Below are 70,862 nucleotides of genomic sequence, written 5' to 3'. Positions count from 1 at the left end.
AAAGCAAGTCAGAGAGAGATTTGGCAACACAACAAGGGTGACACAGCAAGTGAGCAGCTGGGATAAACCCTGGGAGTCCTCTTTCCAACCCTCAGCTCAGAACTGCATCTTCTGAGTTAAGCAGAATGTGTTAACAAGTAGCAGAATAAATATAACAACAGCAAAAATCACCCTTTACTCCACAGTGACTTTGACTTTTTCCATGTTTTCCCCACAGGTGTGATAATCATGATAATCTATTGCATTCCTAAAATATGTTACAGTCTGCAGGGCCTCTATATAGACCTTTTCTCACCTGACCATCCCAAGAGGTAAGAAAATGTAATGTAAATCAATGAGATGAGAAGAGTAGGGAATCGCCCTCTCTTCACAGGTGAGGAAACTGAGGCTTGGAGGGAGGAGGGGTTTGTGTAAGATCAAATAGCAGACAAGCTCATTCTGTCAGTGCACAGTAGAGCCTAAGCTACTAGGGCAATACAGACTCAAGGGGAACCCTAGGTTCAGAATTCCTCGTCTCCAGTTAACTCAGCTCAGCAGCCAGAGTCCTGGCAGAGGAAGAAGCCTAGAATTGGGCGGCTTGTACAAAGCTTCAGTTTTGTCTTACTGTCCTGAGATGAAAGGACCGATAGTGGCTATCTAATCTCAGATTCAAGATCCCATATCCCCATGGCTCTGTTTCGGGGCGGGGGGTGGGGGGGGCGCTGCAGAGACACTGGGGAAGTCCTAGGAGGCAGAGGAGCTAGACACCTTCTCAGCTAGGTCCACCACAACCTTTCCTAAAAGTCCAAAAAGTTTGGCGAGATATTCATTTAGCTGCCTCGAATTCTGTTTCTCCTGGGAGGTTGGGAATGGACTGCAATTCCGAACTGAGAATCTTTGAGAGCAGAGAGGGACTTCTGAGATCTTTCCTAAGCCCAGGCTCAGGCTCAGCACTCAGGCAGAGAGGAGTGGGACAGGGCTGGATGGAGCCCCCAGGGCCCTGTTCCAACCTTCACATTCATCTCCATCGGCCCTGGGCCCTCCTCATTCACACACCCCTGAGGATCTCTTTCTCTTTCTTGTTGCCCCATTCCCTCTTCCCTCAATAGCCAGATCATAGAGGATGGTAGAGAGGTTGATCAGAGTTAGAGGGCAGAGGTCAGGAAGGAGCTGGCAGAGGAGGAATCAGAGCTGCAATAGGGTGGGGCGGGGCGGAGGTCAGGACAGGAGCGGGCGTGGAGGGTCAGAGAAAGGCTGGGGCGGCAGGCAGCCCCTTACCACCTCCCACTCCTCCAACTCAGTTCTCTCCACCTGAGCTTCTCCTACCTCCAGACCTGGCCGAGCTGCAGGAGGTGGACGAGGGTCTGCAGTAGCCAGACGCAGAGGCGGCGGCAGCGGTGGCGGTAGGCGCTGGCCGAGGAGGGCTCAGGTCGGGGGCCCAGATCGGGGCTGCCTTCTTTGGTACGGAAGGTGACGGCGCTGTCCTTGGTGCTGATGACCGGTCCGCCGGTGCCGCTGTCCTTGGTGCTGATTGCGGGTCCCGGGGCCCCAGCGGTCTCCGTGTAGTCGTAGACGAACCAGCGGAAGCTGAGCAGTTGTACGACAAGCGAGGGCAGGATCACAAACAGCAACGTGAGGCCGAAGTAGGTGCGGTGACCCTGCAGGTAGTAGGAGGCCGCCAGCCACAGGTCCGTGGCGCCGTCGGAGAAGAACACGAGCAGCGCGCACAGCACCCAGCAGCAGTCCCGCAGCTCGTAGCGCGGCCCCGGGCCTCCCGCCCCGGTTACCCCGGGGTCCCCGGCTGCCGCCGCCGCCTCCCCGCGCCCACCCGCACCGCCCCGAGCTCCTCCGGCCGCCCCCTCCGGCCCCGGGCCGGCCGCGGCCACCGCTCCATCCGACTTCGCGGCCATGTTGGCGGAGCAGGAGGCGGGGAGCGACTTCCGGGCGGCGGAGGGGGGTGGGGTGCGGAGTGGGAAGGACCCTGTGCGGGCGGCTCCCGCCTCCTCCTCTTCCTCCTCTTCTTCTTTCTCCTCCCCTACACTTCAATTATTCATTCCCCTCGGCGCCGCCCCCGCCCCCGCCCTTCCCCCACCCCTCCTGGGCTGTAACCGGATGCGGGCAGCCCTCCAGGGAATGGAGAGGGGGAGGGGAGGGGAGAGCATCCCAGGTCACCCTCCTCTTCCTTCCTCAGAGGCGTGGGGCTCCAGCCACATGCTTTCTGCCTCCAAGCCCCCCACCTCACTCCACTTCCTTCTTTCCTCTTTTCTTCACCATCCCTCTCTCCATCCTCTCCTCTTCCATTTATCTCCTCTGTTTGCCTTCAGTGGTCTGGGTCTGAGGAGAGTAGGGGACCAGGGACTTGAAAGTAAGGGGCTTCTTAGGCAGGCACCCCAGTAGTCCATCACTCCATGCTAACACCCCACTTCCTAGTTTCCATCCCTTTCTTTGATCTTGAGAGGTCTCTTTCCTTATTGTGTTTTTCTTATTTAGGCTGAGTAAACTGCAGCTCTGAGAGTTGCTGTCTCTTCCCACTCTCCCCTTCCCCTCCCTCAGGGAGGGGGCTTCATCAGGCCACAGCCCTAGTCGAACAGAGGCTGGGAAGGGGGCAACATCGGAGGGAAAGGGATGAGAGGAAACACCAAGTGGAGGAAAGAGCAAGTGCAAAGGCCTGGAGGCCTGAGACTGGAGGGCATGTTTTCAAGGAAGTCTGGATCACAGATCCAAGGAGGTGGAAAGCTAGGAAAGCTGGGGCTGGAGAGTTCCAAGGGATGCGATCCTAAAGAGCCCGAAGCAATGGGGAAACACTCAGAATTTGATCAGGGAAGTAATGTGATCAAATCAGGATTTGGAAAAAAGACCCTGCAGCCAGAGGAGAGAAGTGCTTACAGGGAAGCAGTGTAGAGATGGAGAGACCAGAGAGAGAGTGATAACAGTAATCCATGAGAGGGGTAGGGTCCCTCATATGTCCTGGGTATCCCTAGTTCACCACCCCACTTCACCCTGCTTTGCTCAGATTGGATGTACCAGGGCATTTATGATACAAGCACTCATGTAGCACTTTCTCTTTGCTCAGAATCATTCTAAGCACTGTACATTTACTAACTCTTTATCCTTACAATTTGTGAGGTAGTTTATGTTTCCCTCCCATTTTACAGATGAAGAAACTGAGTCACAGAGAAGTTTATTTATGTGTTTGGAATCACACAGTAAGTGCTAGAGTCAAATTCAAACCCATCATCTGGTTCCAGAGTAAGCTTTTCTACCTTCCAAAGGGAGGATGGGAATTAGGTGAGAAAGGGAGGAGAGAAGAGGGGAGGAAGGGAGGTTTGAGGACCACCCTGCTTCAGAGTGGCAAGGAAGGGAAGATGAAGGGAGACAGCTGCCCTGGATCAGGAAGGAGCAGCCATTTGCAGTCCTTCAGCCCAACATCCCTTTCATGTCCAGGGACTGTTTTGGTCCCAGCAATGCTCAGGAGTTGGAGTGCCAGCTGTTGTCCAAGGCTGAAAATGGAGGACGAAGAGTTAGGGATTAAGGGAGTTTTCCAAGCTGGATACAAAGCTGGCAGTCTTTATCTGCAGGCATGTGTAGACTGGTGGGAGTTTTTGTGGGTTGGGTAGGAGGGGAGTCCAAATCCCAATGTGATTAAGCAGGAGAAGTGTCTCTTCCTTTCTTTCTCCTCTACAACCCTAGGCAGGGAGACTCATGTAGTGCATGGAGCCCTGAGCAGAGGGAAGATCTGACCTCAGATCCCCTTATGGCCCTGGGCCAGTTCTGCATGTGTATGGATAGGGCCTGACAGAGTTAAGTTCTCACCTCCCGGGCCCCACCCAACGGAGGCAGCCCCTCTACCTCCCATGCCTCTCCACATCCCAGGATCAGCCTGTTCAAACAGGCAGTAGAAGTCACACTTTTATGTATGAGACTCTACAGCCAGGAAACCTGGGTTCAAAACCTACTCACTCCTTCCTGGCTCTATGACCTTAGGCAAGTCACTCAATTTCTCTTAGCTTCAGAAAAGAAAGTAAAATGGTGGGCTTGGGGGATAGCCTGTGCCTTCCTCCTAGGGTTGTGGTGAAAATTAATGCTAATCATTAGCTGGGGTGATGCCTCCCTCAGACAGCCCTCTTGGATCTCCTACCCAGCTGTGCCCTGTTCCCTATCCCTCAGAGAAATCTCCCTGACCCTCCCCTATTATGAGCTTCCATGACACTTTAGTCTTTTCCTTCTTAACATCAATACACTGGCAATTTATCTTTTACGTTTGCCTGTTTGGAATTGTCTGGGAGCTCCATGAGAGTAGGGACAATTCATCCATTTTCTTCACTGACAAATCGCCGAGTGCCCAGTGCTGTGCCTGGCACTCAATAGATATTCTATAAAAATCACTGAATGAATGAATGAATGAATGAACAAGTGATCAGCCCTATGAAATAGGTTCTGCTACTCTCCTCATTTTATAAACAAAGTAACTTATTCGGAAAAGGGCAGCGACTTGTGTAACTATGAAGCCCTTCTGTGTGTCAGGAGCTGTGCTAAAAAATTTACTGATATTACCACGTTATCCTCAAACTAGCCTTTTTTTGGGGGGGTGAGGAAACTGGGACTCAGGGAGGTGCTGTCATTTACCCGAGACCATTAGTTAGGAAGTAGCAGAGTTGGCATTCGAGAGCTCTAGTTCAGGCAACTGGAGGAGTGACACTGAGGAAGGAACTGATGGGGTGCCTGAGTGGGTCAGGTGGGAGGGACCCACTTGTCACTGGTGCTATAGAGGGGACTCTGCCCTGAGCAAGTTTGGACCAGTGTGTTCTGAGTGGTCTGAGATCAGAGATCATGGATTCAGACTAAGACCAAAGAGGAAGTACAGGGGTGGTGTTCCACCGGGGCCGGGGGCAGAATAACTTGGGCAAAGGCTCTGCAGTGGGACTGAGCCAGGCTCATTCAAGGGCTAAGATGAGGCTGGGTCTGGCTGATGTGGAGGCAGAAGGTGAACCACAGCTGGTCAGAAGTGGGTAGGTCCTTTGACATCTCATCTACTTCCCTGAGCTCTTCTTTCATTTTACAAACAGGGACACTGAGGTCCAGAGAGAAGTATATCTAGCAAGTGGCAGAAGCAAATCTGGGAGCTTTTCCTTAGTGCCCAAGGATATGGCCTCTGGGCTTTGTTGCGAATCACTCTTGGGAACAGCCTTCATCACATTTCCTCAATTAGCTAAGAGCTTAATCCATGCCTACCACAGCTTCTGCTTGGACCAGTTTCTGATACACAGGACCAGTTTCCCTCTGCTTGGACCAGTTTCTAATACACAGGACTAATTCCTTTAGTCCTGTGCAAACTGTGCACAAGATAATTGACACTGCATTGTTTATAACAAGAAAAATTGGGAACGATCCACATGCCCATCAGTAGGGGACTGGCTAAATAAATCATGGGCTTCCTGACAACGGAATGGCATGTAGCAGTAAAGGAGGTGACGAAGCACTCTGTCTCCTAATACAGAGAGGCAGCCGTATGGAGAAGCAAGGGACAGAACAGGTGAGAAGTGGGACTAATAATCTATATGTGTATTTGTTTGCATATGCATAAAGAAACTTTGGAAGTCTACATAAGGAAATGAGATTACTGGGGAGCACTGGGCAGAAGGGAAACAGGTTGGGAGGGAGACTTTATAATATGCCTATTTATAATTTTTTGAATCATGTGAATGTATTTACCTATTAATAAATTGAAATAATAATGGGGACAGCTGCTACTCGGCTACTGCTGAGTGTTGTCCTATGGGAATAGGCAGTCAGTATGGTCAGATTTTCCAATTACTCAAGAGAAGCCAGAAATCCAGATTTTATTGTAAAATCTCTTGATTTTTAAACCTTGGCTCCATTTTCTCTCAAATACTTTTCAGGCCAAATAAATAGGTCAGTGGGTCAGATGTGGCCTGAGGGCCACCAGGTTTCAGCCTCGGCTCTAACGGCCTTCTGCTTCCAGGCTGGAGTTCTCAGCAGCCCGGGTCTCTGCCCCACTGTGGGCAGCTGGAGACAGAAGCAGAAAAGTGTCTTGTCTTGCCCCTTTCCTGGCACCCTCCAACCCTTGCCCCTTGGGGCTGTGGTATTTGGGGCTTTTAACTCAAGACCTGCAAGGCGGAGAGAGGTTATGAACGCTCAGATAAATCCTTCCCCCGGGGCCCTGCAGGCATCAAGGCACAGCTGTCTCCTGCTGCCCACCCATCTGTCCCTGGGAAGTGGGGACAGAAGTGGGGGTGGGCAGGAGTCTCCACTCTGAGCTTCAGATCAGTGGGCTCTGTCCAGACTCAGCATCCAAGAGATTGTGAGGAAAGAAAAACAGGGGCTTGGACGTACCTAGTTGGTGTGTGCTGAGGTCATTCAAGCAAATTACAAAATGCCAGAGCTGGAAAGGCCCTAAGGGACCATCTCATCAAACCCCTCGTTGTGAAGCTGGGAAGACTGACCTCTGCTCCCCAGCACCCCGCCCCAGACCATAGCTTTGTCGCTACTCTCCTGGACAACTGGACTGCGCCAGCCTCTTCACTGGGCGCCCTGCAGCCTTTCTTCCCCTCCTATTGTTCAGTCTCCACCATTACCCAGAGGGGCTTTTTTAGAAGCGAAATCTGGGGCTTCCCTGGTGGCGCAGTGGTTGAGAGTCTGCCTGCCGATGCAGGGGACACGGGTTCATGCACCGGTCTGGGAAGATCCCACATGCTGCGGAGCGGCTAGGCCCGTGAGCCGTGGCCACTGAGCCTGCGCATCCGGAGCCTGTGCTCCACAAGGCGAGAGGACACAACAGTGAAAGGCCCGCGTATCGCAAAAAAAAAAAAAGATATCTGATCAGATCCCATTCTGCTCAGAATCTTCTGATTACTTCCTATTCACTTTGAGCCTGACTCCTCAGCCCTGCCTACAATCTCTCTCCTGCTCTCCTCTCCAACCTCTCATCCTTCGGTCTTGCCCTCGCACATTCTGTTCCAGCCACACTCTTTGCTATTCCTTTAACATGCCAGCCTTCTCCCTCTCACCCAGCCTTTGTTCCTTCTGCTCCCCCAGGTGTTCACAAGGCTCCATCTCTCTCTTCTCTAAAATGTTGCCTCTTCAGAGGGGTTTTCCTCATCATTTCTCCCCTATGCTCTGTCGCCTCACCTGCCTTATTTTTCATCCACAGCATTTATCACTACATGATGTTATAATACGTATGTTTTGTTTCTTGTCTAGAGTACAAGATCTGTGGAGGCAGCAGTCTTGCCTACATTGTTCACCACTGTGTCCTCAGCACTTAGCAGATTTTGGCACATAGATGCTTAGTGATCCTGAACCAGCTGTGATGTGAAAGGGCACAGTCTACAATTCAGGTAACAGCCAGTCCTCATTCTGCCATTACCTGCTTAGGTGACCTTAAGCAAGTCACGTCGCCTCTCTGGGCCTCAGTTTCCTCATTTGTAAAACAAGGGAATCACAGAGACACCTTCAATTCAACAATCCTGGGATGTCTTCTCTATTCCAACGTCACTTTCTCCTCCATGGAATCTGAAAGTCCTTTAAACAAACGTCATTGTGTTTATTTATTGAATAGTTAATACATTCACAGTATTCAAAATTCAAAGGTACAAAGGCAACACATATGTCTTTCCTATCTCGTTCTCCAAGGTTCTCCTTCACTTAGGTACACAAGTTTCCCCTCCCTCCCTTCCTCCCTTCCTTCTTCATTTCTCCCCTGCCCCCCACTGCTTATCTTTATACTGTCCTTTACCATTCTGAAACAAATCATAGCTTAATTATACACAGTTCTGTGTTTTGCTTTTTTTTCACATAACAGCATTTCTGGAGGTTGCTTTATATCAGTGCATAGAGAGCACTCCTGTTCTTTTTTGTGGCATCCCAGTGTTCCATTGCATCGATGTACCATAATCTACTTCACCAAGCCCCTAGGTGGTGGGCAATTAGCTTGTCACCAGCCTGTAGCAATACTTCAGTGAATGACTTTGTGGACACACCATTTTGGATACCTGTATAATAAATGGACTTGCTGATTCAATGGTAGGTGTGTTTATAATTTGGATAGATGCCCCCTACAGGGACTATACCAATTTATCCCACACATATCAGCATTGAGTAAAAGTGCTCAAAATAGGCCTTTTTAAATGGACTGCAATAAGTCCTCAAGACTCCTTGTATAATAGATGAATAAATTGTTCAACCTTGCTAAGCCTGTTTCCTCGTCAATAAAGTGAGTATCCTACTTCATAGAGTGGTGGTAAGGATCAAACGAGATAGTGCATGGGAAGTCCTCAGCCTAGTTCTTGGCACATAGTAGGGCCTCTATGAAGGTTCGCATTCCTCCTCTGCTTGATGTTATCATCTGCCCCCAGACTGCAAGCTCTGTGGGAACAAGGGCCTTGTCTGTCTTGTTCGGTGCTATAGCACAGCCCTGGCTAATGGAAGGTGTCCAGTAATTATTTAGTAAGTGAATGAGCCCACTTTCCAACTTCACTTCGCCCACTAGGCCCTGCATTATGACCTAGCTCCTGCCTGTCCATTCAGCTCATCTCCTACCTCTTTCTCCCCTTCTCCTTGGGATCCAGCTACACTGCCTCCTCCAGGTTCCCTCCTGCCACAGTGCCTTTGCACTTGCTGTTTCCCCTGCCTGAAACAATTTCTTTACCCCATACCCACCCATAACCTCTCCATTTGCTTAGTTTATTTCTACTCATCCGTAGATCTCAGGTCAAATGTCACTTTCTAAAGAAAGCTACCTCTATTCCCTGATTTACGTTGGGACACCCCTCTATACAATCTCATTGGACTCTGAGCTTTTCATTTGAGCCTTATCACAATAGGAATGGTGCCTGCATGAATGTCAATCATATCCTTGTGACCAAAAGCCCGTGAGGCTCAGGACTAGGCCCGTCCTGTTTACCATTGAATCTGCAGAGCCTGGCACAATGTAGGCACTCAATAACCATGGCCTTGAGTGAATAACTGAGTGCCAACACCCATTTTACAGAGAGATTGAGCCACGCATCCCCACCCAACACTGTGGAAGTCTGGACTCCATGTTCCACTCTCTTTCCAGTGGAAAGAGCAACTTCCGTAATGTTTTGGTTGGTAAAGAAGAAGAGAGAGAGAGATTGAACTCTTAATTCCCTCCAAGGCATGATTATGTCACGGCCTCACTCATTCATTCAGCAGACCTCTCTGGGGACATCATCTGAGGGTCCTGGGTACTTGAGGGGAAGCCCACAGAGCTCCTAGCCTCAGTGGGCTCCCATGTCAGTGAGAAAGCCAAAACCATGGCAAAAATAGGTTTAGTCCAAAACAAGAAAGTGATCGATGCCAGAAGAAAAGGAGGACGACAGTCCTTCTGGAAGACCTGAGGGAGAGCCACCCTCCTGGGGGACCAAGTCGGGGATGGGATGGGGTCTTCTAGCAGGAGGGGCCTTAAGAGAAGAGTAAGCCTCAACAAGTAGAGAAAGAAAGCAAAGGGTACCCCAGGTAGAGGGCACAGCCCAAGCAAAGGCAGAGAGGTGGGCAAGTCAGGGAGTGTTTAGGAACTAGGGTTCAAGGAGAGTAGAAGAAGATGAGGTGGAGAAGAACTCACAGACAGGTATCAGGAGATGTGTCCTCGAAGGATCATTGCAACTCTTCTTATAATCCCCAAAGATGGAAAACAACTTAAGTGTCCATCCACAAAAGAATGGGTCAGTAAGCATGATACACACAACCACCACACTGGCAAGCCGCAGAAAGGTGGGTAATACCTGATGTTTGGGAGGATGTGCATCAGTGGTAGGGCATAAATGAGTACAGCCGTTCTGGAGGGCAGTGTGGCATTGTTCAGGGAAAAAAAGTGTGTGCATACCCTTCATCAAGGCAACAGCACACTAGGGTGTTCATTGTGGCACTGTGTGTGTCAGTGAGGAGAAAAAGGGAACTCAAGCACCCACAACCAAGGAGGAGGACGTATGAAATGTGGTGGAAGCGGTTACGGGTTCTCTGGAGCTTCCAGGAGCAAGGAACTAGAGGTACACGGAGGATGTGGATAGATCCAAGGAACATCGAGATGAGAAAAAAAAAAAAGTGGGACATTAACACAACTTACAGCACAATAATATTATGTGGATTATCCGTCTCTACTATCTACTAAAACCACTCCTCGGTATTCACGCCACAGAAATGATACATATGTGTGTGTACCCAAAGACATACACACACGACTGTTCATATCCGCGCTCTTTGTAACAGCCCCAAGCTGGGAACCACCACAGCTCCACCAGCAGCAGAATGGCTTAACTGCTGTGAGTCCTCTGATGGAGTACGCTTCAGCATCGAGAGTCAGTGATCTACAGCCACACCCAGCGATAGAGATAGATCCATGAACAAAATGTTGAGCGAAAGAAGTCAGACATAAAAGAGCACACTCTGTGTGATTCCATTTGTATAAAGTTCAAAAACAAGCAAAATCGATGTATGGTGTTAGAAGTCAGAGTGGTGGTTACCTTGGGGTGGTGGACGGGAGGGCTTGGAGGGCTCTTCTGGGGAGGGGGCTGCTTGATCTGTGTGCTGGGTACTTGGGTGTGTGCAGTTTTTGAACGTTCATAAACTATAGTATACTTAAGACTTGTGCACTCCTGTGTGTGTTATACCTTAATAAGAATTTTTTTTTTTTTTTTTTTGCAGTATGCGGGCCTCTAACGGTTGTGGCCTCTCCCTTGCGGAGCACAGGCTCCGGACACGCAGGCTCAGCGGCCATGGCTCACGGGCCCAGCTGCTCCGCGGCATGTGGGATCTTCCCGGACCGGGGCACGAACCCGTGTCCCCTGCATCGGCAGGCGGACTCTCAACCACCGCGCCACCAGGGAAGCCCAATAAGAAATTTAAAAATACATAAACACATAACACAACTACTATGCATTTTTCAAGAAATCACAAATATTTAAGGACATATATCAAACACAGTAGAGAGGGTTTCGGTGAGCTCAGAATTGAGTGGGGGTGGGGGGAAAAGGAGAAAATAATATAAACAAGAGACGGTCTTTGAAGACTAACTCATGATCACGTGCTAAGAGCTGAGAGGTGGGATTAATTCAACCACCTGTACTTTACTGCATGAAAAATAAATGTAAAACTTAATTTAGGAAACTAGATAAACAAATGAACTCTGGTGCTTATAGACTATAGAATACTCTGCAGCAGTCAGGGAATAGGACAGAGATCTAAATATACACATCAAAGATGTCCAAGAGCAAACAGGCTGCAGAGTGATCATTTGTGTGCAATGCCTTCCATCCCACCTCCCTACCCTGCCACGCACATAATAGTCTTACATATGTTCTCTGGGTTCCTAACTACATCTTTAAATGAACATCATCACACACCCAGACTGGGACTGTGGAGAGAACTGAGATGGGGGAGGGGTGTCAAAACGGAACTTTAGTCTTCTCTGCAATGTTTTCATTTTCAATAAGAAGAATCTATTCATGGAATTTTACATGAATGGATTTAGTATAAAAGGTAGTAGTAAAGACCAGCTCACGGGCTTCCCTGGTGGCGCAGTGGTTGAGAGCCCGCCTGCCGATGCAGGGGACACGGGTTCGTGCCCCGGTCCGGGAAGATCCCACATGCCGCGGAGCAGCTGGGCCCGTGAGCCATGGCCGCTGAGCCTATGCGTCCAGAGCCTGTGCTCCGCAACGGGAGAGGCCACAACAGTGAGAGGCCTGCGTACCGCAAAAAAAAAAAAAAAAAAAAAGACCAGCTCAGGGAGGCCGGGAATGTTCTGGGCTTGTATTATCTTTGAGGTCACTTTTAAGATTTTTCAAGTCAAGCCTTGGGACCATCTGTTGCCTGATGAAATTGAGGTGCAGGGAGTTAGGACACAGGTCCCCACCTGGCATCCCCATCTGGCTTCATGACCTCGGGAGGATCCCATGCCCTTTTTGGGCCTCAGTGTCCTCATCTGCCCAATGGGAATCAGATTTCTTCGTTCCCTGGGGACGTGGGAGGATGAAGTGAGGGCATGAGGAGAATCACATGAATATAAGGGATTATTCTCTGGGTCAGGGGAGGAGAGGGAGTGGAAGCCTCCCCTCCACCTGCCAAGCCCACAAGGCACAAAGGAAGCAGAGGGAGGCGCTGGGGACCACCCAGGAGAGCAAACAGCCCATGTGTGGGACAAGGGCACGTTGTCAGCAGCTGGGAGGCCTGGCCAGGACCCCTCGCAGGCCAGAGCCCCTGGGGCAGCCACCCAGGCTGCCTGGAAAATTGGGATATTGAGCCAGCTTCCTGTTACTCCCAACTCCAGTGCAGTCACAGCCCTGTCACCTCTCCAAGCCCCCATCATCACCCTCCCACCCCCAACACACACACACACACACACACACACACACACACACACACACACACACACACAGGTCCGCACCATACTTGCCCTTTTTAGCCCATCCTATCCCCACAGCCAGAGAGGTTTCACAAGGTAAAACCCACTCACGTCCCATGCTTGCTCAAGGCCCCCTAGTAGCTTTGTATTGATCTGGGAACAAAATCCAATCCCCTTACCTTAACAAGGCCTGACATGACCTGCTGCTTCCACCTCCACCTCCAGCACAGGGGTTAAGAGCCTGGCCTCAGAGAGATCTGCCTTGGTTAGAATTCTGGCTCTTTTCCTCATTCATTCATTCAAAAATGTTTATTGAGCACCTACTGTGGGCCAGGTAGTGTTCTAGGTATTGAAGATACACCAGAAACAAATGAGACAAAGATTCCTGCCCTCATGGAACTTCCTTTCTAACAGAGGGAGATTAACAATAAATATAAGTAGATTAAATAGCATGCTGGAAAGTGACAAAAACTGTAAAAAAAAAAAAAAAAAGTAGAGCAGAGGAAGTTGATCAGGAGTACTGGGGGGTGTTTATTTTTAAATAGAATGGTCAGGGTAGACCTCACTGAGAAGGTGAAATTTAAGCAAAGACTTTTAGGAGCTGAGGGAGGGAGATAAGAGGACATCAAGGGAAAGTACAGGCAGAGGGAGCAGCCAGTGCAAAGGCCCTGAGGTGGAACTGCGCCTGTCTGGTTTGAGGAGCAGCAAGGTGATGGGGAGAGAGGTGGGAGATGCTCAGAGAGGTAGGGCAGGTCATGTAGGGCCTTGCAGGCCTCGGTGAGGAGTTTGGCTTTTACTGAGTGAGATGGGAGCGTTGGAGGGTTCTGACCATAAGGGAGTGGGGGAGGCAGGACAGGGAAGGAGAGGAAGCCAAGTAGCACTTGCGGATGTCGTGTGGGTGGCTGCTTCAGCCTGACTCCATGGGGGAACTCTGGAGCATAAGTCACACCTCAGAGTTATCCACCCACACCCCTGCCAGCATCCTACGCAAAGAAGGTGGGCTTTCATAACCCTGAAATGATGAGCTACAGCTTGGAGGAAGGGTGGGTCCCCCCAGAAGGCTCCAGCAGCCTGAGAGCAGTCCTCCCGAAGGATAGAAGTGGGTGCTGGTCACTGAACACTTACCCAAGGGTGGGGCGCACAGAAACGGTCAAAAGAGGTCCAAGGGGAAGGGGTGCAACATCGTTTTTATTGCCTCCAGTCCCCAAACACCAAAGCCCCAGTAGTTACAGCCCTTTTGGCCTGGCGCAGTGGGTGGCTAAAGATGGGACATACCCTAGTGTGACTAGGTAGAATTTTCTGGTTAGGAGAGACCGCGGATCCACCTCCACCTGAGTTGCTGAGGGTCCCGTGCTCTGCAATGTCCCGATAACGTGGCAGTCCAGCCTCATACACCTTATGGGATGGGGAGCTAGCTACCCTTGGGTTAGATCTGTTCACTTTTGGATACTTTGCGTTTTAGAAAGTTCTGCTTCATTTTGAGCCCATGGCTGAGCACCGACTGTATGCCAGGCACCATCCTAGGTCCTGGAGACACAGCAGCAAGCATGACAGACAAGGTCCCTACCCTGAGGAACTCTCAACTGGAGAGGGAGATGATTAGAGAAAAAGATGATGTGGTAAGTGCAGAGGTGTGGGTAGCCCAGGAAGCTGTGGGGGCCCCGAGAGGACTCTTGACCTTTGGGAGGAGGTGACACCAAGCTGATAAGGGGGGGACATGTAGTAGTTATACAGGTACAAAGTTTGGGAGAAAACGAATCCAGGCTGATGGAAGAGTGTGTGCAAAAGGCCCGGAGAATCCCACCAGTGTTCACTCTCTCCATTGCTACCCTCTGTCCAGCAACTGTCCTCTCCTGCCTGGATGATTGTAACAGACTCCTCGTGGGTCTCCCACAGAGAGGCAAAGAAGCTGGGGTAGGCAGCCACTAGCTCCTTCCTCTTCTTTGTTGAGGGCCACTCCTGTGGATGTTAACTCACCTGCATTCCCCACTCAACCTGCATCTGTGAGCAGGGAGAAACAGGAAGCCACAGGCCTGTGCTGCAGTACTTGCAGCCGCCCCCAAGGAGGGCCTGGCCATGTGGGCGGGGCACCTATAGGCCCATCTATAGGCCCACAGGCTCCATGCCTCCTTCCCCTTTCTGACATCACTTCCTACTCTGCCCGCCCCCCCTTCCCCCCACATTCTGTTCCACCTACACTGGCTTTGCTGTCCTTCCAACTTGCCAAACGAAGGCTCATCTCAGGGCCTTTGTATTTGCTGTTCCCCCTGCCTGGAATGCTCATCCCCCAGATGCCCACGTGGCTCACCCGCTCACCTCCTCCATATCTCTGCACAAATGCCACCTCTTCAGAGAAGCCCTCCCTGACCACCTTATCTCAAGTCGCCCCTGGTTCATTCCCTCTCCACCTTGCCCTGCAGTGTGCTCCATAGCACTTATCACCCACCACCTGACATATGATATAGTTGCTTGTTCACGTGTTTTTTGCCTGTCTCTCCCACCAGACTGAAAGCTTTCTGAGGGCAAGGACCATGTCTGGTTTTGCTCACGGTGGAATCCCTATAACAGGGCCAGGGCAGTCAATAAATATTTGTGAGATAGATGATTCTGAAACATAAGTGATTCTGAAACAGGAGCCCTTCCAGGTCTGACTATCCCAAAGTCTTAGATATGACCTCCCTCCCCAACATTGCCAGTGGCCAGGGGTGCCCTCTGAGGGCCAGTCACAGCCAAGAAGCTGCCAATTTGGGAGACTTCCTCAACCCTTCCCCACCCGGGCCCATCTGCCAGGGGTCAGGGGTCAGCCTGGTCCAGCCCTCTTTGAGCCCCAAGATGGAGGAGACCCAGTCCTGGGGTCCAGGCCCCACAGATGCCTGGTGAGGCCCGTTTCTCCTTTGGCAAATGTTCCCCCTTCCTTCACAGGGCCTGCGTCTGCGTTTCTGAACCAGAAGGTGTTTACACAAAACATCCTGGGTTTGGCGACAAATTCACCCTCAATGAGGAATCCTTAATGAATCTCCTTCTTTCCCCATGCCAGGTGGCTGCAGGGAAAACTAGCTCTGCCTCTAGCAGTTGAAGGAAGCCAACGGCCAGGCAAAGACGGGGTGCTACTGCGACTCCTGGGGCCACGATTTAGGGGAGGGCCTTTTTTCAGGGTCCAGAGACAGCTGCGGTCTGGCTTGCTGTGTGACAGGGCATTGCCCTTTTCCCTGCCTTAGTCTGCAACTGTGAAGTGTGTAATAACCCATCCCCACAAAGGTTGCTGTGAAATTCAAGTAAGGCAAGGGGTGTGAAAGGTTACAGTGGCCAAAAGGAGAGAAATAAAAAGCTGGACTCAGGGAAACAAGAGGTCAGAGCTCTAGTACTGGGTCTGCTCTTGACTTTTTAAAGTCCTCACCACTCTCTCAACCTTGGTTTTTGCAGCTGTACAATGAGGTATTGGGCTTGAAGATCTCTAGGGAACCCTCTGGCTCTGAAGGGCCGCCACTTTCCACCTGCCTGCCTCGTCTTGGAGGTCTTCCCAGATCCCACAGCCCACACCAATTCACTTTCCAGCACTTACACAACTTTCTTTTGAGCTGGCACCTCATCGCTCACTGCCCATGGTTTTCCAGCCCCTTCCTTGGGTCTAGGTCAGCTATTCCGGACATTGGGCCTAACACAGGGGCTCAATGAACATTGGGGTCAAACTGAATTTAAAAAGATTCCTGCTTCCTTCCAACCCTGAGGAAAGACAATGAGGGGGAGTTTTATTCACTCTCATTTTATAAACTGGAACCTGAAGGTTAATATAAGTCACGCTGCCACATGGGCCTCCTTGGTGTTCCTCAGGCAGGGAGGGGAAGAATGATTTGATTTCTCCAAAGCACTATCACTGCCTGCCATAGTATATAATTATTTGTTTTGTCATTAATTGTCGATGTTTCCCGCTAGATGAAGTTGCACGAGGGCAGGGACATTGTTTTGTTCACTGCTGCACCCTCAGCCTCTAAAACTGCCTGGCACAGAGGAGGGGCTCAAGAACTGTACGAAAGGGAGAGGTTGAAAGGTTTGTGCCTGCAGGGGGCGCTTCAGCCCCGCCCCCAAAGCTAGGCCCCGCCTCTCGCGTCCGCCCGCCGCGCGTGCATAGGAGCCTGCGCGCCACCGTTCTTTTTTCAATTGCGCATGCGCGCCGGAAGCCCTGTCAGATCGGCGAGTGCGCGGACCGAGCCGCAGCGGAGGTAGAGGGGAGGTGGGTACGGATCGCGGCCGAGCCGAGTCGAGTCGGAGCAGGTGAACACCATGCTGTCGCCCGAGGCGGAGCGGGTGCTTCGGTACCTCGTGGAGGTGGAGGAGCTCGCCGAGGAGGTGCTGGCGGACAAACGGCAGGTAGGAGGCCCGTCCGCGGGGCTGGGGCCCGGGTTTGGCCTGACGGCGAGCGCCTGGAGAAACGCGCGTGGTTCGGAACTGGCTGCAGCTCGGGCTCGCCGTGAGTTGACCTAGGCTTGTGGGCCAAGGGCTGTGACGACAGACTGGGCGGTTGTGAGATCACGTGGGTCAAATGCGTGGCACGGCACGGAGTGGGGACGTGGTAGGAGCGTGGGGCCCTGGCCATGGAGGGCCATGTAGACCTGCACAGGGAGTTCGGGTCTGGTTCTAATGGAAATGCCGAGGGTTTTAAGGGAGTTCGTGGTGGGAAAAGATGCTCAACATCACTAATTATTAGGGAAACGCAAATCAAAACTACAGTGAGGTATCACCTCACACCAGTTGGAATGGCAATCATCAAAAAATCCACAAAAAATAAATGCTGGAGAGGGTGTGGAGAAAAGGGAACCCTCTTACACTGTTGGTGGGAATGTAAACTGATACAGCCACTATGGAGAACAGTATGGAGGTCCCTTAAAAAACTAAAAATAGAACTACCGTACGACCCAGCAATCCCACTACTGGGCATATACCCTGAGAAAACCATAATTCAGAAAGTCACATGCACCCCAGTGTTCATTGCAGCACTATTTGCAATAGCCAGGACATGGAAACAACCTAAATGTGTCTGTCGACAGATGACTGGATAAAGAAGATGTGAGATACATCCACATGTATAATGGAATATTACTCGGCCATAAAAAGGAATGAAATTGGGTCATTTGTAGAGATGTGGATGGACCTAGAGTCTGTCATACTGGGTGAAGTAAGTCAGAAAGAGAAAAACAAATATCGTATATTAACACATATTTGTGGAATATAGAAAAATGGTACAGCTGTACCTATTTGCAGGGCAGGAATAGAGACACAGATGTAGAGAATGGATGTGTGGACACGGGGGTGAAGGGGAGGGTGGGATGAATTGGGAGATTAGGTTTGACATAAATACACTATCACGTGTAAAATAAATAGCTAGTGGGAGCCTGCTGTATAGCACAGGGAGCTCAGCTCGGTGCTCTGTGATGACCTAGATGGGTGGGATCGGGGATTGGGAACGGAGGTCCAAGAGGGAGGGGATATATGTATACATAATAGCTGATTCACTTCATCGTACAGCAGAAACTAACACAGCATTATAAAGCAATTATACTCCAAATAAATAAATAACAAAAAGTTTAAAAAAGCAGTAACCTATGTGGTGGGCCCTGTCCCTGTCTACGTTTTTCAGAGAGGTGAAATCACATAGCTCCTAGTGGACAGCAGGATTCACACCTGGGTATTCAGCTTCAGAGCCAGTGCTGTCAGGCAGTATGCTGTACTGCCTGCTCACTCCCTTTTTAGCTGTTGAGCTGTTACCACCATCTCAGTGCCAACACCTCTGCTGTTCTGATCTAACATTGTTGGGTTTTTCATGATACTAGGTCAGAGTCAACTGGAGGAGCTTGTCCAGAGAGCGGTTTGCGCTCTCCTAGTGATTCTGAAATGCCCTGAAGCTTGAGAACTAGTGCTTCAGTGGACGATAAAAAAAAATTACCTATTTAGTCATTAAACATTTCCCCAGCACCTCCTCTTGGGGGAAGACACCTGGACAAAGCATCGTTTTTAAGGAGCTGGAAGCTGAGTAGGGGAAGGAATACCTTCACACATCAGTCCATTTCAGGCAGGACATTGGAAGTAACCTAGGAATGATGGCTTATCTCTGTTAGGTTTTAATAGCCCTGGTCTGTTAGGAGTACAGGCTGGGGTAAGAAGTAGCTGAGTTCCTTCCTGCCCCTGTGCTTTTCAGATGGTGGACCTGGATACCAAAAGGAATCGGAACCGGGAGGGCCTAAGGGCCCTGCAGAAGGATCTCAGCCTCTCTGGTAAGCCTAGACCTCCTCGCTGCAGCCCAGGAGGCCTGTTCCGTTTTCCTTCTAAGGCCTTTGACTTGTCCCTGATAGAGACTGGGCCGGAGGCCACAGGCACGTAGCACAGCCCGTGGAGATGGGGGAGACGGTATTGCAGGTCTGACATAGACTGTGGCTCAGGGTTTCAGCAGCTGCTCTGCTTTAGTTTTCTCTATGATACTTCCTCAGTAACAGGTCGTTAGCGGCCAGCTTATCAGTGATGGCACTGGGAAAGTGCGGGGGGGGTATAAAAACCCCCAGCACGCGAAAATTGTGAATTGAAAATTCACAATGTGAAAATTGTGAGAAAGCTGAAGGAGGAATTGGACATGGGGTGGGTTTTGGAGAAGGGGATAGTGGCTCTTTAGATGAGGCCAAGTGGTTGTGACAGAATAAGGAGCAGGGGAGGGGTGTGTGATGAGGCTGAAGAGGTGGGCAGAGGCCAGGCCATAATGAAGGGCCTTGGGGGCCAAGGGTTTAAAGTGCACCAGGAAGCCGAAAACCTTCCAGTTTCTTCTCGTCTCACCCGAGTAAACTCCGGAGTCCTGCAAGACCCCGTGGAATTCAGACTTCCTTGAACTCTCCCACATCATCTCCTCTGCTCTCCTCCTTACTCATTGGCTCCACCCTCGCTGGTCTCCTTGCTGTTCCTAACGCCCCAGCACCTTACTCATCTTTGCTGTTCCTGGTTCCTCTGCCTGGCTTGCTCTTTCCCCAGGTGTCTGCAGGGCTTACACCCTCACTTTCTTTGGGTCTCTGCCCAAATGGCACATAATCAGTGAGGCCTTAGCCGACCGCCTGGTATAAATGACAAACTCCTCCCCTACTTTGGCATTCTCCATCTCTCTTACCCTGCGTTAGTTTTCTCTACGATACTCTTCAGGGTCTGACAAATCATATCTTTGTTTATTATCTTTTTTTGTTTATTCCCTCTCCTCCACTATAATGTAAGCTATGAGGGCAGGAACTTTGTCCTATTCTGCTGTGTTCTCAGCATCTAAAACAATGCCTGGCATAAAAATATTTGTTGAAGGAATGACTGTTTGCCATTTCAGAAGACGTGATGGTTTGCTTTGGGAACATGTTTATCAGGATGCCTCACCGTGAGACGAAGGAAATGATTGAGAAAGGTAAGGCCTCCTGGGCAGGGGTCAGGAACAGGTTCCCCCGCACCCCCGAGCCTTGGTCTTAACCGAGAACCGAGAGTCAGGCTTTCTTCGGGCAGCCGCTTGATGAGAGGCGGCCGTGTGCATGTTAATCCGTGCTCTGCCACTGAGTTATTTCCTCATCTCTAAAAGGGGGACACTTCTACGTAGCACAGTTGTTGTGAAGTTGAGATAAAACAGGACGCGTGCCTAGCGCGGTGCTTGTTTATCAGTGAGGAATGAGTTAGACTGCAAATAACAGGAATCCAACAAATTGAGGGTTAAGGAAATAGAGTTCTGTTTTTCTTATGTAAGAAGTTGTCCAGAGATGGGCAGTACAGGACTGGCACAGCTGTTCAGCAGTGTCACCTTAACATGTTCTCATGGTTATTGTGTCATCATTGAAGGTCTCATGTTTGAGTGCCAGGCTGGAGAAAAGGCAGAGGGTTTTCTCCATATATGTATGGCCTTGCCTTCTATTTTGAAAATAAGACCGTCCGCCTCAGGGACTTCTGCTGATCCCTCATTTGCCAGATTTAAGGCACATGCCCACACATAGCTGCCAGGGAGCCTGGCAGAGGAGCTCTTATTTTTCACATCCCTTGCGGTAGCAAGTGGGTTGAAATGGACGTTTGGGAAGAGTGAACCTCTAGGGTCTGCCACAGCCTGGATACACAACATATGTTACTCAAATCTCACAACTACGTTCCTGGAGGCTCTTTGGAGGAGCATCATAAAGGCAAAAGGTCAGGCTACAAATGGGTCCTTGGCTGGGAAAAGGTCAAGTTATGCATGTTTTCTCTTCTGTACCCCTGAAAACATGTGGGCCAGGAGGACCAACAAGGTTGCCTCTGTCCCTGAAAACAGGGTATCTCTGTCCCTATTGAAACCGAACTTCTAGCAAAGGAAACTAGGTCAGCTTGGAGGAGAAGCTTCCGGCTGTCTTGTTGAAAAACATACACTAATATCCTGGTTATAAAATTAAGAATTGTCATTGCACTTGGGTGGAGGCTGGAGGCCACTCAGACTAAGCTTCCGCGGGGCATCGCCTGCCTGGGTTCAGGATCCTCAGCTCTCTTAGCCCACAGGTGTGGCCTTGTCACCGACATAGAGAAGTTCTGTGACATCATCACCTCTGGTTCTCAGGGATGGACACAGGCTAAACAAGCTCATGTGAGACTGTGGTTCCTCATTTACAGTGAGAACCAGAACCACTGCCCAGGCCAGAGGCTCGGCTCGTTAGGGCGTTCACCCATCAGAAAGAATGGAAGTCTGTGAGGAAGACAGGAATGTCACTCACGAGTGGATGAAAACAGAGCTGGGGGAGTTGGTTGGGTGGCACCAGTCAGTTGCAGTACTCACGGCGCACCTGCCTTTGGCTGCAGCCCGTCCTGTAAGACACCGTCCTGTAAGACAGCCTTCTCTTCACAGCCGTGAATTAGGTCAGGCGTGAGCACTAGGCTGCATGTTGACTGTTCACGTATCAGTTACCACAATCCTGCCTTTGTGAAAACCCCTGACCTTGATGAATGCGGGTTTGTGAAATTCCTCAGCCACCTATTTTCCATCCATCTTAGGGTAGGCTGGGTCTAGGTTCTTTTTGTCCTTACATTTGAATTTTCCATAATTTCACTGTGGGAGGGTGACCTAAAATCCTGGCGTTGCCTTCCCCATCCACTGGCCAGGGTACTTTGCATAATGAAAACAGTTCGGTGAACTGTGAGTCAGGGGACTGGTGTGCTCAGCCCTGTTTTGGGCTCACTCAGGGGTCGGGGCAGGTCATGTCCCTTCTCTAGCCTTTAGTTTCTTCCTCAGCTGGTCTCCGAAGTCTTCTCTTCTTTCCCACATGCTGAGACCCCTTGCTCTCAAGGGGGCTGGGGAGAGGCTGGCATCCTCAGATCTGTAGTATAACCTCATCTTGTTTGCCCATCTCATTTTTCAGATCAGGAACATCTGGATAAAGAAATAGAGAGGCTCCGGAAACAACTTAAAGTGAAGGTCAATCGCCTGTTTGAGGCCCAAGGTATTGGCCTGGGGGCTAGGGGTGGGGCTGGAAACCAGGAGGGGAGACAACCATCGACACGGACTTTGAAGGCAGGGGTGGGAAGCCCCTCCAGGTGGGCGGTGACCTGGGCAGCGGGTGAGTGGCACTGAAGCTGTGGGCAGTGGGCAGGGTTGTCTCGAGCCGCCCAGAGATGGAATGGATGGGAAGTTTGTGGGATCTTATTCCTGTCACAAGTTGTTTTCAGGTACCAGGAATGGCCTGGGATATCTCACATTCGTGCCAGGGTATGGTGTCGGGACTGGGATAGCTCTGACTAAGGGTCAGAAGGCCTCAGTCAGGTGGTCCAGGTTAGAGCTGAATTTCTAGGTAAACCAAACCACTCCAGATTGGTCACAGTCTGGTGCAAATCTGGAGGTTTCTAGACAGCAGTCATGACTCTGCAGGTTCTTGGTGACTCAGGAGCAGGTGTCGATGCACATTGTTCAGTGCATTGCAGAATTTGAGGTCCATTTCTGTCAGACCTCAAGGCCAAGTGTTTGGCAGCATGAGTGCGGTGTAAGCCCCTTTCCCAGGCCTGACTCCAGGGCCAGCAGGTTGGACAGCAGGACCCCCGACTCGCTGATGAATTGTCTTCTCTTCCTAGGCAAACCGGAGCTGAAGGGTTTTAACCTGAACCCCCTCAACGAGGATGAGCTTAAAGCTCTCAAGGTCATCTTGAAAGGATGAAATTTAAGAACCAAAGTGGGGGACCTAAGACCAGCATCCCCCCTGGGATCATGGAGGACCTAGAACTCTCCAGCCTTGACACCTGCAAGGACAGGATCTACTCTGCAAGGGGACAGTTGTGAGGAATCTGGCCATAGCCCTTGTACGAAGCTTCTTTGTCTGTAGCACTTGGCTATTTTGTGACGGCAGGAGGGAACCCTCAGCCTGCCAGTATCTGCCGGGCCTGACCACTGGGGCTGGGTGGACACAAGGCCCATTGACAGGCCCTGGCAGCCACCAGGAGGTGGGAGGGGGCAGCGCTTGTGGGGGTGTGAGAATGACTGCAACAGGCACTTCTCAACAATGGCCTGCTATTGAAAGGGGCCCCGGCCAGGGGGAAGAGTGGGAGCTTCATTCCAGCATTCCTCTCAGAAGGAGAGAGAGGCATTTTCAAGCAGTGTGTGTAACGGAATTGGAATAAAGCAGGAGGCCCAGAGGAGGCTCCTGTCCTGAATGAAGGACAGAATCTTGGTGCTTCATGGTCCGCCATAGGCAGACACACAGTCCCCCTGCACTGCCTCCATTTGGGCCCATCTTCCTGCTTGCCCCCAGGACAGAGCCCAGAGCAGGTGCTGCTTATCAGCCTGCTGCGGCTGCTCTGGAGTCAGGAAGGCCTTGCAGAGTCCTGCGCCAGAGGTGGGTGAGGGGCCGCGTCTCACTGTGCAGCACTTGTGCACGGTGCGCCTCCACCGGCTCTGAAAGCAGGGCCTGGGCCAGTGCTGCTCGGAGTTCCCATCTGCCCTCAGGGTCTGCGATCCTGATGGGAATGTGCCGTGAGGGGTGTCTTCCGTGTGCCTCGAGGGCTCAGTAAATGTTACCTACGTGAATGAATAGCAGCTTCTAGTCTTCACCTCATTCAGTCCTTAATTGCCACTCCTTGAGGATACCATCTATGAAGGGGCAGTGGTTCCTCCTTGAATTGATGTCAGGATTAGATAGGCAGTAACAGCAGAAGGTGGCAGGATGGAGAGGGCCCTCCATTTGGTTCCAACCAAGTTATATGGGGAATCAAGCTGGCATGGCCAGATCCTGTGTTTTCTTCAAGGTAATCTAGAAATTTAGATTTTTAGGTTGAATCCTCTGTTTTTTAAATCCTGCTAATTCAGAAAATTTTTTACAACTTGGGTGTCGGCCAACGAAACACTTTACATAGGTCGAATTTGGCCCAGACCTATGATTTTGCATCCTCTTGAGTTTTCTTAGTAGAATTTGCTGGGTTTTCCCCATAATGGCCCTAAGAAGTAGGGAGGTGGAATTGGAAACTAAATGTCTGTCCACAGTAGATTAAAGAAATTGATAACTCCAAATAGTGCAATACTATACAGCTGTAATCAAGAATGAAGAAGCTCTGAGCACTGATTTGAAACAAGCTCCAAGATACATTAAAGTGAGAAGTAAGGACAGGTGTCTAATCTCATAATTTGTGTGCACACCATTATGTGGTTCCTTTGGAATAGAAACTGCATGGTGGGGCACAGGGTGCAAGGGAAGGACATGTTGCTGTTGTATATTTGAAAATGGGGAGTTGTGGCGTTCACTTTGGTTGATGCTGTCTCGTATGACTGCCTGGCTCACAGTTGGTCTGTCTGAACATTGCCACTGCCTGTCTAGCTGAGGGTGGATGTTAGGCCAAAGAAGAGCCAATCAGATTCTTTCTCCTGGAAAGATGTGGAATCCATGCCTGGGGTTGTCTGGGCTTGCCCCAGTCCCAGGGATGAGGGAAGTCCCCACACTCTGGAGGCAGGAGGCCCGGAATGGCCTGGCTTCAGGGGCTTCCCAAGGCAGGCTGATTCACTTAGATTTCCCAGTATTTTCCTTTCAAAAGCCCTCCCCACTTCTCCCCTTTCCTTCCACAGTCAGATTCTTGCAGCCGAAAGAACTGTTCTGAAGAGGGGAGAGTGATAGAGGGAGCTGACTAGGGTCCTTGGTAGGTTGCCCTGGAGCAATTAGCCACCAGCCCACTCTTGCTGCAACTTCTCTTCAACCTAGAGGAGGCGTAGGCATGTGGAAAATGCAGACATTCTTACTTGTGCCCAACTCCCCAAGCCATCGCTGCCTGCCAGCCCAAGGCTTTCTGGTCTAAAAAGCTTAGCTCCCAACCTCAAACAGGAAGGCTCAGAGAAGCACCTAGGTCACCCATCTGACTTCGATAAGTGCACCTTTGCAGAGACTGTCTCTAAGTAGCTCTGCCTTCCTGATCCTTACCTTGTCCGTGGGTTCCCCGACACGCAGTCAGGGTATTGTAAGGACGGCAAGATGTATATAAGGCTCAGGCCTTCCCCAGACCCCCAGTAAACACACAATCTAGTAACTGCTTGCTTTGCAAACACAGCTTAAGTTCCATAAACCCTGAACCCTTGATCCTGGAGGATCTTTTCAACACTGATCCCCACCCCCCCCCTCCGTGGAGACATCAAAGGGTCAAAGCCAGGAAGATTTGGTTGCAGCCAACAGCATCCCCTGAGCCAAGCCTGGAGCCCGAATAAAGACTGTGATCCTTTATTAGATGTGATCTCTGGGGTAGCAGAACTTGCTGCATTTGTCCTCTTCGGGCCTGACCGCCAAGCCAGCTGATCCGTCAAGGTTAAAGTCTATCCAGTCCTGGGGATTGGCTCTCTCCTGGTGCAGAGATGCCCAGGTTAGGGTGGGGGTGCCAGGCTAGCAAAGCAGCTGCCAGGCCGCAGGGAGGGGAGGGAGGGAGGTGAGTTCTCTGAGGTGCTGCTGTGCTGGAAACTGGGAGCAGGGAGAGAACTGGTGTGGCACCTCCCCTGGTCGCTCTCCTCTGTGCTGGGGATTAGTTGGGAGTTTTCTTCTGGCCTTGAAGGGAGCGGAACAGCTGCCTCAGCTGTTTTTTCCGATCATTGACGCAGCCTGGAAGGGAAGTGGAGTTTGCCTGGGATGGGCTGTCCCAAGTAGAGGGGGATTTAGGGGGAGTGGAGGGGCCTGTGCTCCCACTACCTGCGGGAAGAGGGGACAGCAGGAGCCATGCAACCACGGATGGCCTGTGGTTTGCATCCTGGCTCCCCTCCTGCCTGTCATGGCCCTTAGGCAGGTCATTTACCTCTTTGAGCATCCGCTTCCTCATCTGTAAACCAGGATACCTGCTTTATGGGGTGAATGTAAGGATCATCAAAAGAAGGCAATATTCACTGGGGGCTTACCTCAAACCAGGGGCTGCTTCAGGTCCAGAATGTGGACTGACTTGTTGAACTTTCACGGGAATAACGTGTACAAGAGAAAACTGAGGCTCGGAGAGGTTAAGTAGTTTACTCCAAATCACACGATAAGTAGCAGGACTGAGGGCTGAGCCCAGGCTATCAAGCTCCAGAGGCCCAGCCCTTAACCACCACCCCACATTGCCTTACCTTCTGGCTTTGCTCTGAAAATGCACTTAAAGCTAGCACAGTGCCTGGTACCTAATTGGTTAAATGTTAGTTTCTTCCCTTATCCAACCCCATGTGTCAGGCACTTTCATCTACGAGATGGCTCTTCCCCGCAGGTGGCCCCTACTCTCATGAAAATGTGTCCCAGGCAGTCCTGACATGACCTCCCTTCTCTGAGCATGTTCACAGTGTTCCCTCCCTTTTGCGCTCAGAGCTGATCCTTGAGGCAACTCCGTGGTCATTTGATCTTGGGCCAGGCACACTGATGGCACTCACGAATGGTGGCTGACTGACTGAATCCCCATGGGGACAACTACTGACCTGGAGGTGTCTGCCATCTTCTCAGCACCCCAGAGCCCCATCCCTGCCTCCTAGGCACTCACCAGCCATCAAGGCTTCACTGAGCCGAGAGTCCACTAAATGCATCCTCAGGGTTTTCCAAAGTGAGTTCCATGGAACCTTAGCTTTAACTGTAATTGACTTATTCATAATTCTCAAACCTTTGTGTCCAGTGCAAATCTCTTCTTGGAGTTCTAGACTCATCTCTGAGTTATCTGTTTATCTTTTCACCAGTCTCAACACATCCCTAACTCATTTCATCAGTACTCTTCCACCCCCAGCCAGCTCCTCCTGTATTCAAAACCACCCACCCGGACACTCAACTGGAGACTTCTGAAGCACTGGCTCTCAACCTAAGCTGTGCTTTAGACTTATCTGGGAGCTTTGAAAAATACTGACGTCCAAAGATATTTATCTCCAACCGGCATCAGTATTTTTTAATTCTCTCGCATGATTCCGATGTTCAGCCAAGGTGGAGAACCACTGTTCTGAATCTTTGCTACTCAAACAGGGTCCAGGAACCAGCAGCATTGATATCTGAGGTGGATTGTTAGCAAAGGCGGCTGCAATGATCCTCCCAGGCCTATATGCACCTCTCTGCAAAGTGTGCTGCTCCTCCCAACAAGAAGTTGAGTCTATCTCCTTGTCCCCAGAATCTGGGCTGGACTGGCTTTGGCTAATGGATTGTGGTGGAATGACATTGTGGGATTTCTGAGCCTAGGCCTCAAAAGGTTTCGCTACATCTTCTCTCGCCCTCTTGGAGCCCTGAGACTACCATCTGAAGAACCTGGGGCAGGGCTGCTGGAGGATGAGTGGCCACCTGGAAAGAGAGGCTGCCGACAGTCAGTCTCAAGCACCACGCATGTGAATGAGGCTATCCTAGACCATCACGTCTCAGCAAATCTGCTAGGTGCCTGCAGCCCTGTGAGAGACCCCGGGCGACACCTGAAGAATCATAAGCAAATAAGATAGTTGTTTTAAGCTGCGAGGTTTTAGGAGGGTTTGTTACACAACAGTAGCTTGTTAGGTATGCAGGCTCTTAGCCCCCTGCTCCAGACCTACTGAGTCATAACTGCATTCTTAACAAGATTCCCAGGTGATTGCACAACTTGAAAGCATTGTATAGTCATCCTCCAACAACACCATGGGCAGGTACTAGCGGTCTGCTGTGGGAAAACCATTCACAAACCTTCTCTCCCTTGCTTTCCTGAAGGCAAACTACTTGACTTCCCAGGCTTCCTTGCTGCTGAGGTGCCATGTGACCCAGCTCTGGTGGGTGGGAAGTCAGCAGAGGTTGCTGGGAGGGCTTCCCTTTTGGAATAAAGAGTCAAAGCTTGAAAGAAAGGCTTTGGCCCTTGGGCCTTCCTGTCTCTTCCTGCCTGAGACAAGGACACGGTGTCTGGAGTTGGAGCAGCCGTTCTGTAGCCATGAGGCAACAAGCATGAGCATCAAGGCAACATGCTGAGAGTGGCAAAGCAGAAAGAAGAAAGAGCTGGGTCCTTGTGCAGCTGTTGTGTACGGCCTACCCCATGACTTCCTGTGGCTTAAGATAAATCAGTTCCTATCTGTATAACTATTAGTTGGCTTGTTAGTGTTTGCAGCCGAACCCAATCTAAAAGATACTTAAAACTTCTTTTCATCAAAAAAGAGAGAAAAAATGCCACAAACAAAATTTAAAAAGCAAAATGACAAACTCAGGAAAATGTTTACAATAAGTTTGACAGAGGGATGATATCCTCAATATATTAATATCCAAGGCCTTTACAAATTTAGAAAAATGTAAGCCCATTGAAAAATAGAGTATGGACAGCTTACAAAAGAAGAAATGCAAATTTTAACTCTGAAACCCCACCCATAATCAATGGAATGCACAGAAAACAAGTCAATATTTTTACCTATGAAGTTGGCAAAGGTTTTTTGTTGTTTTAAATTCAGAACTGGCAAATTTGTGTAATATTTCTAAGAAAGCAATTTGACTGTAATAAGTGCATCCTTTTGACCCAGTAATTCTATTCCTAGGAATCTGTCCTAACGAAACAGCCAGAGTTTCAGCTGAGCTTTATGTGAGAGGATGTTCTCACAGGATTATTTATAAAAGTGAGAAACTGGAATCATGCCAAATGCTCGATTATATGAAATTGATTTCATAAATTTGGGGATGTTTTACAGCCATATGGTAATTTTGGTTTTAATTGTGCTAAGGGACAAGCACTAGCAGCAAGCATTCGGGTTTTGGAGTCACAGACAGATCGGGGTTCAGGTCCCCGCTCACCACTTACAACCAAGCCCATCAGCAAATGATGTAACATCTGGAGGCCATTTCCTCATCTGTAAAAGAATAAAAGCTGCCTAAAAATTAAATGAGATAACGTATGTAAAATAGGTAGTCTGGACCTGGCCATACAATGTTTCCAAAAGAGAGGCTCTTATTATTGAATGAGATGAAAAACGCTACATGGGAAATTAGACTCAAAGCTCCAGCCCAATGCCAATTTTGTAAAAGAAAAAGCATGAATATATGCATTTTTGAAAAACTGGATGGAAATACACCAGACTGTTAAAGATGGTTACGTCTGGATGGGTTCTTTTTTCATTTTCTTCTTTAATTTTCAAATATTCTACAATGAGTATGAATAATTTTTATAGTCAGGGAAATTTTTCACTTTTGAAAAACAAAATTTAAAGTCAAGCCCCGAAGTCCTTAATTTGTCTTAACAACATATCATGCTTTTTGTTTGGGTGCCACTTAGGCCTTTTGAAATCCACCTCGTGACAGATTAATAATATCTCTCACTACGACATATATTAAGACAGAAACGATTTAATCTCTGTTTTACAGATGAGGAACAGAGAGGTAAGTCCCTTGCCCAAGGTCACACAGCTGGTAAATTGTAGATCAAATTCAAACAGTCTAACCACTGTGGCAAGCTGCCTCTTAGACTACTTGGCACCTCCCACGACTCATCCCTGGTGCCCACTCCCCACCTGGCCCCACATACCAAGGTGCGTGTTGGTCACAAAGTTCCCCAGCCCTGACAGGTCATGAGCCCCGTCTTCTCTGCTGACAGGGCCATCGTTCCACATGAGGTCGAAACCTCCCACTCGCTTCTCCCTTCCCGTGAGTCTGGACAGGCAGGAGACAAGAGGGGTTAATGAAGGTGCACCTGGTAGGGCCCTAAGACTCAAGCTAGGTCCCTGACTGTTCCCTGCACCCGACTGGTGCCCACCCTGTCAGAGTACCTTCTTTTGTCCATCCATTCACTGGCCATTTCCCAGGCGCCCACACAGGCCTCAGAGGGGTCATCCCCCATTTGTCCCCAGGCTTCCACACTTGACCCCAGTAACATGCGCCTATTCGTGCTTTCTGGTTTAAAGTCTGCTGTTCTTCCCAGACCACAGACTCCTTGAAGTCAGGGACTAGGCCTGTCGTGTCCTTTATTGTGTCCCCAGTGTGTGGCACAAGGCCTAGCATATAGTAGGGGCTCAAATGTTTGTTGAATGAATAAGTGATGGTGGATATAGGGACGCCTGAGGTTCTGCCTGCTCAGCACACATTTCACCATTTTTTAGCCTGTGGGTACCTGGGTTTTTCTTCGGAAAACCATGCCTCCCTCTCTCACTCTCATGGCTCAGGTGGGGTTAACCGCACCCCCTGGGAGGTGGGCACAATACCTAGGTCAATCAGAGTCACAGTGATTGGTTCCGGGAGGGGCATGCGACTCAATCCCCACCAATGAGCAATGAGAGTCAGCCCTCAAACTTTTGCCAGAATAATTGGGGAAAAGTTAATACGGAGGAAAGAGATGAGAGAGAGGGAAGTGAGAGCAGACAAACCAGCCAACACTGCCTGAGCCATTCCTAAAGTCAAACCCTGGATCTTTCTATTATATACACATCATTATATCAATAAATAGCCTCTTACTGAGTACTTTCTGTGAGTTACACACTTTATAATAAATTATCTTGGTAAATTAATCTAACAAAACTGAGAGGTAGACAGATATGAAATCTCCCATTTTACAGATGAGAAAACTGAGGCTCAGAGAGGTGAAGTGAGTGGTTCAGGGTCACACAGTCAGGAAATATTGAGGAAATCCTGCTGGACCAAATCTCAGAAAGCTGTCGTTGGCCTGCTCTGCTGGGACAGGGCTGAGTCCCTGGGCCAGGATCTGACCCTGTGTGGACATTGCAGTCTCTCCATCTGTAGAATGCTGGGGCGGGGTGGACAGAGCCATCTCTGAGGGCCTCTCAAGTCCCAAGGTTCTGAGTTCTCTATCCTCGGTGGGAACCCTGATGGTCAGGTACAGGGATGCATGAGCAAGGTTGCTCTCCCTCACCTGGCCTCCATGTCCACGATGTGCAGGGTGTCTTCCAGGAGGCAGGTCTTGAGCTCATAGTCCTCCTGGCTGCTGGCTGTCAGTGATGGGGATGCATTGACCTCCAGGAGCCACCTGCGGAGGGAAGGGAGTAGAGAATCTTAAGTGTACCTGGTCCCTGAGGCCCCTGGAATTTCACTGAGAGGCCAGATAGGGTGCCTGGGTCTCACCCTCAATTCAACCAGGGATGCTCTCTCCACATTTCCATTTGAAGAAAGCGTTCAGGGGCTAAAACTTTCTTTTATTAATTTAATTAATTAATTAATCGATTGATTTTTGGCTGCATTGGGTCTTCGTTGCTGCGCGCAGGCTTTCTCTAGTTGCGGCGAGCGGGAGCTACTCTTCGTTGCGGTGCGCAGGCTTCTCATTGCGGTGGCCTCTCTTGTTGCGGAGCACGGGCTCTAGGCGCGCGAGCTTCAGTAGTTGTGGCACACGGGCTCAGTAGTTGTGGCTCACGGGCTCTAGAGCGCAGGTCCAGTAGTTGTGGCACACGGGCTCAGTAGTTGTGGCTCACGGGCTCTAGAGCGCAGGTCCAGTAGTTGTGGCGCACGGGCTTAGCTGCTCCACAGCATGTGGGATCTTCCCGTACCAGGGCTCAAACCTGTGTCCCCTGCATTGGCAGGCGGATTCTTAACCACTGCGCCACCAGGGAAGCACAAAACTTTTGAAAACAACTGTCACAAACTTGGGCAGTTCCCACAGGGTCCAGCTGGTGACTTATATGAAGCAAGTTGGTGGGGGTAAGAATGATTTTGCTGCCCTCACGCTTGTTATCGCTTTTCCTTCTTTCAAAAGAGCTGTGAGTACAAGAAAAACTCCTTTCCTAGTGAAACTTTGCCCATAAATGGTAACCAGCCTGACACGTCAGGGGGTGGGGAGTAGCAGGGAGGGGTAGGGACTGTGGTGAGCCAGAAAGAGCATTCCATGTCTAAAGGGGTGGCTATGGAGGCTCTAGGAGAGCATTGCCCTGTGAAAATGTGAACCCAGAATTGCAAGATCCTCTGACTCTTCCAGAAAAGCCAAAAAATCCAGGTTTTTGTGTAAACGTCTTCCAGTTATTGGAGACTGTCAATGAAAATCAACCAAATGCAAAAACGTCGGGAAGGCCAAACTCAAAGTGTGCGCAGGCCAGAAGCAGCCCAAGGGCCGCCAGCCTGCAACCGCTTGTTTTGTGCAACCCTGTCATTTTACAGACAGGAATCTGGGGCACAGAGAGGGCAGGGCTCACCCAGCAGGTCAGTGGGAGACTAGGGCCCCCTTTCCACTATCTCCTGCCTCCTGCCAAGCTTGTTTCCCCTTTCAGTGTCCACTTTAATGCCCATAGCACATCTTGCATCCCCGGGGGCAAGGGAGAGAGACCTGCTGGTGCCCGGCCCCTGTTTCTCTTGAACTTGGGCCTGACTTAGGTCTTGCTCTAGGGCTCCTACTCCTAGCTCAGAAAGCCCCTCAACAGCTATACAGTGACCCTGGGGAGGGGGTTGGGTCCAGGAACCTCAGTGCTGTGGGAGCAGCTCAGCCCAGGAACGTGGACCCTGGGCCTGGCTCAGCCCTTGACTTACTGCATGACCTCAAGCTGCCTCAACAACCCCACTGGGCTTCTGTGCCCTGTTGTATCACGTAAGGGCCATCACTGTGTTCCCTGATAGTTCAGGTTTGTTCTACTCATCAGCTCAACCTCCTCGTGGGCACTGGGAGGGCACAAAATTCTTGGCAGGGATCGACATGGTAACAGTACTTCCTTACATGGCACTTTGCATCCTCAAAGCACCAGGGCTAACAGAGGGGAAGCATCTTGCCTGATAGGAGGGGAGGATCGCTGACTCAGCAGATGCTCAGGAAAGGCCTCAGTGCCAGGCATGGGGCTCAGTACCTCACTTCTTCCTCATAACAATCTTACAGGCAGAGTGACCGTTTTATTTTATTTTTTAATCGTTTTTGGCCGCACCGCGCGGCATGCAGGATCTTAGCTCCCCGACCAGAGATCGAACCCGTGCCCCCTGCAGTGGAAGCGCAGAGTCTTAACTGCTGGACCGCCAGGGAAGTCCCACAGTGACCATTTTATAGACAGGCAAGCTGAGGCACAGAAAAAGAAAGTGTGCCCCACTGGGAAGTGGCAGAGCTGAGCTCAAACCCCGGGCAGTCTGGGTGCAGAGTGTGTAAAACATCCCTCCAGGCTCTCCGGGCCGTGAGCCCGTCCACTTACGGCTTGAGGTCCTGGTCTATGAGGATGTCGTAGCCGTACAGCTCGAAGCAGTGCTTGTCGCTGATGATCGCCTTCTGCACGCTCTGCAGGCTTCTGATGAAGATGTTGTCCATGTCACTGAAGAGCGTCTCCACTGCCTTGGGCCCATGCTTGGATGCCAGATACTGCCGGAAGCGCTGCAGCATCCACTTGCAGCCCTGGGACCCCGCCGCCGGGTTGGGAGAGGGAGCCTCGGTCAACCCGGACCTGGCCCATCCAGACCATCATTTACCATCAGCACAGCCCCTAGGCTTGGACGAGAGGGGCCCAGCCCTGAGCCCTGTGATTAGGAGAACCCCAAGTGTGTCCCTCCTTGAGGGGCGAAGATTCTACACGCCCAAGAGCCTGTGCCTCTCTTTCTAGAGCACAGCCTGCTATCCACCACCCCAGAAGTCCCTGACCAAATGCCCTGCGCCAGCTTCCTCCCTGGGCCTGCCCTTATGCAGACAGACTGCCCCGACCATGTGTGCACCCCAAGGCCCAGGGAGTCACCAACAGCTTGCTGTTTTGGGTGTGTGTGTGTGTGTATGTGTGTGTGTGTGTTTGAAGGAAACCCCTCGGGGTGATGGGGAGCTGGGGACCATCTCTTCCTGGGCTCTTCTGTTCTGGCTTTTAACTCTGAGAAGTCTGAGTGTTCTAAATATGAACCTGGCCTTGCAGGTTATTAGATACATAGATGATAGATGATAGATAGATAGATAGATGATAGGAGTGTATCTGTCAAGGTAGGAGGATACAGCACATTTTTTTAAAGGGTGTGTTCATTTGATTTGTAACTCTTAAATATTTGGATACATGATGTGTGGGCTTCCATTTGTACTCTTGCCCTGGGCCCTGCAAACGGGAAGGGTGATCTGAACTCTCTTGGGCTCCTTGGCATCCCTCCTCCTCCCCCCAGCGCAGTCCCAGAGGCCATACCCGGAGGGCAGAAGCCCAGGTTCCTCACCTTTGGGTGGTAGTCGGGAGACGTCTTTTGCACGGCGACATTGGTGAGGTGAACATCTGGTAGAGATTAGTGGTCAAGGGCCAGTGCGGACAAGAAGGCGCTGAGCCCTACACCAAGTAGCCCCCAGGGACCAAACTGAGACCCTTGCTTGGGAAGTGATGGGGGAAGGCTACCAAACAAGCCCAGAGGTCACGTGCGGGGGCTTTGGAGTCAGATGGGCTCGCGCCCCTGAGCAAGTCACTTAACCTCTCTGATCCTGTTTCCCCACCTATTAAATGGGGGCGTGTAGTAGTATATTGACCTCACAGGGTTATCTGAAAAATCAGATAAGATGCTGTGTAGAAGAGCCTCTTACAGTGCCTGGCGTGGCTGATATTAGATTAGGGTTGTTCCACTCAAGAGGAGAGAACACTTTCTAACACGTAGAAAGACCAAGCACAGAACAGCCATCTCAGGACATTCTGAGCTCTCTGTCACTAGAGGGGTTCAGGCTGGGTGGCCACTTTGCAGGAATATCAGAGAAGTGACCCAGCATTGGGATGGGGTCAAGTTGGCCGCCTTTGAAGTCCCAGCCCTGAGAGTCTGCCTTTCGGTATCATTACCATCGTCACCACCAGTGACATCGGCAACACTTTGACGCTTACAGAGCATGTTCACACACTTCAGCTCATGTATTCCCCAAATCATTCCCATCTCACAGAAGAGAGCTTCGAGGCTCAGAGAGGATGACACCCGCTCAGAATACCCCTTCTCAACATTCTCCTCCACATAGCTAAGTAGGATGGATCCCCAAAACCTTGTGTAGTGACAAGACATAACTTTCACTTGGACTTGTTGGTAAGACAGGCTGAGACCTTTTGCTGCAGTGCTTGCACCTGGATACACAGAATCTATAAGGGACTAAAAATAACTGCATGCATGCGCAGTTGGGGCAAGTTATGGGCAACAAGATACAAAGAGACCAAAAAGCCCAACTGCCACTTCTGAAGAGCCAGGAGCAAAAGCAGAGGGTCGGGAGCAAAAGCAGGGTATTGCACATGCCCCCTACACACCACCACCACCAAAGCGTTGGGCAAACCACCTAAGCCACCCTTCTGGCCCGACCCCTGGACACACCCCTACCCTCATCCCATATAAGGAACCAGCTCCCCCCACCTTGGTGAGTAAGGGAACTTGTTACTTGTTCTTGCCCCCCACTGCTGCAGCAGGGGCCCCAATAAAGCCTTGGCTGAATTTCTTCTCTGGCCTCTGATCAATTTCTATTGATTGAGGAGGCCAAGAACCCTGGTTGGTAACATTGGGACATTTCACAGATGCGGAGGTAGAAGCTCTAGGTCACTGACCCAAGTCTAATTCCCCTGACACGTATGTTTCTCCATATTTGTGGCATATTGGACAGGGCTTCAGCCTCTCCAGAGAAGGTGGGTATTCTCTGTAGCACCATTTTCCTAGAATGTCTTCTTTAGGGCTTTTCAAAGACTTTTTTTTTTCACAATTGTCTGAGAGATTTTCTGCCTTAATTTCAAAAGAATAAACACATAACAAACCACTAAAAGGAAGGGAGCCCTTACATTTTTGGTCAATTGATTTTCGAAAAGGGTGCCAAGACAACTAAGTGGTGGGAAGCAAAGTATTTCCAACAAATGGGGTGGGGATGCCTGAATATCCATGTGTGAAAGAATAAAGTTAGACCCCTTTCTCATACCATAGACAAAAATTAACTCCAAATGGACCACAGACCTAAATATAAGAGCAAAAACTATAAAGCTCTTAGAATAACATTTAGGAATAAGTCATTGCAACCTTGGGTTAGGCAGAGCTTCTTAGCTGTGACAACAAAAACACAGGTGAAATACATGCAGAAAAAACTTTTGACAAAATTCAACACTGATCTATGATTTAAAAATTCTCCAGAAAGCGGGCATAGAGGGAACCTACTTCAACATAATAAAAGCCATATATGACAAACCCACAGCCAACATCATTCTCAATGGTGAAAAACTGAAAGCATTTCCTCTAAGATCAGGAACAAGACTCTCACCACTATTATTCAACATCATTTTGGAAGTTTTAGCCACAGCAATCAGAGAAGAAAAAGAAATAAAAGGAATCCAAATTGGAAAAGAAGAAGTAAAACTGTCACTGTTTGCAGATGACATGATACTATACATAGAAAATCCTAAAGATGCCACCAGAAAACTACTAGAGCTAATCAATGAATTTGATAAAGTAGCAGGATACAAAATGAATGCATAGAAATCTCTTGCGTTCCTATACACTAAAAATGAAAAATCAGAAAGAGAAATTAAGGAAATACTCCCATTTGCCATTGCAACAAAAAGAATAAAATACCTAAGAATAAACCTACCTAAGGAGGCAAAAGACCTGAATGCAGAAAACTATAAGACACTGATGAAAGGAATGAAAGATGATACAAACAGATAGAGAGATATACCATGTTCTTGGATTGGAAGAATCAACATTGTGAAAATGACTATACTACCCAAAGCAATCCCTATCAAATTACCAATGGCATTTTTTACAGAACTAGAACAAGAAATTTTACAATTTGTATGGAAACACAAAAGACCATGAATAGCAAGAACAATCTTGAGAAAGAAAAACGGAGCTGGAGGAATCAGGCTCCCTGACTTCAGACTATACTACAAAGCTACAGTAATCAAGACAATATGGTACTGGCACAAAAGCAGAAATATAGATCAATGGAACAGGATAGAAAGCCCAGAGATAAACCCATGCACCTATGGTCACCTTATCTTTGACGAAGGAGGCAAGAATATACAATGGAGAAAAGACTGCCTCTTCAGTAAGTGGTGCTGGGAAAACTGGACAGTTACATGTAAAAGAATGAAATTAGAACACTTCCTAACACCGTACAAAAAAATAAACTGAAAATGGATTAAACTTACCTAAATGTAAGGCCAGACACTACAAAACACTACTCTTTGTAGTTTGTACAGAACTACAAAACTCATAAGGCAGAACACTCTATGACATAAATCACAGCAAGATCCTTTTTGACCTACCTCCTAGAGTAATGGAAATAAAAACAAAACTAGGGCTTCCCTGGTGGCGCAGCGGTTGAGAGTCCGCCTGCCGATGCAGGGGACACGGGTTCGTGCCCTGGTCCGGGAAGATCCCACACGCCACGGAGCAGCTAGGCCCGTGAGCCATGGCTGCTGAGCCTGCACATCTGGAGCCTGTGCTCTGCAAAGGGAGAGGCCACAGCAGTGAGAGGCCCATGTACCGCAAAAACAAAACAAAAACAAAAACAGAAATAAACAAATGGGACCTAATGACACTTAAAAGCTTTTGCACAGCAAAGGAAACCATAAACAAGACAAAAAGACAACCCTCAGAATGGGAGAAAATATTTGCAACCGAAGCAACTGACAAAGGATTAATCTCCAAAATATACAAGCAGCTCATGCAGCTCAATATCAAAAGAACAAACAACCCAATCCAAAAATGGGCAGAAGACCTAAATAGACATTTCGACAAAGAAGATATACAGACTGCCAACAAACACATGAAAGAATGCTCAACATCATTAATCATTAGAGAAATGCAAATCAAAACCACGATGAGGTATCGCCTCACACCCGTCAGAATGGCCATCATCAAAAAATCTACAATTCATTTCATTTCAATAAATGCTGGAGAGGGTGTAGGGAACCCTCCTGCACTGTTGATGGGAATGTAAACTGATACAGCCACTATGAAGAACAGTATGGAGGTTCCTTAAAAAACTAGAAACAGAACTACCATATGACCCAGCAATCTTACTACTGGGCATATACCCTGAGAAAAACCATAAGTCAAAAAGATACATGTACCACAATATTCATTGCAGCACTATTTATACAATAGCTGGGACATGGAAGCAACCTAAGTATCCATCAACAGATGAATGGTTAAAGAAGATGTGGCACATATATACAAGGGAATAGTACTCAGCCATAAAAAGGAACGAAATTGAGTTATTTGTAATGAGGTGGATGGACCTAGAGTCTGTCATAGAGTGAAGTAAGTCAGAAAGAGAAAAACAAATACCGTATGCTAATGCACATATGGAATCTAAAAAAAAAAACGGTACTGATGAACCTAGTGGCAGTGCAGGAATAAAGATGCAGTTGTAGAGAATGGACGTGAGGACACTGGGGGAGAAGGGGAAGCTGGGATGAAGTGAGCTGGTAACATTGACAAATATACACTACTAAATGCAAAATGGATGGCTAGTGGGAAGCTGCTCCATAGCACAGGGAGATCAGCTCAATGCTTTGTGACAACCTAGAGGGGTGGGGTAGGGAGGGTGGGAGGGAGGCTCAAGAGGGAGGGGATATGGAGATATAAGTATACATATAGCTGATTCACTTTGTTGTACAGCAGAAACTAACACAGCATTGTAAAGCAATTATACTCCAATAAAGATGTAAAAAAAATTATATTGAGATTAAAAAAAAGCACAGGTGGCAATAAAAAAGTAGATAAATTGGACTTCATCAAAATTAGAAACTTTTGTGTTTCAAAGGACTTTACGAAGAAAATGAAAAGGCAGTGCGCAGAGGATTTTTAGGGCAGTGAAATCACTCTGTATGATACAATATGATGGATACATATCATTATACGTTTGTCCAAACCCATAGAATGTACAACCTTAATGTAAACTATGGACTTTGGGTGATTATGATGTGTCAACATAGGTTCATCAATTGTAGCAAATGTACCACTCTGGTGAGTGGTGTTGATAGTGGGGGAGGCTATGCACACATGGGGGAAGGGGTATATGGGAAATCTCTGTACCCTCCTCTCAATTTTGCTATGAACCTAAAACTGCTCTAAAAAATAGTCCTAAAAAAAAAAGGACAACCAGGGACTTCCCTGGAAGTCCAGTGGTTAAGAATCTGCCTTCCAATGCAGGTGATGCAGGTTTGATCCCTGGTTGGGCAACTGAGCCTGCACGCCACAACTAGAGAGAAGCCTGCGCACTGCAACGAAGAGCCCGCGCTGCAACAAAAAGATTCTGTGTGCCTGCAACTAAGACCCGACCCAAAAATAAATAAATAAATAAACATTTAAAAAAGAGAAAACAAACAATGGAACAGTATATATTAAAAAATATAAAGGATAACCCACAGAATGGAAGAAAATATTTGTAAATCGTGTATCTGATAAGGGAGCAGTATTAAAAATACATTTAGAAACTTACAGCTCAACAATAAAAAAGACAACCTAATGGGAAAATGGGCAAAGACTTTGAGTAGAGATTTCTCCAAAGATTTACAAATGGCCAGGAAGCACACAAAAAGATGCTTAACATCATTAGTCATCAAGGAAATGCAAATCAAAACCACTTCACATCAACTAGTGTGGCTATAATAAAAAAGGACAGATAATAACAAATGTTGGCAAGGATGTGGAGCAACTGGAACTCTCCTACCATGCTGGTGGGAATGTAAAATGGTGCAGTGCTTTGGAAAATAGTTTAGTGGTTCTTCAAAAGGTTAAACATAAAATTACCATGTGACCAGCAACTCCACTCCTAGTATATACCCAAGAGAAATAAAAACATATGTCCACACAAAAACTTGTACATAAATGTCCATAGCAGCATTATTAATAATAGCTCAAAAGTAGAAACAACCCAAATGTCCATCAACAAATGAATGGATAAATAAAATGTGCTATATCCATACAATGGAACATTGTTTGCAATAAAAAGGAATGAAGTACTGATACAAGTTATGACATGGGTGAACTTTGAAAACATTATGCTTAATAAAAGAAGATACGAAAGACCACATATTATATGAATCCATTTATATGAAATGTCCAGAATAAGCAACATATAGAGTAAAAAGTGGTTGCATAGGGCTGGGAAGTGGGGTTGGAAGGAAATGGGAAACGACAACTAATGAATATGGATTTTCTTTTGGGGGATGGTGAAAATGTTCTAAAACTGAATGTGGTGATGGTTGTGTGAAGATGATAAGAACCCAATGAGTTGGGACTTTACTGGTGGCGCAGTGGTTAAGAATTCGCCTGCCAATGCAGGGGACACGGGTTTGAGCCCTGGTCCAGAGGATCCCACATTCCTCAGGGCAAGCCCATGTGCCACAACTACTAAGCCTATGCTCTAGAGCCCAGGAACCACACTACTGAGCCCATGTGTCACAACTACTGAAGCCCATGCGCCTAGAGCCCATGCTCTGAAACAAGAGAAGCCACCAAAATGAGAAGTCTGCACACCGCAACGACCCCACTCGCCACAACTAGAGAAAGCCCGTGTGCAGCAACGAAGACCCGACACACCATAAATAAATAAATTAATTAATTAATTTTTTTAAAAAAAGAACCATTGAGTTGTATGATTTAACTGAGTGAACTGTGTAGTATGTGAATATATCACAATACAATTGTTATTTAAAAAATGGAAAAAGAGGATGTTCAGGCAAAGTGAGTTACTGGCTTTAAGAGGGGAAATCGCTCCCTTGTGATGGAGGAAACACTCACATTTCTCCGCACACTGCTCCGGCCTGCGGGGAGGAGAAGTCAGGGACTTCCCTAGTTTCCAGGGAGAAGCAGAGGCTAAAAGAGGAGAGTGGGTGACTGGTCAGCTGACCTCAGAGCCTCCCCTCTCCACAGATGGACCTGAAACCAGGTTCCAATGGACCAACAAGCTAAGTGGCAAAAAGTAAGCAAACAAATGGTCCAATTCACAGAGAAGTGGAACTGATTAGCTGTGAGATCTTCAGGGGGAAAAGGATTTTCTTATCTTAGAAATAACAATAGAAATCACAGAGGAAATCAGTGGATATAGTCAACTATGTGAAAAGGAAATTAATCAGATGTCAAGGCAAAAATGAAAGGCAAACATGAATAGAGAAAAGATTTGTAACAAATATGACAGGCTAATGTTTTGTCACGTGAAAATCACGCATAACTTGTTAACAGTAAAAATGTATGACCCTAATAGATAAATAGATAAAGGATATGAAAACATAAAAGAGAAAATATAACTGGTAAAAGACCATCTGGGAAAGTGCCCAAAGTTTCTAGTAATAAAAGATACACAATTTTAAAGGGATGTAAATGGGGGAAAAATGCAAATTGGAAGAGATGCAAACTCTAAGGCAAAAAATCTGCTTCCCCATCAAGTCAGTTACATTTTTTTTAAACCTTTTTATTGGGAAAAAATGTAAAACCCACAGAATACTTGAAAGAATAGGACAATGAATTCCCATATATGCTTCACCTATATATGCCAATTGTTTTGGAAATGTGTTTTTTTAAAATAATTTTTGGCTGTGTGACGTCTTCGTTGCTGCGCACGGGCTTTCTCTAGTTGTGGCGAATGGGGGCTACTCTTCATTGCGGTGCGCGGGCTTATTGTGGTGGCTTCTCTTGTTGTGGAGCACAGGCTCTAGGTACGCGGGCTTAAGTAGTTGCAGTGCACGGGCTTAGTTGCTCTGCAGCATGTGGGATCTTTCAGGACCAGGGCTTGAACCCGTGTCACCTGCACTGGCAGGCAGATTCTTAACCACTGTGCCCCAGGGAAGCCCTGGAAATGTGTTTTTTAATTGATCGTCCCCAGTACTGGGGAGCTGGGATGAAATGTCAGTGGGAGGGTAAAAATGTGAGGAAATCTTCTGGAAAACAATCTGGCCGATGCCCTTGACCCAGTATTTATACCCCTGTGGCATCATACAAAGGAAAACATTTTAATATAGTAAAAGATTTATGAAAAAAATATGTTTCTTTGCAGCATTGTTTGTCATAACAGGAAGAAATTGACTATTTCCCAAATGCCTGCAGCAAGTAGGATCAGTAAACCGGTAAATCTATTCAGTGGAATACTTTGTAACTAATAAAAAATGTCTATAAGGAAAATACTTAAATAATGTTCAGTGAAAAAAAGGTTATACTTATACAGTGGGATCGCTCATATATAAAAGGCCAAACAACAACAAAAAACCTGGGAGGAAAGACATCAAAAAGGTAAGTAGTTATTTCTAGAAAGTGTGACTAGACAAGGTTTCTTTTCCTCCCTCCCCCCTTTTTGTACATTTCTGTATTTTCTGATTTGTCTTTAAAGAGCTATACTTTTATTATGAAGGCTATATCCTTTAGATGTTTTATTCTCTTTACTATTAAAGTAATTCATAGCAGTTATAAAGAACAGTTCATAATATAGAGAAATGTGTAAAGTTGCAAGTAAACGTTTCCTGACCTGATTCTAATCCTCTGAATTTTTCAAAGTTAATAGATTCATGAGTATCCTTTCATACTTTCTTCTAAACAGAAACGTACTTCCCTAAAAGCAAAAATGGCATTGTAAGCACATCCCAGTTCTACACCGCACATGTTTCCACCTCATGGTCTGTGATAGATACGTTGGGGGTTTTTTTTGTTTGTTTTTCTTGGCAGAGCTTTGCAGCTTGTGGGATCTTAGTGTTCCCAAACAGGGATGGAACCCGGGCCCTCAGCAGTGAAAGCGCAGAATCCTAACCACTGGACCGCTAGGGAATTCCTGTAGGTACTTTTCCATGACATTTCAATCACCTCATTGTATTCAACAGCTACACAGGATCCTTGAAATGCTTTATCATTCATTTCACCATCCCTCTAGGGTGGGTTAAGCTGTTTCTGCTTGTTTACTCCTACAGTGTTGAGGTGAACATTTTTGGATTTGGGGTGTGTGTATATGCGTATATGTATCTGAATAATTGTGTGGAAACTATATATGTTATATATATTTATTTAAAGTCGGGTTAATAATATTATATATTATTATTTTGTGATCCCAAGTTGCTTTATTATTTTAAAAGTTGCTGTGTTTCTAAAGCAAATATGGCAAAATATTAATATCTGCTAAATCTGGATGGTAGATGCATAGATTTCTGTTACAGCCTTTCCTGCAGTTTTTGTAGAATTTAAATATTTCAGTATTTAAAAATTAAGAACAATTAAAAGAAGGGATGGAAAATTACGTGTATTCACTCAATGTGAAAACAGCAAAGGCTCATTAAACAGAAACTAGCCCTGGGAGAGGCCTCAGTTTAATAAGGCCCCGTGATGCCTGGAGATAAGCAAGCACTTTTAAATGGGGGTCGGGAGACCACTAACGTGTACTGAGTAGTCATTCTGGGTTAGGCATTATCTAAGTGCTTTACATGTATCATTTAACTTTAATAAGAAATGAGGTGGCAAAAAATGAAAGTAAAATAAATTTGATGAGTTGCATATGGTAAAGGCTTGTTAGAATCACAAAATAAAACAAACATACTGGAAAGGCTGAAGTTGGCTAAATAGAAAGAAACAAATTGTAGAAAATTCTCAGGAAGGCCTGAGCCCTTCTATCATGCAGGGAATGTATTACCTTGGACAGACACTTAATTGAATAATGAAATTAAGGCACAGTGATGTGAACTGACTAAAAGCATCAGCTGGATTGCCCAAGCCAGAAGCTTGGCAACATCACTTGTCATTTCCACCTCTCCCATATGCAGGTAATCTAGTCGTGCTGATTTATCTCCTAAGTATTTCTGATCATCTACCCCTTTTCCTCTGATGCTCATGTCTGAAAATCTTAAAAACAATCTTTGATGTTTATATCTGAACCAGATAATACATTCACATAGTTCAAAAGTCAAAAGGTATAAAAATGTATATAAGGAGTATCTCCTTCCCACCCCAGTCCCACCTATCCATTTCTCCTCCCAAAGGCAAATTCTGTTTCCTGTTTCTTCTACATCCTTCCAGAGATATCTAGGCACAGATAAAAACATATACAGATATATATATATATATATATATATATATATATATATATATATATATATTTTTTTTTTTTTTTTGGCGGTACGTGGGCCTCTCACTGTTGTGGCCTCTCCCGTTGCGGAGCACAGGCTCCAGACGCGCAGGCTCAGCGGCCATGGCTCACGGGCCCAGCCGTTCCGCGGCATGTGGGATCTTCCCGGACCGGGGCAAGAACCCGTGTCCCCTGCATCGGCAGGCGGACTCTCAACCACTGCGCTACCAGGGAAGCCCCCCGTTCCTTTTTAACAGCTGTATAGTACTCCACTGTATAAATGAGTAATTCATTTAGTTATTTTCTTTTTTAAAAAGTCTCACAACAAGGCTGTGCAGTGAATAACATTGAACCCCCTCTTTTACTATATTGTTAGTGTACCTGCAGGATAAACTCCAGAAGGGAATTGCTCGGTCAGAGGGTCTGTGCATTTGTCTTTTGATAATTTGCCAGATTGCCTCCTAAGCGGTTGTACCAGTTCACATTCCACCAGCAATGTATGTACTCCCCTAGCCTCGCCAATATAGCATGTTATCAAATTTTTCATATCTGTCAGTTTGATGGGTGAAAAGGACATTGTATTCAAGTGAATGAGTGAGCCGATGACTAGGCATGTAGAAGGATGAAAACATTCTCCAAAGGGACTCAAACATTCCTATCCTATGAACATGAATCAGTGTGAAATGATTGGCAAGCAGAGAAGCCTGGGGTGAGACTGCTCTCCTCAGATCACTGGAGGATCCCCCATCTCCACAAGATTGTAAGCTCCGGAAGGGAAGTGACCAGGGCTATCTTGTTCACTGCTGTATCTCCTTGCCCAGACCAGAGCCTGGCACTCAGCAAACATCTGTGGAATGAATGAGTTATCTCAGGACCAGCCAGAGGACAGGCAGAGCAGGGTATGTGGAGAACGCTTAGGGGTGGGGGGTGGGATGCCAGGATACACTGGTCATCGATGCTGTTCAGCGTGAAGCGGGTGTTGGAGAATCGGGCGAAGCCGTCCCGGTACAGCCAGGCTCGCAGCGGCATGTACTGTGGGGGAGGTGGAAATGGAGAGAGAGAAAAGGGAAGGGGAATCAATACCAGCACTTTCACACTCCTAGCTTTTGCACCTGCTGTTTCCTCCGCCTGGCATGCCCTGCCTTCTCTCCCACATCATCCTTCATGAATGTGCTCAAACATCAGCCTCCTTTGATTCGATCCCCCTCCTTCCCTGGAGGTAGAAGTAAGGGTAGGGAGATGCAGAAGGGAACAAAATTAATGGGTGTCTTCTCTGCTCCACCACCACATGTGACACCCACCAGCTCACGGTGTGTCCATATTCCCCACCAGACTGTAAGCTCCAGGAGGACAGGGGCGGAGCCTGTCTTGGACACACTTATATCCTGTTCCCAGCAGAGAATGTTCCACCATGAAGGTTTAAGTGTTCGTCGAATGCATGGGTGGAGGGAGTATAGCACCTCCTTTGTTAAGAGAGTAGGATGCCTGGATCCCAGTCCCAGCCCTGCCACTCACCATCTGTGTGACCTCAAGCAAGTCACTCAGTCCCTCTGATCTGTTTCCTTATCTGTAAAATGAGGCCAATAAAAGATCCTACCTCCCTGGTTATTAGGAGGACTGAATGAGATAAAACCTGCTAAATACTGGGCCTGGTGCTCAATAAATGCTAGCTGTGGTTACCATGGACGATTGAATGAATAAAGAAGGAAGGCAGAGTGACAACCAGTTGCTGGGGTCTCTGAGACGGCAAAGCTTGGGTCTGTTTACCCACCCCCTGGGCTCTCCCAGGCAGATTAAACCAGACAGCTCACACGGGTGCCCCCAGAATGGCTTCTGCCCCTGTCCCCCAGTCCAACTGTCCCTTCCCCGCCACTGGAGGAAGGCACCTGTACTGGTCACTCACCGACATCACCAGCACGTAGACACGCAGGTCAAACTTGCGGCCTGTCGGGCAAGGAAAGAATTAATCAGTGTAACGAATATTGATTGTGTACCATGCTAGGTTTGGGGGATACAACAGTTGACAGGCAAATGTGAATCCCAGTGAGCCACAGGAGGTACCGGGTGCCTGCCTAGCCCAGAGGGGGCGGGGCCTTCGCGCAGGAGGAGCTGCCTGGGTAGAGGCCCAGAGGCACAAAGAGCTTGGTCCAAGGGCAGAGTGGAAGGATATGTCAGTGAGGTCAGCAGAGGCCAGGTCATATGCAGTTTTTGGATTTTGTTCCACCAACCATGGGAAGCTACTGAAGGGTGTCCGATCCCTCTGGCAACTGTGTTTGGAGTGGAGTGAAGGGGGCCAGAGCAGTGGGCATCAGTGCGGAGGCTGGCGTGTTGCCCGGGAGGGAGAGGACAGTGTCCGGAACTGGGATGGAGGTGGCCAGCAGGTTCAAAAGCTGCATGGGAGCTTGATGAAGAACCGGATGTGGGAGGGAAGAGAGGGATGCTCCCAGAATGGTCTCCACCTTCTGGCTTGGGGGTGCGAGGGCTGTGTCCCCGGGGGGAGGCTGGTGGGTGAGCCAGATGGTGGGGGGAGGACAAGGGCTGGATTTTAGTCCTGTTGGATTCGAGTTGCTGAGAGATGCTTGCGAGGGGATGATACAGGCTGCAGGGTCTGGGGTGCGGGGCAAGGTATCGGCTGCAGACAGAAAGCTGGGAGTCACTGGATCTGGGTGGTGGTTAAAGCCACGAGAGAGGATGGGGTCACTGGGAAAGGGAGGGGTGGAGAAGACACCACGGACTGACCCGGCGGAAGGACCTTGCCTGAGGAAGTGAGAGGAGGTAAGTGATGTTGTCCCCTTCGGAGCACTGGCTCCTCTCAGACCAGACCCTCCCAAGACGCCCCTCCTCACATACTGCCTGACGTGTCTGTACTTCACGGCCCCTGTGTGGGAAAAGCAGAGGTGGAGACGGCCTGGGGAAATCCGAGAAGGTTTCATGCGCCATAGCCTGGTTCCGCCTCAGGCCCTTGGCCCTTACAGCTCCCCGGGGCCTCCAAATCTACCCACGGGTGACTCCTAGCTGTCATTCCGGGTTCAGCTCCCGTCACCTCCGCAGAGAGGCCCTCCCTCACTCTGCACTTGATTTACTTCCTAACACTCACCGTTGTGTGGAACTATCTTACTTCTTTGTTTCTGGTTTATTGCTGTCTGCTCATTGGAGTGTAAGCTCCAAGAGAGCAGGGTGGGCAGCCAGCACCCTGGACAATGGTTGGCACTGACTAGGCACTTTGTAAATATTTGTTGGATAAACGCATGAAGGAGCTGGTTCTTGAAGAATGAAGAGGATTTTAGTGAGCCAGGAAGGGAGAGGGAAGGGCATGCCAGGCAGGGGGAACCTTAGGGGCAACGGCTGGGAGGTTGGGAGCATGCAGGGTGGGATTCTGTCTTTGCATCCCATCATGCCTGGTGTCAGGCTGAGCCCACGTTGGGCTGCTAATCAAGGCTTGTTGACTGACTGACCGACCATTCCATGGAAGGGCAGGAGCAGAGACAGCCATCTTACCTCCTATCAGGTAGGGATTTTCGATGTAATGCTGAGCTACATAGTTCTCCACGGGAATATCATCTTTCTGGTCATCAGAACTTCTTGTGTCCTAGTTGTAATAATAATTGCTATTAACATTTTTTTTTAGTATTTCCTGTATACGAGGCTTTGTGATAGGCACTCTACTTGGGGGTATATGATCTGATCCTTAAATCAACCCTGTCGGGAAAGTACTAATGTTATTCCCGTTTTACAGATGAGAAACTGAAGCACAGAGAAGGGGGGTGACTTGCCCATGGTAACACAGCCAACTGGTGGTACAGCTGGGAAGTGGACCCACACAGGTGGGCCCAGAGCCTGGGTATTTAGCCTCTAGATCTGTGCTTCCCAGTAGGGCAGCTACTGGCCACATGTGGCTATGTACATTTATATTTAAATTGATTAAAAGGAAATGATGTTACATGCTACAATATGGAGGAACCTTAAAGGCTTCATGCTAAGTGAAATAAGCCAGACATAAAGGGACAAATATTGTATGATTCCACTTATATGAGGTACCTAGAGTAGTGGAATTCATAGAGACAGAAAGTAGAAGGGTGGTTGCCAGGGGCTGGGGGCAGGGGGGCAGGAGGGGATTAGTGTTTAATGGCTATAAGTTTCAGCTGGAGAAGATGAAAAAGTTCTAGAAATGGATGGTGGTGACTGTTGCACAAAACTATGAATGTACTTAATGCCATTGAACTGTACACAAATAGAGTTAATTTTATGTATATTTTACCGCAGTAAAAGAGGAAATAAATTAAAAATCCAGTCCTTCAGTCGCACTAGCCTCATTTCCAGTGTTCAGTATATCAACATGTCGCTAGTGGTCAGGGCATTGGAGAGCACAGGTGTGCACCGTTCCCACCACTGTAGAAAGTTCCATTGGTCAGTGCTGCCTGGAGTACCACCCAGGCCTCCAGGGATGTTCCTCTCCCTTCTCTACCTGCTGATTCTTTGCAGGCCAGCCCAGCTCAGGAGGATAGCATGCTCCTTTTCACCTCACCATCTGCAAAGCCCTTTCCCACCCACTGTCCCTTTCACAGTAACCTTGTGAGAAAACCGAGGCCCAAAGGCAAATGTCACACACCTGGTAAGGTCACACAACAGCCAGTGGCAGTGAGCGCTGGAACTCAGGGCTTCTGGGCCCAAGGGCCAGAATTTTCTACACCTACCATCACCCCCACCCCCAAGCTGCTTCAATATCGAGGCAGCCAGGTCTTCTCTTTCTGGGACCCAGGGCTACCCCCACCTATACTCGTGTGGCTGCCAGAGGGGTTGACAGTGCTTGGAGCCGGCTGAGCCTCCAAGCTGGTGAGCTTCTTCGCGGCGGTGCCCCGACAGTTTCATGGGAGGAATCAGGACACACGGTGGGGAGGAAAAATTCATTTATTGAGCACCTGCTGTGAGCCTGCTGACAGGGTAGGTGCCCGTTGTGGAGTTCTGTCATCCTGCCCCTCACACCCACCCTGCACATTATCATCCCTAAGGGGTTCAGCAGTTTCCCCAGGACCACACAGCTGCTGAGGCAGGATTGGGACCAGGATTTCTGCTGTGACAAGGACGGGGTTGGGGGAGGGAGGGACCTGCCTCAGGCTCAGTCCAGGACCTGGAGGAAGAGTTAGCCAAACTCTCCGCAACCAAGTGAGCAGGAGGCCCGGGAAAAGGATGCATCGTTCTCTTAGACATATTAACTCACCGATTCACAAGGGCACAGAGAGGTGAAATGACTTGCCCAAGGTCACACAGCTATTAAGTGACAAGGTGAGGATTTGAACCCAGGCAATTTGGCTCCAGAGACCCTGCACCCATAGGCAGGCCTGTGGGCACAGCTTCTTGGCCAGCCCTCCAAGCTTTGAGGGCAAGGAGGAGGGGCCCCTCATCCATGCAAGGGCAAAGGAGGGATGGGGAGGAAGGGGGAGGGGCAAGCTCACCTTCTTCCAGTCCATGATGTCCTTCAGCCTCCGGAAGAGGAAGATGCCCTTCCCCTGCGACCGGGCTACCTGGGTTGGGGGTGAGGGCAGAAAGGTTGGCTCTCAGCTCTGTGTAGTTCCCTGTTGGCCCGTGGGCTTGGGGGCCTGGGGCCCCTCCCCAGCATTTTTCTGTTTCCATCTTCCCCGAGGGCCCCCCAGCTGTCCCTGAGGAATGGCCCAGCCCAGCCTTGAAGGGGTTGGGACAGAGAAGGTGCTAAGCATGGTGGGAGGGAGAGAGGGAAGTGGGAAGGAAAGTGAGAGACGACTGAGCTCACAAAGGCACACAATCGCATGAATAATACAAAGGAGCAGACAATTAAAAAGCCATTTCTAACAGTCCTGGGGACACATCATCCACTTCTTTTTTTGGAAATCAATTTGCCTTCCTAATTAGATTTTACTTCAGCTAATACTGCAATCAGCCTGCCTTTATTGAATCCCAGCATGGATAATTCAAAGCTTCACAGAGTCTAGGGGTTGGGAGAATCTTTCATACCATGCAGGGCAGCAGGCACCAAAGGCATTGCTCCCTCTGTGACATCCCTCCACAATGGTCACCTGCCTGACCTTTCACATTCACAGTGCCAGGGAGCTCACTACCTTCCCCCACCCCTTGACAGCCCATTCCATGGCAGGATAGCTCTATTAAGCAGTCATTTCATCCAGAAGGTACATATTAGGTGCCTACTGTGTGCTTGGCTTTATGCCACAGCAGTAACCCAGACCTCATGGAACTTTCACAGCCTAACCTGTGTTGAGTTAAAATTCGCCTGCCTGGTTCTGGCCTCTAGGCCTCCTACAACAAATCTGGTTCCTGGGCCCCAGAACAGCCCTTTGGTTATTTGCAGCCACTGAGCAAGTGCCCCGGAGCCATTTTTTCTCCAGCATAAATGCACCCAGCCTGAGAAAACTCTCATTTCGTTCTCATCTCCTCTGAGCATGGCCCAGCTGGTCAAAGCAAGGCCACTGGTACAATGTGAGGCGGGCAGGGCCATCAGGCATGGCCGCGGGTTGTCGCGAGAAGGGCTCCCAGCGGTGGGGGCAGTGGGAGCTAAAAACCCAGCCCTGCTCTGCCTGCCACGCTGTGCACCCTGGTTCAGGGTTGTGTGTGCCCAGAAGATGGGTTGCCCAAAATACTGGAGCACTGGCAGTGGCGCAGGGGCAGCCACACATGCACATATCTTTTGGAAAACAGTTACTCGGTGTGCATCCAGGGCTTCCAATGGTTCACAGCTGTGCAAAGACTTGACCGGGCACTTCGCAAGAGATGACCCAGAGTAAGCAATGAAAAGGCACTGACACATAGTCTTCACGGAAACACAAATGAAAACCCCAATATGATAGCACTACACACTCCCCAGGAATGGCTAAAAGTAAAGGCAGACACTACCAAGTGTTGGTGAGGATGTGGAGAAACTGGAACGCTCACACACTGCACTGCTGGGAAACTGTTGGGCAGCATCCACTAAAACTGAAGGCAGGCACCCCTGTGACCCAGCGATTCCTCTCCTAGGTAACTCCGTGACAGAAACGTGTGCACGTGGGCATCCGTGGACATGCACGGCAATGTCCAAGCAGCACAATTCATAATAACTCCAACCTCGAAACTCTCAACTGAATAAATATTCTCTCAATGGAATAGTATACAACAATGCTTAACAATTTACAGTTACCCACATCAGTATGGATGAATCGCACGGACATAATGTTGAAGGAGAGAAACCAGACACAATGTAGCTGTACTGCATGATTCCAATTATATAAAGTCCCAAAACGGACAAAAGGAACCTATGCTGTCGGTGACTGGGGTTGGTGGGTGGAAAGCGGTCTGGGGGAGCTGCTGAGGGGCTGGCAATGCTCTGTGTATAATCTGGGTACTAGTGTTCACCTTGTGAAAATTCATCAAGCTATATCCTTAATAATTTGGGCGCTTTCTGTTTTATTAAATTTCAAATAAAAAAATTTTTTTAACAGTTCATACCTTTTGATCTAGTAACCACCACCCCCACCCCTGTTGGTTGACTTCCCTAAAGCCACTCCACTTCCTCTTGTTCCTGGCTGACAAAACCCACCTCTCAGGATGGAGGCTAGAAAGACCAGATACTTGTTTTCCCAGCCTCCCTTGCAGCTAATGGAAACCATGTGACCCGTTTTGGCCAAAGAGACCTAAGGAGATATCTGCTTGGGGCTTTGAGGAAAGAATTTCATCCTTGTTAAAAATATTAGGGTTGGGGAGAGATTGGGGGTGGGGGAGAGAGAGAGAGAGAGAGAGAGAGAGAGAAAGTGCCTGCCCCTTGTTTGAATGCTACATCTGAGGAGGTGATGCCTGCAACTACAACAGCCATCTCACATCCATAAGGTGACAAGTTTGATGACAGAAACCCAACACACTGAGGAGGCAGAGTGGACAAAGAGAAGAAGCCTGGGCTTTTAATGGCAACTTTGAGCACATCCCTAAACCTGGAACTGCCTACCTCCAGCTTTCTTCTTATATAAGATAATGAAAAGCCTTTATTGTTTAAAGCCTTGTTAGTCACTGACATGGCCTATTCCAGGAGATGTCCTCCTAAGGGAATAATCCTAAAGAGTGGAAAATAAACTTCCTGCATGGTGATATACCAGGGTTGTTGAGACTGGAAATCACCTAATATCTAGCCCCACCAGACTGTCGTTTCCAAAAGCAATCACAACGATATTCCCAGTCCCACATGTCTTCCACAACCTTGCTACCCACCACCTTCCAACAAGAGGAAAGTCAATGTCCGTCCCCCTTGAATCTGCGTGAGCCTTCAGGACTGTCTCAACTAATTGTGTACAGCAGAAGTGATGCTGTGGGAATTCCAGTGCTGGGTCATAAAAGGCAACACAGCTTCCACACAGCTTTCTCTTTGGAGATGGTCACCCTTGGAACCCAGCCACCATGCTGTGAGGAAGCTCAGGTCACGTGGAGAAGCCCACACTGGGGGCAACTGAGTCTTCCAGCCCCCAACCCTGGCTGAACTCCCAGCCAGCAGTCAGCAGCCAGCACCAACTTGCTGGCGGAGCGAGTGAGTCAGCTTGGCAGTGAATCCTCCAGCCCTCAGTAAATCCGCCCAGGTAGATGCTGGAGCAGCCCTGAGCCTTCCCTGTCAAGTGCTGCCCAAGCCGGAGGCTCATGAGCTAAATAAGAGATGATTGTTGTTTCAAGCCACCGAGTTTTGGGACGCAGCAACAGAAACAAAACTTTAGGGGAATAGTTCCTAAACAGTGGTAATATTAGAAGCTAATACTTCTCAACAATGAACCAGGCACAAGGATTTTATACACATTTCCTCATTAAAGCTTTATTTTTTTCATCTTGCATTTTCTATTTACTATTTTTTTTTTTTTTTTTTTTTGCGGTACGCGGGCCTCTCACTGTTGTGGCCTTTCCCGCTGTGGAGCACAGGCTCCGGACACGCAGGCTCAGCGGCCATTGCTCACGGGCCCAGCCGCTCCGCGGCACGTGGGATCCTCCCGGACCGGGGCATGAACCCGCGTCCCCTGCATCGGCAGGCGGACTCTCAACCACTGCGCCACCAAGGAAGTCCTCTATTTACTATTTTACATTAAAATTTTCTGACATATCAAAAGCAGAGAATAGTACATACTCCCAATACACAAATTCAAAATTATCAAACTTTCATTTGAAAACAAATCCCAGATGTCATGTTACTTCACCCTTACAGACTTCAGTGTGCATCTTGTTTTCAAAAAATTGACACTCTGCTATATAACCATAATACCATTATCATACAATGCTCTCTCACTTCGTCCCAGCTTACCCTTCCCCCCTCCCCGTGTCCTCAAGTCCATTCTCTACGTCTGTGTCTTTATTCCTGTCCTGCCCCTAGGTTCATCATTTGTTTATTTTTAGATTCCATACATATGTGTTAGCATACGGTATTGGTTTTTCTCTTTCTGACTTACTTCACTCTGTATGACAGACTCTAGGTCCGTCCACCTCACTCAATTTCGTTTCTTTTTATGGCTGAGTAATATTCCATTGTATATATGTGCCACATCTTTATCCATTCATCTGTCAATGGACACTTTGGTTGCTTCCATGTCCTGGCTATTGTAAATAGTGCTGCAATGAACATTGTGGTACATGACTCTTCTTGAATTATGGTTTTCTCAGGGTATATGCCCAGGAGTGGGATTGCTGGATCATATGGTAATTCTATTTTTAGTTTTTTAAGGAACCTCCATACCGTTCTCCATAGTGGCTGTATCAATTTACATTCCCACCAGCAGTGCAAGAGGGTTTCCTTTTCTCCACACCCTCTCCAGCATTTGTTGTTTGTAGATTTTTTGATGATGGCCATTCTGACTGGTGTGAGATGATGCCTCATTGTAGTTTTGACTTGCATTTCTCTGGTGATTAGTGAGGTTGAGCAGCTTTTCATGTGCTTCTTGGCCATCTGTATGTCTTCTTTGGAGAAATGTCTATTTAGGTCTTCTGGCCACTTTTGGATTGGGCTGTTTGTCTTTTTAATATTGAGGTGCATGAGGTGTTTATATATTTTGGAGATTAATCCTTTGTCCATTGTTTGGAGGCTATCTTTAAGGAGTCTGAGATTTTCTGTTCCTTTTCCTGTTGACAGAGGGAGAAAAGCAAAACAATTTCTATAGTAGTATCATATGCAGTAGTTTTCTTGTAGTTATCCCTCCACATAATTATAGCTGGAATTATGTGTCCATTGATTCGTTTGCAAATATTTTCTCTCATTCTGAGGGTTGTCTTTTCATCTTTCGTAGTTTCCTTTGCTTTGCAAAAGATTTTAGGTTTCATTAGGTCCCATTTGTTTATTTTTGTTTTTATTTCCATTACTCTAGGAGGTGGATCAAAAAAGATCTTGCTGTCGTTTATGTCAAAGAGTGTTCTTCCTATGTTTTCCTCTAAGAGTTTTATAGTGTTCGGTCTTACATTTAGGTCTTGAATCCATTTTGAGTTTATTTTTGTGTATGGTGTTAGGGAGGGTTCTAATTTCATTCTTTTACATGTAGCTGTCCAGTTTTCCTGACACCACTTATTGAAGAGACTGTCTTTTCTCCATTGTATATCCTTGCCTTCTTTGTCATAGGTTAGTTGACCATAGGTGCATGGGTTTATCTCTGGGCTTTCTATCTTGTTCCATTGATCTATATTTCTGTTTTTGTGCCAGTACCATATTGTCTTGATTATGTAGCTTTGCAGTGTAGTCTGAAGTCAGGGAGTCTGATTCCTCCAGCTCCGTTTTTTTCCCTCAAGACTGCTTTGGCTACTGGGAGTCTTTTGTGTCTCCATACAAATTTTAAGATTTTTTGTTTTAGTTCTGTAAAAAATGCCATTGGTAATTTGATAGGGATTGCGTTGAATCTGTAGATTGCTTTGGGTAGTATAGTCATTTTCACAATATTCATCCTTCCAATCCAAGAACATGGTATATCTCTCCATCTGTTTGTATCATCTTTAATTTATTTCATCAGTGTCTTCTAGTTTTCTGCATACAGGTTTTTTGTCTCCCTAGGTAGGTTTATTCCTAGGTATTTTATTCTTTTTGTTGCAATGGTAAATGGGAGTATTTCCTTAATTTCTCTTTCAGATTTTTCATCATTAGTGTATAGGAATGCAAGAGATTTCTGTGCATTAATTTTGTATCCTGCAACTTTACCAAATTCATTGATTAGCTCTAGTAGTTTTCTGGTGGCATCTTTAGGATTCTCTATGTATAGTATCACGTCATCTGCAAACAGTGACAGTTTTACTTCTTCTTTTCCAATTTGTATTCCTTTTATTTCTTTTTCTTCTCTGACTGCCGTGGTTAGGACTTCCAAAACTATGTGGAATAATAGTAGTGAGAGTGGACGTCCTTGTCTCGTTCCTGATCTTAGAGGAAATGCTTTCAGTTTTTCACCATTGAGAATGATGTTTGCTGTGGGTTTGTTGTATATGGCCTTTATTATGTTGAGGTAGGTTCCCTCTATGCTCCACTTTCTGGAGAGTTTTTATCATAAATGGGTGTTGAATTTTGTCAAAAGTTTTTTCTGCATCTATTGAGATTATCATATGGTTTTTAGTCTTCAGTTTGTTAATATGGTGTATCACATTGATTGATTTGCATGTATTGAAGAATCCTTGCATCCCTGGGATAAATCCCACTTGATCATGGTGTATGATCCTTTTAACGTGTTGCTGGATTCTGTTTGCTAGTATTTTGTTGAGGATTTTTGCATCTATATTCTTCAGTGATATTGGCCTGTAATTTTCTTTTTTTGTAGTATCTTTTCTGGTTTTGGTATCAGGGTGATGGTGGCCTCATAGAATGAGTTTGGGAGTGTTCCTTCCTCCACAATGTTTTGGAAGAGTTTCAGAAGGATGGGTGTTAGCTCTTCTCTAAATGTTTGATAGAATTCACCTGTGAAGCCATCTGGTCCTAGACTTTTGTTAGTTGGAAGATTTTTAATCACAGTTTCAATTTCATTACTTGTGACTGGTCTGTTCATAGTTTCTGTTTCTTCCTGGTTCAGTCTTGGAAGGTTATACCTTTCTAAGAATTTGTCCATTTCTTCCAGGTTGTCCATTTTATTGGCATAGAGTTGCTTGCAGTAGTCTCTTAGGATACTTTGTATTTCTGCAGTGTCTATTGTAACTTCTCCTTTTTCATTTCTAATTTTATTGATTTCAGTCCTCTCCCTCTTTTTCTTGATGAGTCAGGCTAATGGTTTATCAATTTTGTTTTTCTTCTCAAAGAACCAGCTTTTAGTTTTATTGATCTTTGCTCTTGTGTTCTTTGTTTCTATTTCATTTATTTCTGCTCTGATCTTTATGATTTCTTTCCTTCTGCTAACTTTGGGTTTTGTTTGTTCTTCTTTCTCTAGTTCCTTTAGGTGTAAGGTTAGATTGTTTATTTGAGATTTTTCTTGTTTCTTGAGGTAGGCTTGTATTGCTATAAAATTCCCTCTTAGAACTCCTTTTGCTGCATCCCATAGGTATGTATCACCATGTTTTCATTGTCATTTGTCTCTAGGTACTTTTTGATTTCCTCTTTGATTTCTTCAGTGATCTCATGGTTATTTAGTAACGTATTGTTTAGCCTCCATGTGTGTTTGTGTTTTTTACGTCTTTTTCCCTGTAATTGATTTCTAATCTCATAGCGTTGTGGTCAGAAAAGATGCTGGGTATGGTTTCAATTTTCTTATATTTACTGAGGCTTGATTTGTGACCCAAGATGTGATGTATCCTGGAGAATGTTCTGTGCGCACTTGAGAAGAAAGTGTAATCTGCTGTTTTTGGATGGAATGTCCTATAAATATCAATTAAATCTATCTGGTCTATTGTGTCATTTAAATCTTGTGTTTCCTTATTAATTTTCTGTTTGGATGATCTGTCCATTGGTGTAAGTGAGGTGTTAAAGTCCCCCACTATTATTGTATTACTGTCAATTTCCTCTTTTATAGCTATTAGCAGTTGCCTTATGTATTGAGGTGCTCCTATGTTGGGTGCATATATATTTATAATTGTTATATCTTCTTCTTGGATTGATCCCTTGATCGTTATGTAGTGTCCTTCCTTGTCTCTTGTAACATTCTTTATTTTAAAGTCTATTTTATCTGATACAAGTAAGTATTGCTACTCCAGCTTTCTTTTGATTTCCCTTTGCATGGAATATCTTTTTCCATCCCCTCACTTTTTGTCTGTACGTGTCCCTAGGTCTGAAGTGGGTCTCTTGTAGACAGCATATATATGAGTGTTGTTTTTGTATCCATTCAGCAAGCCTGTGTCTTTTGGTTGGGGCATTTAATCCATTCACCTTTAAGGTAATTATCGATATGTATGTTCCTATTACCATTTTCTTAATTGTTTTGGGTTTGTTTTTGTAGGTCCTTTCCTTCTCTTGTGTTTCCCACTTAGAGAAGTTCCTTTAGCATTTGTTGTAGAGGTGGTTTGGTGGTGCTGAATTCTCTTAGCTTTTGCTTGTCTTAAAGCTTTTGATTTCTCCATCAAATCTGGATGAGATCTTTGCTGGGTAGAGTAATCTTGGTTGTAGGTTCTTCCCTTTCATTACTTTAAGTATATCATGCCACTCCCTTCTGGCTTATAGAGTTTCTGCTGAGAAATCAGCTGTGAACCTTATGGGTGTTCCCTTGTATGTTATTTGTCGTTTTTCCCTTGCTGCTTTCAATAATTTTTCTGTGTCTTTAATTTTTGCCAATTTGATTGCTATGTGTCTTGGCGTGTTTCTCCTTGGGTTTATCCTGTATGGGACTCTCTGCACTTCCTGAACTTGGGTGGCTATTTCCTTTCCCATGTTAGGGAAGTTGTCGACTATAATCTCTTCAAATATTTTCTCGAGTCCTTTCTCTCTCTCTTCTCCTTCTGGGACCCCTATAATGCGAATGTTGTTGCGTTTAATGTTGTCCCAGAGGTCTCTTACGCTGTCTTCATTTCTTTTCATTCTGTTTTCTTTATTCTGTTCCGCAGCAGTGAATTCCACCATTCTGTCTTCCGGGTCACTTATCCGTTCTTCTGCCTCAGTTATTCTGCTATTGATTCCTTCCAGTGTAGTTTTCATTTCAGTTATTGAATTGTCCATCTCTGTTTGTTTGTTCTTTAATTCTTCTAGATCTTTGTTAAACATTTCTTGCATCTTCTCGATCTTTGCCTCCATTCTTTATTTGAGGTCCTGGATCATCTTCACTATCATTATTCTGAATTCTTTTTCTGGAAGGTTGCCTATCTCTACTTCATTTAGTTGTTTTTCTGGGGATTTATCTTGTTCCTTCATCTGGTACGTAGCTCTCTGCCTTTTCATCTCGTCTGTCTTTCTGTGAATGTGGTTTTTGTTCCACAGGCTGCAGGATTGTAGTTCTTCTTGCTTCTGCTGTCTGCCCTTTGGTGGATGAGGCTATCTAAGAGACTTGTGCAAGTTTCCTGATGGGAGGTACTCTTAAGCAACTTTGAGCTCAATCTTGACCTACAAATTACAGCTAGCCATGTGACTACCCTTTAAGAGTGCTTGTAACCTTGTGTGTCTGTACAGTACTTGAAAACTTTTAAAATTATTATTATACAAGCCATAGTCACCGTAGAAAATTCTCAGCCCCGGGTTTACACTGGTAGCTGCCTTTGCCACCACAGCCGAAAACCAACTTCCGATCCTCATTAAAGCTTTTTAAAACACTTGTATGTAGGCATTAATATTATCCCCATTTTGCAGCCAAGGAAACCAAGGAAGAGAGAGGCCAAGCACTCTGCTCAAAGTTACCCAGCCAGTAGGTGACAAATCCGGCCTGGTTAAATCTGTCTTTCACAAGCCTGGGGCTCATTCAGCTCCTGCAAAGTGTGAGGGAGTAAAAACAGAATCACGTGATAAACACGGTGCTACATCTGGGAGCATCAGTCTTACTTGATGATTTGGGAGGAAAATACTTTTATTAAAAGATATGTTATTGATTGGGAAACAATATTAGTGGATTATTTAAATGAACCATACTTTGATTTTGTGCCACCTGTGGCCACTCATGGCCCTTCACCTCCTGCCTCCCGCTGCCTGGCCCCTGGGGCCCGTTCATCACGGGGCATTCAGCGGGTGTTGCACATGCGGTTGGTGGTCTCCCCAGCAACGATTCTCTTTTTTCCCTGCCAACAGAGCCCCATTTGGATCTCCTCTTTCCAGTAGCCCCACCCTCTGGGGGTGTCTGAGCCCTCACGGTGGTCCCATGTCCCTGCCATGTGATCAGTTCAGGCATGAGCCAGCAGGATGCCAGGGGAAGTCTGTTGCAGGAACTTCTGGGAATTTGTGTCTTCCTCAAAAGGGCCACAAGACCAGGGTATTCCCTTATTCTTGCGGCAGGTGGAGATGTGAGGAGGTGAGTTAGAGCTGCAGCAGCCTTGTTGTGACTGAGAGGAGCAGTCAGCCCACTGAGCTGGGAATTGGTGACAGTGTTGAACTGCCCACTGAACCAGCCCTGGAGTTGACCTTTCATCATTAAAGGAAATTCCCTGGGGTCTGTAAGCTTGAATGAGAAAAAATTTTTCATCTTTATTTTCATTAATCCCTGACCAGATTTTCACATTTCCTTCCATTATGAAAGCAGGCAAGAAATCCTAGTAGTATTAGCCAGGCCTGTGACTTTGTGCTCAAAAAAAAAAAAACCAGTTATTTTCATATCACATTACAACTGTTGTCGGTATCTATCTCCAAATACTGGTTATATTCATTATGACCTTGAAATTACGGTAACGGTTGGGCCTGCTGTTAGACTCTCTTTAATTGTTAATGAAAAGAACATATATTCCTACAGCATAAAGAATGTGTTCATATTTGTGGTGGCCCCGTGAGAAGTACCCGCAGGCCTCTGACTGCAGGAGAGTAGCTGACAGAGCACCAGCTGCTGTGGCAGAAATCCAGCCCGGCTTGCCAGGCCATCGATGGGGAGGCAAGGACCCGAAGACTGGCCCACTCCTGGGAGACAGGGGACTCCTGACAGCGACTTGGGCTTGAGGCCTCCGCAGGCCTCGTTGAACTTCCGTCAGGCCACAGGGCATTAGGAGACTTCGCCCACCCTTCCTTCCCTCTCTCCCTCACTGGGATTGGCCTTGGTGGGGTGACAGCTCCCTCAGCCTCCACAGGCTCACTCCCCCTCGTCTCACAGGCCAAACTCTGGCCTGTTAAATCTTGTCTTGGCATCTGTTTCTCAGAGGAGCCAGACAAACACAGCTTGTAACTGTTTTTCAATACAGTTGCTTTCTTTTATAATCAAACATACTTTATGTTATGCTTTTAAAAACGCTCTTCTGTGATGGGGTCCACACATTACACCAGATGCCAAAGAGAACAGTTCAGAACCCCTGCCTTCTCGTTCGAGCTACTGTGAACTGGGTTTTCTGTTATCTGCATCCAAAACATCTCAACTCTTAGGAGATTTCAGTGAAAAGGTGTGAGAAGCTCTGGTTGGGGTAAACCCGTGTAAGAGAATGTTAAAACTAGGCTCTTACCATCCTGCACTTTGGACAGAGGCCCCCCAAAGCCCAGAACAACACAGTGGTTGCCCAGGATGCTCACAGCCCTGAGTGAAGTGTTAGACCAGCTCTGTGGACACACAGAGAGACGGACAGACAGGGTCCTAAGAGCCTAGCACCTGCTTCCTAGCCACACAAGGGAGGCTAGAGGAGCAAGCATGGTTCCTAGGATCTGGGTCCTGTCCGTTTCCCTGACAAACCAGAGGGCCTGGGCTGGTGGGAGGGGAGAACACTTAGATGGGAAAAAAAAAGTTTGGATTGAGATGGGCTTTACACTAGACTGATGGGGTGGCATGAAGGGGGTGATGCTGCCTGCTCCCTTCTGAGTCCAACTCAAACCCTGCTTTCTAGGACTGGTCTGCCGTCACTGGGGAGGAAGATGGAGGCTTGCAGGCCCTGGAGAACAGGGCAGAGGAGACATCTGAGGGAAAAGGCAGGCGGGTGGCTGCCCCCACTGGCTCGGCCACTGCAACTATGTGAACATGTTTTCTTTTTTAACATTTCCCCACACCAAAGGAATCCAAACAACAGGATCCCAGAGCTAATGATCTAGCCCAGTGGTTCTCAGAGTGTGGTACCCAGACCAGTAGCGTCCTCATAACCTGGTATGATGGTTAATTGCATGTGTCAACCTGGCTGGGCAATGGTGCCCACTTGTTTGGTCAAATGCTCGTCTAGATGTTGCTGTTAAGGTATTTTATAGAGGTGATTAACATCTAAAATCAGCAGGCTTTAAATAAAAGATATCAGTCTGGATGATGTGGGCGAGCTTCATCCAATCAGGTGAGGGCTTAAGAGCAAAACTTGAGGCTTCTGGAAAAAGAAAGCAATTCTGCCTCAAGACTATAACAGAGAAATCCTGCCTGAGTTTTCTGCCCTCACAGATTTCAGACTTAACCAGCCCCCGCAATATCACACAGCCAATTCCTTATACACACACTAATGGTTCCATTTCCATGGAGATCCCTGATTGCTGCACCTGGGAATTTGTTAGAAATGCATATTCTCAGGCCCCACACCAGGCCTACTGAATCCAACACTCTGGGGGTGTGTACTTTAATAAGCTTTCCAGAAAATTCTCAAGTTTGAGAACTGCCCCTCTATATTCTCACTACTCAAAGTGTTGTCTGTGGACCAGCCCCAGTGGCATCACTGGGAAGTGGTTAGCAATGCAGACTCTCAGGCCCCACCCAGACCTGCTGAAAGGGGCTCTGCATTTTAGCCAGATCCCTGATGATTTGTGAGCACGTTAAAATTTGGGAAGCACTGACCCAGTGGTCCCCAGGGGCAGGGGGAAGAGGCAGTGTTGTCTGGACTCTCGGTGATAACAATAAAAACGGTTAATTATTGGGCACCTAAGTGCCAAGCCCTTTATACAGCTTGTATAATTCGTGTATACAACCCGTGTAACTTCACTGAACCCTCTCACAACCCTGTAAGGCAGGTGTATACCCATTAAGGCCGTTTTACAGACGAGGAAATGGACTGAGAGGGGTTTAGTAACCTGCTCAGGATCACACAGCTCATAAGGGGCAGATCAGAATCAGAACCAGGCTTCTAACTAGAAGCACCCACTCTCCACGCCAGACAGGGCGCCTCAGCGATTCAGGAGCGAGGACACACACACACACACACACACGCACGCACGCACGCACGCGCGCGCGGAGCCAAGGTTCCTCCTCGTAATTACAGCCGGCTCCGCTGCTGACAAAGGCGGGGCTGGGAAAGGAATCAGCGTATTATGAAATTGCTTGCTCCCAATTTGCACAAATGACCATTTGTCTGAGGAGATAATGGTGGGAATTGGGATCCGCCCGGTGGGTTGCAGTGTTCATCCGCCTGACGCCCTTCTGAGCCCTCGTCGCTGGCCTTCCCGCCTTCCTGGGAAGGGGGCCGAGCCTTCCAGTGAGACTTCAGGAGGCCTGGGTAAATCCTGGCTCTGTCCTCTTTGGGAGCACTCGGTGTTTTTTGCCAGTTTCCCCCTCCACTCACCTGTGCTATTGGCTAAATCTGCATCAGCCAACACTAGCCCATCTCCAGCTCCACAAGGGGGGCTGCCCCCTCCTACCTTACCCTCCAACTCCCTTCCTGGGGCCAAGCACATTTCCAATCCCAGAAAATACTAGGGGGGCTTTGATGATGCCATTCAAGGCTATGGTGGCATTGTGGTGAGAGCCAGTCCTGGCACGAGGAAGGGCTGAGGGGCCGGCAGGTGCTCTGGTACCCTTGCCCGCCACTCAGTTTCTTGATCTAGGGCTTCCTCCAGATGCAAGGCCTTTGGTCATGCAGTTCCCTCTTCCTGGAATGCTCTTCCCTACCTCTGCCCTTCTCCAGGCTGACTCCTCTGCATCCTTCATGTTGAAGCTCAATACTAATTCTTTTTTAAAAATTTATTTGTTTTCTTTTGTTTGTTTGTTTTTCATACTAATTCTTATAACAACAACAACTATCATTCATTGAGGACCTAATATGTGCTCTACCTGTGTTAACCCATTTAGTCACACAACATTATGTGATAGGTGCTATAGTTATTCTCACTTTGCAGATGGGGAAACCAGGACACAGAGTAGTTAAGTAATCTGCCTGAGGTCACACAGTAGGTGGTACAGCTAATATTTGAACCAAGGGGTTTGGTCTCAGAGCCCAATCTCTCACTTCTTCCAAGAAGCCTGCTGAAGGGCTGGGGGAAATCCTCCTGCTGTTTCCTCTGCTGGCACCATTCTCCTTATTGACACTTAGCACAGCTATAATCACACGTGTATCCTCTGCATATTGTCTGCCCTCAAGGAGGGCAGAGACCCACGTCTGACTTGCTGAGAGCTGTATCCCCACCATCTAGTTCTGTACCTGGCACATGGCAAGTGCTCAATAAGCATTTGTGGGATGCTTGAATAAATAGGTCTCAGGCTCCTCATCTTTAAAATGGGGCTGGTAATACCTCCTCCCAAGGACCATTACAAGAAGTGGGGCAATGCAAGTAAAGCACTTCTCACAGCCTGGCCATTGTTTTCATTCATATCAGGAAGAGAGACTCTGGATTCCCTGCCTTGGTGTCCTGAGGATCACTTGTTTATCTAGTGAACATTTATTGAGCATCTACTGTGTACCAGCAGTCATAGGTGCTGAGTCCACACACTGCAGAGAGGAGGAGATGTAGTCAGTCCTTTAGGGCAGTGGTCCCCAACCTTTTTGGCACCAGGGACCAGTTTTGTGGAAGACAATTTTTCCCACGGACAGGGGTGAGGGTGGGGGTGGTTCAGGCAGTAATGTGAGCGATGGGGAGCAATGAGTAGCGGCAGATGGAGTGATGGGGAGTGATGGGGAGCAGTGGGGAGTGATGGGGAGAGATGGGGAGTGGGAGATGGAGCAATGGGCAGCGATGGGGAGAGATGGGAAGCAATGGGGAGTGATGGGGAGTGATGGGGAGCGATGGGGAGCGATGGGGAGCGATGGGGAGCGGCAGATGGAGCAATGGGGAGAGGTGGGGAGTGATGGGGAGAGATGGGGAGAGATGGGAAGAGATGGGGAGCGGGAGATGGAGCAATGGGCAGCGATGGGGAGAGATGGGAAGCGATGGGGAGTGATGGGGAGTGATGGGGAGCGATGGGGAGCGATGGGGAGCGATGGGGAGCGGCAGATGGAGCAATGGGGAGAGGTGGGGAGTGATGGGGAGAGATGGGGAGAGATGGGAAGAGATGGGGAGCGGGAGATGGAGCAATGGGCAGCGATGGGGCGAGATGGGAAGCGATGGGGAGCGGCAGATGGAGCAATGGGGAGAGGTGGGGAGTGATGGGGAGAGATGGGGAGCAATGGAGAGTGAGGGGGAGTGGCAGATGGAGCAATGGGGAGAGGTGGGGAGTGATGGGGAGAGATGGGGAGAGATGGGGAGCAATGGGGAGCTATGGGGAGTGATGGGGAGAGATGGGGAGCGATGGGGAGTGATGGGGAGCGATGGGGAGCGATGGGGAGTGATGGGGAGTGATGGGGAGTGATGGGGAGCGATGGGGAGCGATGGGGAGCGATGGGGAGCGGCAGATGGAGCAATGGGGAGAGGTGGGGAGTGATGGGGAGAGATGGGGAGAGATGGGAAGAGATGGGGAGCGGGAGATGGAGCAATGGGCAGCGATGGGGAGAGATGGGAAGCGATGGGGAGTGATGGGGAGTGATGGGGAGCGATGGGGAGCGATGGGGAGCGATGGGGAGCGGCAGATGGAGCAATGGGGAGAGGTGGGGAGTGATGGGGAGAGATGGGAAGAGATGGGAAGAGATGGGGAGCGGGAGATGGAGCAATGGGCAGCGATGGGGAGAGATGGGAAGCGATGGGGAGTGATGGGGAGTGATGGGGAGCGATGGGGAGCGATGGGGAGCGATGGGGAGCGGCAGATGGAGCAATGGGGAGAGGTGGGGAGTGATGGGGAGAGATGGGGAGCAATGGAGAGTGAGGGGGAGTGGCAGATGGAGCAATGGGGAGAGGTGGGGAGTGATGGGGAGAGATGGGGAGAGATGGGGAGCAATGGGGAGCGATGGGGAGCGATGGGGAGAGATGGGGAGCGATGGGGAGTGATGGGGAGAGATAGGGAGTGATGGGGAGCAATGAGGAGCGATGGGGAGCGATGGGGAGAGATGGGGAGCAGCAGATGAAGCTTTGCTCCCTCACCCTCCGCTCACTTCCTGCTGTGCGCCTGCTTCCTAACAGGTTCCGGACCGGGAGTTGGGGACCCCTGCTTTAGGGAAAGGCAGATGGTGCATCTAAGGCTGAATTCCCAGGCAGAGTCCTGTCCTTCTCCATTGGCAGACTCCTGTGTCAATGGAGGATCCCTGCTCTGGTCCCTGGGACACCCCCTGTCCCCAGTCCCCAGCACTGGGCACTCACAGGCTTCATGATCCAGGTGATTCCTGGGTTTTTGCGAAACTCCTCCACAAACAGATGGTACTCGCAGGGCATCTCAAAGGTTTTGGGGAAGAAGTCGCACTTGGCTGCCTCCAGCTTTCCCGCCTCGCGCTCCAGCTGTTTCCTGAAGCGCTTCAGGTTCTTCACCATGTAGTTCTTGCGGGTCAGCTGAGCAGCACGATGGACAGGAAGGCCATTGGCGCTCATGCCCACTGCCCTGCACCAACCGTCCCACCAACTGCCCCTCTCCAACCACCCCACCAACTGCCCCCCACAACCCCCATTCTCTGTACGGTAAAAGTAACAATAAGAGGGACTCCCCTGGTGGTCCAGTGGGAAGGACTCTGTGCTCCCAATGCAGGGTGCCTGGGTTCAGTCCCTGGCCAGGGAACTAGATGCTGCATGCTGCAACTAAGAAGCCCGCATGCTGCAACTAAAAGATCCCACACGCCACAACGAAGATCCCACGTGCCTCAACTAAGACCCGGCCCAGCCAAAATAAATAAATAAAAATAAATCTTAAAAAAAAAAAGGATTAAAAAAAAAAAGAGTAACAATAAGAGTAACTTTGACTGAGAGCCTGCTATTCTATAATTATCCCCACTTTACAGGTGAGGAAACTGAGGCTCAGAAAGGTTGTCAGTTGCCCAGAGCTATCCAGCTAACAGGCAGCACAGCCAGGGTTTGAGCCAGCCTGTCTGATGCCAAAATTCTTTTTCTAACTGCTAAGCTGCAGTAAACTTTTAAAATCTCCCACCACTGGCCCCTCGAGTCCCATCTTTGTGGTATGGTTCTTCCCAGAGCTCCCTCCCATCTCCAGACCCCAAACAGCTCAACTTGCCTCACCCTGAAATCACATAATCCCTCAAGCATCCTGCTTCTTTAGGCTTCGCACCTGAAGTCAGACGGCCCATGACCTCAGTCCCCTCCCCAAGGTGGGCTGTTCCTCAGGTTTGAGATCCCTATTCCCTCAATCATGAATCTAGGGCACATATCTCTCACCTGGCATGTACCCCAAATCCCCTTGTACTTTTCCATTCTGGTCCTTGTACCCCCAAGCCAGCTCCTGCTCATTGCCACACCCAGTCCGCCGGGCCCACCCGGCTCACCTCGTAGTGGTTTCGGAAGTGACTGATCCGCACGTGCTCATCCATGTAGGTGTGGTCGAAATTCTCCCGGAGCCAGCTGACGTCGCACCAGTAGAAATCCCACTCCCCTTCACTGGGGGTGGGGGTGGGACAAAAGTCAGGACCTGAGGACCTCAGCACTGCTGGGGATCTGGGGCCCAGGGAGGTGTAGCTGAGGGGTAAGCAGTGGTGTGTCCATCAGGTAAGTCTCAAGGAGGTGGCCTCGGGCTGTCGCTGCCCACCATGTACTTTGTGAGGCCAGAGTGAAAACTACAGAAATGTCCCTGCAACAATCCAGGCTACTGGTTTCCTTCGAACAATCAGCCGATCTGGCCACGTTGAGCCCAGATGCCCCCCGGCACCCACCACCTTAGACAGGGCACACCCTCTCCAGATCACAGTCCCCACCGTGCCCTATGGCCCATGACAACGGGCCAACCTTACCTGGTCATGTTACCTGCCTGGGCTCTGGAAGCATCCAAGTAGCCACCCCCGAGCCCACACTACCAGGCAACATTTATAAGCTCTTCCCAGTTCAGAAAGCCCTCCTCTCACTGAATCCTCAGAGCAGCCCCAAAAGTGACTACGATCATGCCTGGATCCCTTAGAGAGGGACAGCCTTGCTCAGTGAGGACACGGCAGCGTAAGGATTCACACCCAAGCCTGCCCGACTCCAAATTCTGACCCTGTTCTTCACCACCTTGCCAGAGAGGGGGACAGGAAACCAGACTGATCTACCAAGTCCAGATACCAGAGCTGGAGTACACAGAGGAGGTGCTTCAAAAAGACTTGACAGGAAATGAAATGCACAACCATGATTACTTCCAAATTTTTAGTAAAAAATTACAGATATAAAAAAAAAAAAAATTACAGATATAACTGAAGCCCCGCGTAGATTCCTGACTGATTCTATCTCCTACTCTCCTGTCCAAAAGGAAGCCATTAGACTGAATTTGGAATCATTTCTATGAGTGTCTTTATAGTTTTACTGTGTATATATGTGCGTACCCATATGTGGCACATGGCATCGTTTGGCATGTTCTTAAAACTTTCTAATGGCTAATACTTACTTCCGCTTCCCATGTGCCAGACACTGTTCTAAGTACTTTACAGATATTAACTCATTAATCCTCACAACTGTTAAGCGTTAGGTTCTTTTATTATGCCCATTTTAAAGATGAGTGAAGTGAGGCACAGAGAGGTTAAGGAACTCACCTAAGTTCATAAGCTAGTACGTGGCAGAGCAGGACTGGAACTCAGGCCATCGGGCTCCAGATTCCAAGCTCCGTGGTTAGAGCTACTCTTGTCTATTTCCTTTCACAATTTGCTTTTTTTTTTTTAACCCCCCCTTTGTTTTAGTTGAATGAATAATGGATGAATGAGTGAATAATGAAGTATTCATTCATTCATACAACACATAGGTGTTGAGGCTGTCTTGGTGTCAGAGACAATGTCGGATGCAAGGATATAGGGGGAACAAAAACACCTGGCTAGGTGGTACATACAGTCCTGTGGGGAAGATAAAAAATAAACAAGGAAACAAATACACAACTCTCTAATGAGGAATTGCGAAATGTTATAACCCAGTTGGAATAACCCAGTTGGAGGCCATGGGGCAGGGCAGCTGAGGAACCTGTTTAGGTGGAGGCTACCCTGTGGAGCTGGCCTTTCAGCTTAGATCTGAATGGTAAGGAGGGACAGCCAGATCAAGGGCAGTGGGGAGAGGGTTCCAGGAGTGGGAAGGGCAGGAACTGAGGCCCTGAGGTTGGAAAGGGCTCATTCAAGGATATGAAAAAAAAAGCCAGAGTGGAGGGAGAAACGTAAGGGATGACACTGAAACTGGGGTAGGGCCCAACAAACAGCGCCTTGTAGACCGTGATGTAGATTTTGGATTCTTTTCTAATTCCACAAGTTTGTTCATTTTGTACACCATCTTCGTGATTATCACAGTCAAGTTGCTCTTAAATCACCCAGGAAGACCTTAAACTGCTCAACAAGGCCAACAGGAAATCCAAGTTCTTTCGACCTCCTCATCCTGCCATCCTTAACACGTTGTCTTCATGCTCATCACCTCAAGGTCACAAGATGGTTGCTGCAGTTCCAGGCATCAAGGACAGCTTTCTTTGTGGGAAGCAAGGGAGGGGACAGCTCTGGCCACATCTGTTCCAAACTCTGACCTAACAGGCTGATGGTCTGAATTGGGACCTCGTTCTATCTGGAAATACCAGACCCCAGCTTAGGTCCTAAGGAAAAGGCCTCACATTCACAGAGCCATGTCTGGTGTAAAGGCCCTGGCCTCCAGCCTTTCCTGACTTGAGGACTCTCGAGGCAATGTGGGATCAGCCAGGAAACAACCTGCTTCATGGACTCCCACACCATCAGCACCAGACAAACCCTCAGACCTTCTTCCACTTGACCATGGAGCAAGGCTGAGGAGAAACAGGGGGCAGCCTCAGATCACGTGGCAGGTCAGGACAGTGCCTTCTCCCATATACCTGCCGGTCACCTCCCCTGCCTCATCCTCCACTACATCCAGTTCTTCTGGATCCAGGGAAGGAAAACTCATTCTGATATTCGTGTGATACATGAGAGAACCAAGAAGGAAAATCCACAGTAGCTGCCATCATCACCACCATCACCATCATCACCATCATCACCATCATCACCATCACTGTAATTAATACTCCCCAAAGTGCCGGAGAGAGGACTCTGCTGTCTTGGATTCCCCATACCACGCTTGCCACCGTCAGCCAACTCCTAATTTTTTTGTGGGATGATTTAGTAAGTGTCTGTCTCCTCTGCTAGACTCCAGCACCAGGCAGCAGGGAGCATGGATTCACCTATTCACTCATTTGTTCCTTCAATTACTGAGAGGCTGCTAGAACAGGGAGGATGAACCTGGGACTCTGCAGACAGCCAGACTAGGTGAAAACCCTAGCTCAAGCCCTGACAAGATGGTATATTTTTCCACTTTCCAACATGGTATATTTTTCCTTTTTGTCCAGTTTTTTCACCAGGAAAATGGGGATGATGATAGCACCTACTGGAAGGTTTACTGGGATGATTCAAAGAGGTCATACGTGTAAAGTATGGAAGAGTGTCTAGGAGGCTTAGTTGTTGTTATGCAACAAATATTTATTGAGGACCCTGGCAGGGTAGCTGGTTGCCCTCACCCCTCATATCTATTCTCTCCTTTTCCTACAGTCATAGAATTTCCAACGTTTACCTGGAAAATGTAGTCTACATTTTTCAGATTCCCTTGCAGCTAGGTGTGTCCCCATGGCTAAGTTCTGGCCAGTGAAATGTGAGGGACTTCTGAGTTGTGTCCTTCAAGGGTAGGACATGACTTTTCTTGTCTCCTTCCTACCTCCTGCTGCTTGGAATGTACAGGAACTCCACCTCAGACCGTGAGGATGAGGGCCTCACTCAAAGGATAGCAGAGTGGAAAGATGGAAGCAGATGGGTCCCACATTTCCATACCATCTTTGAACCTCCTATATCTGGACTTCAATGGGAGGGGTAAATAAACTTCTAGTCTGTCAAAGCCTCTTTTATCTTGTGTCTCTGTTACATGCATCCAAACCTTAACCTTCACTAATATTAACACCTACTACGTGCCAGGGATTGTTTGCTTTTTCATCTCAGTATCCCCAGGGCCCAGCATAGAAGAAGAAATGTAGGCTTAGGGGTCAAAAAACTTGTCCAAGGTCACAGAACTAGTAAGTGGCCAGGACCTGCCATCACCGGAGGATTCACCCCACAGGTCTGTGATGGTTGCATAGAGAGCTATAGGACACTGGCTGTGGAATAGTCAAACTGAACTGGGTTTGAATCCCACTCTGACACTTACATGCTGTGTAACCTTAAACAATTGGCTTAATATTTCTGAACATAATCACATCTTTCTGGATGGTTATAAGGCTTAAACAAGACAGAGATGGCATCAGTAATGCACCTAACACATTGTGAATGTTAAATAAATGTCGGCCCCTGTCACAGCCAAATTGGGACAAGTCCCAGTGGCCACCCAAGGGAGCTGGGACAAAAACGAAGGGAGACAAGGACCTGTGAGACAAAGGGAAGGAGAGACAAGGCTGGGGGTGAGGGCTTCTTACTCCTTTACTTCCACCCATCCTGGCCTGTGGTGAAGGACATCCATGAGGGTATTCATAAGAGTGGCCTTGAACCGGATTGATGCTCTCTGCTCTCTGCAAGACATGGCAATGGAACACTTGCTCAGAATCAACTATTTCCCTAGGACAGTCCAGGGATAGGAAAAAAGGGAAAGGAAGAAAGGTCAAGTTCCATACATGGAAATGCCAAAACACAGAATTACTGAATTTTAGAGTTTAGCATCATAGCGTGAAACAAAATAATCAAATTGAGAATGATAGAATCTTTGGATCATTGAAAAATAATAGCAATCATTGTCTTCAGTGCCTTTCATGGTCTGGTTGCTTTACATATGCCATGGCTAATCCTTATACTAAATGATACGTTTTTGCAAATCCCCGTTTCTGTCACTCATCTGAGAAGATGGAATGGATATACTCTTCCTTCTTCCTCCTACCAGGACAACTGAAACCCCAGGGCATAAGATATAAAACAAGTATAAGAAGATCTTGAAAGGTGGACAGAAGAA

General features: G+C 48.0%; 3 protein-coding genes across 3 annotated transcripts in view; 1 reads left to right on the top strand and 2 right to left on the bottom strand.

Moving 5' to 3' along the window:
- Positions 1-1,889, bottom strand: part of XKR7 (XK related 7) — a 23,146-nt gene extending 21,257 nt beyond the window's left edge. The window contains exon 1 of the mRNA XM_065893362.1: positions 1,306-1,889. Coding sequence (XP_065749434.1) covers positions 1,306-1,889 — 584 coding nt within the window. The remainder of the gene's footprint in view (positions 1-1,305) is intronic.
- Positions 1,890-16,639: 14,750 nt separating this feature from the next.
- On the top strand, positions 16,640-22,527 carry PDRG1 (p53 and DNA damage regulated 1). The gene is made up of 5 exons (XM_065893532.1): positions 16,640-16,726; positions 18,552-18,627; positions 19,707-19,781; positions 21,739-21,819; positions 22,445-22,527. The coding sequence occupies exons 1-5, from the start codon at positions 16,640-16,642 to the stop codon at positions 22,525-22,527; spliced, it is 402 nt and encodes a 133-aa protein (XP_065749604.1).
- A 2,897-nt stretch (positions 22,528-25,424) lies between these two features.
- TTLL9 (tubulin tyrosine ligase like 9) lies at positions 25,425-70,391 on the bottom strand. Its single transcript, XM_065892735.1, has 10 exons — positions 70,336-70,391; positions 66,203-66,314; positions 65,076-65,261; positions 47,183-47,273; positions 45,588-45,628; positions 44,629-44,716; positions 33,853-33,908; positions 32,868-33,064; positions 30,626-30,739; positions 25,425-25,437 (listed from the first exon to the last, which is right to left on the bottom strand). The coding sequence occupies exons 1-10, from the start codon at positions 70,389-70,391 to the stop codon at positions 25,425-25,427; spliced, it is 954 nt and encodes a 317-aa protein (XP_065748807.1).
- Positions 70,392-70,862: the final 471 nt, after the last annotated feature.

The sequence above is a fragment of the Phocoena phocoena genome, chromosome 15, assembly GCF_963924675.1.
Source record: "Phocoena phocoena chromosome 15, mPhoPho1.1, whole genome shotgun sequence".
NCBI lineage: Eukaryota > Metazoa > Chordata > Mammalia > Artiodactyla > Phocoenidae > Phocoena > Phocoena phocoena.
Note: the sequence above shows the minus strand (reverse complement) of the source record. Positions and strands in the feature narration are given on the sequence as shown.

What these genes read in the sequence shown, in the direction of transcription:
- PDRG1 (XM_065893532.1), top strand. Translation starts at nt 16,640, where the DNA reads ATGCTGTCGCCCGAGGCGGAGCGGGTGCTTCGGTACCTCGTGGAGGTG. An exon ending in TGCTGGCGGACAAACGGCAG is followed by an intron (nt 16,727 to 18,551) that starts GTAGGAGGCCCG and finishes TGTGCTTTTCAG; the next exon opens with ATGGTGGACCTGGATACCAA. An exon ending in GAAGGATCTCAGCCTCTCTG is followed by an intron (nt 18,628 to 19,706) that starts GTAAGCCTAGAC and finishes TTGCCATTTCAG; the next exon opens with AAGACGTGATGGTTTGCTTT.
- TTLL9 (XM_065892735.1), bottom strand. Translation starts at nt 70,391, where the DNA reads ATGAATACCCTCATGGATGTCCTTCACCACAGGCCAGGATGGGTGGAA. An exon ending in GGATGGGTGGAAGTAAAGGA is followed by an intron (nt 66,315 to 70,335) that starts GTAAGAAGCCCT and finishes CCCCACCCCCAG; the next exon opens with TGAAGGGGAGTGGGATTTCT. An exon ending in TCACCTGGATCATGAAGCCT is followed by an intron (nt 47,274 to 65,075) that starts GTGAGTGCCCAG and finishes TATTACAACTAG; the next exon opens with GACACAAGAAGTTCTGATGA.